The sequence below is a fragment of the Dipodomys merriami genome, unplaced genomic scaffold (assembly GCF_024711535.1).
Source record: "Dipodomys merriami isolate MVZ:Mamm:240054 unplaced genomic scaffold, mDipMer1.0.p SCAF_5, whole genome shotgun sequence".
NCBI lineage: Eukaryota > Metazoa > Chordata > Mammalia > Rodentia > Heteromyidae > Dipodomys > Dipodomys merriami.
Genome location: NW_027206068.1, coordinates 74,342,650 through 74,403,597, shown reverse-complemented (window position 1 = coordinate 74,403,597; position 60,948 = coordinate 74,342,650). Strand labels below are relative to the sequence as shown.

Genomic DNA, 60,948 nt, shown 5'->3' with positions numbered 1-60,948 from the left:
CTGGCAAAAAGAAAAGAAAAGATCAAAGTTCAAAGCCAGCTCAGGCAGAAATATCTGAGAGACTCCATCTCCCATTAACCAGCAAAATGTAGGACTAGAGGCATGGCTCAAGTAGGATAGTGCAAGTTATGAGCAAGCAAGTGAAACAAGAGCATGAGACCCCGAGTTCAAACTCAGTATTGGCACAAGGGGGAAAAAAGTGCACCTTTTCCTTCATAAAGAACTTCACGACCTCTCATAGTTTTCCTTTTCAAATAAATTAATTTTTTTCAATGTCCAGCAGAATAGAAGCAGCCATCTTCACTCGCATTCTACATAATTGACCAATTGCTATTTGTTTTCCTCTCAGAGGATTAGCCAAGGGTGACAATGAAAACCCTTAGGCAACTGAGAGTGAAATGTGGTTAGAGTTAACACCTGGACACACTGCAAAGGCGATGGAGTTTATGTGGAATAGTCCAGAGGGTGACAGATGGGGCCATACTTCCTGGGTTTCCTCTTCCCTGTGGCATCTGGTCCTGACAGCCAAGCCCCTGGGCTCCCTTCACTGCGGGGTTAACTGCAAGGTTTCTCTCAGGAGCACTTGATTGGCCAAGAGTTCCTCCTCTACATGCTGAAAACTTTGTTGGATTCTGCCTTAACTTTTCTAAGAATCAGTTTTGAACCTTTAGCACATGAACTCTCCAGAACTAGCCTGGAACTCTCTGCCTGGCAGGGTGCCAACACAGAGGATTAGGGTCCCCCATTCTCCCTCTGTGATGGTCCTATACACTCCTTTTATGGCACTTGCTTGATGGGCATTTCAACTGTGGTCACTTTTTTTCTGAAGCTGAAGACCCTGCTGTTACAATAGACCTTCGCAGAAGGTGCTGTGGGAATCACCCTCAGTATTTCTATGCACCGGCCTCTCACACTACTACCCTGTGTCCGCGGTAAAATGAATTTTCAACACAATCTAATCCTACATCTCACATTGAGCAGGAATCCCTCCTCTGCCAATACCATGGATTGAATCTATTCGGAAAAGTGAGCTCATCACCTCCAGATAGCATTTGACTTTTCCTCCTTTCATAGGGAGATCAAGATGTAAACCAGAGTTCAATCTCATACCAACTTCCTAATTGATCACCAATGAAACCAGAACCAGAGCTCCTACATTTTCCGTGGGGTGGGCTGTACTGTACTCTGGCTAGAAAGCTGTTCATCTCAATACACCAGGGTTATGCTTATCTGCTGCGTTCATCCTCCTGGGCCTTTTCCACTGCCTATAGTCCAATCTCACACAATTCTGATGGCTCCCATGGTTCCTGATACTGTGTTCACCACAGAGCAGTGATTACCTTTCTACACATGGTGGTACACATCTCTAATCCCATCCACATGAAAAACACAGGAGAATCGAGGTCTAAGACCAGCCCAAGGGGAAAAAAAAGTAAAAAACACTATCTGAAAAACAGCTAAAACAAAAAGGACCTGCAGTATGGCTCAAGTGGTACAGCACCTGCCTAGCAAAGACAGGGTCCCGAGCTCAACCCCAGTTACTCCCTGCAAAAAAAGTATCTTGAGTTGCTGCAGCTTTCTGGGACACAGGTAACTTTCCTGGCAGTTACACATGCCAGGCAGAATGGCGGTTAGACTCAGTGATAAGGAGAAAGCATCCCTTCCTTACCACTTTTCAAGAAAATGTTGTCTAAATAGTCCCAGGCCTTGTTCCAGGCATCATACAAGGGTTCCAGAATTATCTTTTCTGCCCAAGGTGTAGTTGCTTCTGTATTCTATCTTCTATCTTAGGCTCCTTGGAGAAAAACATCAAATTGATTTTAGTCAAGTTTCTACAAGAGCTTCTCTGCTTTGATTTTAGGCTCCTTTGACTTTACCTGGACAAAAGCCAGCGGAAGAAATAGAAGGAATATATCAAACCACTTTTTTTTTTTTTTTTAGAATCTCTAGAGGCTTACATCCCTCTTTAACCTCGTTTCACATATGAAAACTTGAGAGGCATAAAAGAAAAAGGACTTCTACCCAGCTGCAAAGACACTTAGGAACAGAAGCAGGCTCCGATGCTCCCAGATGACTGAGTGACCCCCAGGAAAAGAACACACGTAGCCGGGTCTCTGACAGCACAGCAGGCCGGACAGGCTGTCTGTGTCTCCGCACGATCGCTCAGCCCTCAGCGGTGCCTCTGTGCCCACTGTCATGGCAGGGGTAGGCGAGGCACAGACAGCTCTGATGGCTCAAGTGCCTCATTGCAACACAAAAGCAAACAAAAGCCCAGAGCTCAGCGCCTTCTGAAAACACCTTACTGCTTCTGCAAAGTCTTGTGATCTCTGTTGTTGATGACTGTAAAAGAAAATCAGAAACCAGAAATGCAAACCACACTTACTGGCTTGGAAATGGGATATTTTGACATAAATGACTCCAAAAATATGATTTAGACACCAACTTTTGGGTACTCTGTTACTCCTACGCCGGCTCTTTCTCTGGGGTCTCAAGCTTTGAAAATGGAACTGAGAACTCTGTTGTGATCAAGACCCTGGCAAAGGTTCCTGGCAGATTCAATGTCAGTACAAGAGTCTGAATGTTCAACAACCAAGCCAGGAAACGCTAAGAACTGTTCCCCTAAAAGAACTATTAGATATCACTCAATATCAATGTGTTCGCAGACTCCATCAAGGAGACCCAGAAGGCAGTCTGAGTCACGTCCCGGGGAATGTGACCACGCAGGTGGGAACAGAGCTTTTTAGCTGGTTTCTAGAATGCAGCAACACCAACAGTGGAGGGAGCACAGCCTTCCAACAGTCACCTCACCATCAAACGATAAAAGGCTCTGAACACTCTCATGGGCTTCAAGTTTGGGAGTTGTTCTCACACCTCTGTCTACCTGAGACTTGGTCTACTCTCACTCTACTCTCCCATAAGATAACCCGAGGACAAACCTTCTCAGCCTCGCGGGGATATTTATAATTCCTAATGTGGGATCTCTGAAGAGAGGAGGATGCTAGACTTTACAGATCTTCTGGATTTCAAGACGTAGTATTCTTGTACTACCTTGAAGTTCCAAGAATGCCTCTAGTTGAGTGTGGAGAACCCCAAATTCCTTGGTGCGTTAGATGTTAATTTCTGTGGGAGTTGGTGGGCTTTCTCCTGGCCTTTCCACCCCTCTAGAACACAGTTAATCATGGCTCACTCCACAGGCTTACAAAACTCCCCCTCCACTCCCTTCCCCATACCATTGAGTGGTCTCTAGACCTTCGGTGTTAACACCTAGGCCAGAGGTTTCGAGCACAGTTAAGAGGGGACCCGACGGGTCGGGGGGCTGTGCGGTGGGGTCACCATCACCAGCACAGCCTCCGCTGTGGCCGGATCGCAGGTGGTCCTTGAGCGTCTGCTTGTAGCGAAAGCTGCGGCCACAGAGCGCGCAGGGGTAGGGGCGCTCGCCGGTGTGGATGCGCTGGTGCTTCATGAGGTGGTGCTTGCGGATGAAGCTCTTTCCGCAGTGCGCGCACTGGAAGGGCCGCTCGCCCGTGTGCAGCCGCCGGTGGTTCAGCAGGTGCTCCTTGCGCATGAAGCTCTTGCTGCAGTCCGTGCATGGGTAGGGCCGCTCGCCCGTGTGGATCATCTGGTGGCGGATCAGGGCTGAGTGGCCGTTGAAGTCAATGCCGCACTGGGGGCAGGAGAAGGGGCGCTCCTGCGCGTGTCCCCGCTGGTGCAGCAGGAGGCTGATCTTCAGGCTGAAGCTCCGGCCACACTGCGTGCAACGGAAGGGCCGCTCGCTGGCGTGAGCGCGGCGGTGGCTGGTGAGTCGCGCCTGGTCGGCGAAGCGCTTGGGACAATCGGGACAGAGGAAGGGGCGCTCGGTGCTGTTGTGGACCCGCAGGTGGTAGGTGAGTCTTGAGGGGTGGGTGAAGGTGCGGGCACAGTGTGGGCAGGTAGGGGGGGGCGCGCCGGCCTGGTCCTGCGAGGTGCTGCCAAGGTCGGCTTGTGCGGGAAAGTGCTTGGGGCACTGGGCGCAGGGCAAGAGGTGCTCCCCGGCGTGGCCGCACTGGTGCGTCAGCAGCAGGTCTTGGCTGAGACTCTTGCCACAGTGGTGGCACGAGAACACCTGCTCTCCGAGTGGAGGCGGGAGGGGGTAGCTGCCCAGCTGAGTGAAAGTCACCTGTCCCTCCGAGGCTTCAGGCAGGTCAGTGGCCGGGCATCCGAAATGGGTCCCGGGTGCAGGCTGCTGGCCTTTGAAAGGCGCTTCTGAAAACGCGTCCTTCGCAGCAGGTGCGGCCGAGGCAGGGAAGGTGGGGGGAACCTCGGAACACAGCGTCCTGGCCAGGCCTTCGGCTTTGACCACCAGCTCCTCTGAAAGAAAGGAGCTGTGAGTTAGGCTGATGCAGGCAGGCCTACGGCAGGCACCTCGGCGTCTTACCCCGCCCTGAGAAACTGCTCCAAGTTCTAAACACCCCAGATGCATTCTCAGCCATGGCCCTGCTGCCATGTTCCACAAGGGCATGAAGTCCCTGTGGCAAGCCACCTGGAATTTAAGGTGGTGTCAATGACACTCCCAGTCTGGGGAAAAAAAAAACCAAAACCCTTCCCATAATCAGTCTTTCTCACCTTATTGTTCTTGTATTTTTGTTTTCTTTTTTGTTTTTTGGGGTTTTTTTTGGTCAGTCTTAGGGCTTGAACTCTGGGCCTGGGCACTTTCTTTGAGCTCTTCAGCTCAAGGCGAGTATTCTACCACTTGAGCCACAGCTCCACTTCTGGTTTTCTGGTGGTTTATTGGAGATAAGAGTCTCACGGCCTTTCCTGCCCAGGCTGGCTTTGAACTACGATCCACAGATTTCAGCCTCCGAAGTAGCTAGGATTACAGGCGTGAGCCACCGGCAGTAAATATTTTTGTTATAATAAGCAACAAAACTTTTGAGTAGAGGTGAAATATAATAAATAAAAAGTAAGGTAAGCTGGGCACAGTGGCTCACGCCTGTAATTCTAGCTACTCAGGAGGCTGAGATCTGAGGATCGTGGTTCAAAGCCAGCCCAGGCAAGAAACTCCATGAGACTCTCATCTCCAATTAACCATTCAGAAAACTGGAAGTGGCGTGGTGGCTCAAGTGGTAGAACACTCATCTTGAGCTGAGAGACAGCACCCAGGCCCAGAGTTCAAGCCCCACAACTGACCCAATAACAAATTTTTTTTTTTTTTTTACTATTCTCTATGCTATTAGATAAAAACCTTCATTATAGTCAGCTGTTTGTACTTTCTCTGAGAATAAAGTATGTATTTCTGCCTCTGTCTTTCCTTATTTTGTTCTCCCTTTTGGAGAATGTTTCCCAGCTGGTCCCACCTTCCCAAATTATATCTAGCCTTCTCAAACCAGTCAAACCTTTAGGCCTATTTCTGGCATCATTTCCAATTCCTTATCTAAATATCCAAATTAAAACAGATGCACATCATTATTCCACAATACTGTGAATTTCCGGAAATTAAGTAATCACTTAATCACAATCAAAAAAAAAAAAAAAAAAAAGAACCTCGGGGAAGGGAGGGAGGGAGGGGATGGTAGGGGGAAAACAATGGAGGGGGTAACAATGTTCAAGAGGAAGTGTACTCATTACCTCACTCATGTAACTGTAACCCTCTGTATAGTATCTTTACAATAAAAAAATTAAAAAAAAAAAAAAACAGATACACAGAAGCCAGTGGTTCATCCCTATACTACTAGCTACTAAGGAGGCTGAGATCTGAAGATTATGGTTCAAAGCTAGCCTGGGAAAGAAAGTCTGTAATCTCCAAAACACAAGAGGTAGAGCTGTGGATCATGTGGCAAAGCACCAGCCTTGAGTGAAAAAGCTAAGGGACCAAGACCACGGTTCAAGTTCAAGGCCCAGTATTGGCACCAAAAACAAAAAACAAAAATGGATGACAGGCTTCAAAACTCTCATTTCTTTTGTATATCAACTCTCCCATGCATTCCTCGAACTTAACAGGCATGCATGCTTAGCACTGATATGTGTGTCCTTAGTCTAAGTTTCTCCTCCTCCTTTTTTTTTGTGCTGGTACTAGGACTCGAACTAGGGGCCTTGCCCTCTCACTTGGCTTTTTTACTCAAGGCTGGCCCTCTACCACTTGGGCCACGGCTCCAGCTTTTCTAGTGGTTTACTGAAGCTAAAGAGTCTAGTGGACTTTTGTGTATGGACTGACTTTGAATCTCAATCCACAGATCTCAACCTCTGGACTAGTTAGGATCACAAGTGTGAGCCACCAGCACTGGGCTTCTAGTCTGAAGTTTCTTGGAAGACAGAAACTCTATTTTTTTTTTTTTCTGGTCCTAGGGCTTGAACTCAGGGCCTGGGTACTGTCCCTGAGCCTCTTTTATGCTCAAGACTAGTGTTCTACCACTTGAGCCACAGCACCACTTTTGGCTTTTTCTGAGTAGTTTTTGGAGATAAAAGTCTCATGGAGTTTTCTGCCTAGGCTGGGTTCACACCATGATCCTCAGACCTCAGCCTCCTGAGTAACTAGGAGTACAGGCGTGAACCACCAGGGCCCAGCCTTATTTTTTTATTTGTACTTCTCAGAGTTCAAAGAAACTGAAACATCAACCATATTAAAGAACAGATGGCGTTAAGTTGTATAAAATTGAGTCTCTTCTGACCTTGAGATCCTTTTATTATTCAAGTGGCAAAACAAAGATGGTACTTAGAGGGAAACTATTTGCTTCTTCTCCATCACTGTTTTCCTTTTACAGAGGGAAGACTGCCTGTCTCCCTACCTACATGCCCATTTTTGTTCTATTCTTCCTTAGTGATCTCAGTGGGAGTGTGCTGGCCTAACATGTACAAGGCTCAGTTACCCAGCTGGATCAATTCCCCAGCATGCAAGGGACGGCAGACTTCCAAAGCCACTGCTATGCTGGTATTTCATGTGCGTGATCTCCAAATGTTCTGTTTATCATCACTCACCTTCATACTTTTTTGGGGGGGCTCCAGTCGTGGGGCCTGAACTCTGGGCCTGGGCTCTGTCCCTCAGCTCTTCAGCTCAAGGCTAGCGCTCTACCACTTGAGCCACAGCGCCACTTCCAGCTTTTTTTCTTTTTGCTTATGTGGTGCTAAGGAATCGAACCCAGGGCCTCATGCATGCAAGGCAAGCTCTCTACCACTGAGCCACCTTCCCAGCCCCCAAACTTCATACTTTTGGTACATCTGTATGTACTTCATTTTCTTCCTTTGATAATTCTGTTTATTTTTTTTTAAGTTTGGTGCTGGGGACTAAACCCAGGGCTTTGTGCAGGTTAGGCACAAACTTCACCACTGAGCTATACCCAACCCCAACAATTCCATTTTTTTTTAGTACTGAAGATGTTGAAAATTATGATGCACATACTAGGCTAGTACTCGACCACTTGAGACACAGCTTTAATTTTTTTTTTTTTTTTGGTCGGTCATGGGTCTTGAACTCTAGGCCTGGGCACGGTACCTCAGTTCTTCAGCTCAAGGCAAACGCTCTACTACTTGAGACACAGAGCCACTTCCAGTTTTCTGGTGGTTAATTGGAGATAAGAGTCCCACAGACTTTCCTGCCATGCTGGCTTTGAACTGTGATCCTTAGATCTCAGCCTCCCAAGGAGCTAGGATTACAGGTGTAAGCCACTAGCACCTGGCAGGTTTCACTAACTTTCAATAGCTAGCCTCTCTAGTATTACAGAATGTACCACCACATCCAACTAAAACAATTCTAATTTATTTTTGCATTTAAGAATGTTTTTCCAGTTAAAATTTATTTCAGTGGCCTTTCAGCTTAATTTCTTTTTTTTTTTTGGGGGGGGGGGTCCAGTCGTGGGCCCTGAACTCTGGGCCTGGGCGCTGTCCCTCAGCAATTCAGTTCAAGGCTAGTGCTCTACCACTTGAGCCACAGCGCCACTTCCGGCTTTTTTCTTTTTTCTTGTCGGTCGTGGGGCTTGAACTCTGGGCCTTGGCATTGTCCCTCAGCTCTTCAGCTCAAGGCGAGCGCTCTACCACTTGAGCTACAGCGCCACTTCCGTTTTTCTGGTGGTTTATTGGAGATAGGAGTCTCACGGTCTCTCCTGCCTGGGCTTGCTTTGAACCGCGATCCTCAGATCTCAGCCTCCTGAGTAGCTAGGATTACAGGCGTGAGCCACCAGTGCCCGGCCCGGCTTTTTTCTTATATGGTGCTGGGAATCAAACCCAGGGTCTCAGGCATGCAAGGCAAGCGCGCTCTACCACTGAGCCACCTTCCCAGCCCATCAGCTTAATTTCTAACTTAGTTGAATATGCTTTTTCCCTCTACTTCCTTTTTTTTTTTTTTTTTTTTTTTTTTTGTTGGTTGTGGGGCTTGAACTCAGCCTGGGCGCTGTCCCTCAGATCTTCAGCTCAAGGCTAGTGCTCTACCACTTCCAGCTCCACTTCCAGTTTTCTGGTGGTTTACTGGAGGTAAGAGCCTCAGACTTTCCTGCCTGGGCTGGCTTTGATCCGTGATCCTCAGATCTCAGCCTCCTGAGTAGCTAGGATTACAGGCGTGAGCCACTGGCACCTGGCTCTCTTCCTTGCTTCTATAGACTCATTTCAGTTGCAATTTATTGTTCTTCTTTGTTTTTTGGTGGGTTATGGGGCTTGAGCCTAGGGCTTAGGCATTGTCCCAGAGCTCTATGTGCTCAAGGCTAGCACTCTATGACTTAAGAGCCACCAACTCCACTTCTGGCTTTTTGCTAATTGGAGATGGGGACTCTCACAGACTTTTCTGCCAGGGTTGGCTTTGAACCATGATCCTCAGCTCTTAGTCTCCTGAGTAGGATTACAGGTATGAGTCACCAGTGCCCAGCTTTGCAGTATGTATATACTTTTTTTTTTTTAGTTGGTCATGGGGCTTGAACTGTGGGCCTGGGTGCTGTCCATCAGCTTCTCAGCTTAAGACGAGCACTCTACCACTTGAGCCATAGTGCCACTTCTGGTTTTCTGGTGGTTAACTGGAGAAGAGTTTCTCAGGCTTTCCTGCCTGGGCTAGCTTTGAACCATGATCCTCAGAGCTCAGCCTCCTGCACAGCTAGGATTACAGGCATGAGCCACCAATCTGGCTGGCTTTGCAGTTTTTTAAATTACTTCTGAGGGGCTGGGAAGTTGGCTCAGTGGTAGAGTGCTTGCCTTGCATGCATGAGGCCCTGGGTTCAATTCCTCAGCACCACATAAATAGAAAAAGCTGGAAGTGGCGCTGTGACTCAAGCAATAGAGCACTAGCCTTGAGCTGAAGAGCTGAGGGACAGTGCCCAGGCCCAGAGTTCAAGCGTCACAACTGACAAAATAAAAAAATTGCTCTTGGAGTGAGCTGGATCTGGACTTGAGCATCTCTTCCACGGCTACTTACCAGGGTAGCTTCCTTTGTACAGGTCACTCTCCTTGGCCTCTTGAGGGGCCCCAACCTGTGGCTCTTCCTCTTGTTTAATCCACGACAGAATATCAGATGTTGAAAGACCAGGCTCTATTTGTAGAAAAGAAAAGAAATTGGAAATGGAGCTGTGGCTCAAGTACTAGCCTTAAGCAAAAAAAGTTTAGTGACAGTACCCAGGTCCTGAGTTCAAACCCTATAACTGACAAAAAAAAAAAAAAAAAAGGAATAGCCTTAAGCGCCTGAATCAGAAGATAAAATATTGTTTTTGAAATTAAAAAATAGTATGGGAATGTCGCTTAGTGGTAGAGTGCTTGCCTAGCATGCATGAAGCCCTGAGTTCAATTCCTCAGTACCACATAAACAGAAAAAGCTGCAAGTGGTGCTGTGGTTCAAGTGGTAGAGTGCTAGCCTTGAGCAAAAGAAGCTCAGAGACAGTGCCTAAGCCCTGAGTTCAAGCCCCAGGAGTGGCAAAAGAAAGAAAAAAGAAAGGAAGGAAGGAAGGAAATTACAAGCCCCAGGTTCAAGACCTAGGACTAGCAAACACACACACACACACACACACACCCCAAAAACAAGAACGAACCCAGTTGTTGGGTTGGATGGCTTTAGAAGCTCACAGGCGCTGCTTTCATTGTGCTGATCCCCCTTTTCTGATCAAGAAGGGAAGCTGGAGAGTGGATAATCCCTTTTCCCACGTACCTTCACTGGGATCTGTGGGAATTGCACTTTCCTCTGGCCCTGCCTGGTTCTCTGTATTATGTTCTCCTTCTGGTTGAATCTGAGATAAGACATCAGGTTGATTCATAGCGTAATCTAGGAGAGGAAAAGGAGACAGAAAAATGAGAATGACAACTAATTGCCATCAAAGCTGAACTGAATCTTTGAGGCCCACAGTCCTGGGAATTTCTTTTGGATTGTCTATCACTTGTCCCCATCCATCCACCTCCAACTATGACATCTGCTCAGGGGAAAGGGAATTATGTGGGAAAGCACTCATTCGATGCTGGTTCTTCCCACCTCCTCCTTTCATACAGTAAGAGTGGCGGTGGCCTCAAGGGTAAGCACTGAGGAGAAAACAACAGATGGCCCACTCAGAATATCGAACTTTGTTCTCTGTCCTCTCTCCTGTGATTCGGCAATGGAGAGGTGATGATTCCCACTGAGCACATGTGAACTGGTCTCTGGCCTGGAAGCAGACTATGAAGTACATGAGGATAGAGAATGAGGAACTGGAGGAAAAGGGACTGAGCCCTTCTGAGCTGCTGTCACCTCATGCAAAAAGAAAAAAGCCAACCAGCCTCACCCATGGAGATGAGAGACTCATAGTTGCCCTTCATGATATTCTTGTAAAGCTCCTTTTGCCATTCTTCTAATTTTTCCCACTCTGGTGTGGAAAAGTAGATAGAGACGTCATCAAAGGCCACAGGCACCTAAAATGACAATCACAAGCGTCAGTCCCTCCATCACAATTCCCCAAGAATTAGTTGCTTTTTTTTTTTTTTTTTAAATAATCTCCATGAGTTGCCAATACCCACTCTAAAGAGCTTTGAAATGGTTTACCATCACTTGTCATTAGTGCAGCCCTCATGGATTACAGCATGTAGCTGCACCTTTCTGAGCATACTCAAGCATTCTGCAAACAGTGAGAGAGCATCTCTCACTGACCAGCCCTGCTGAGACTAACATCACCAATTTTGATCTGCCTTTGCCTAAGAATATCATCTCTGAGGAGCAGGCTCCCCTTTGTGTTATTTCTAATGCTGTTCCTTTCAATGTCCTTCCTTCTGCATGAGGAAAGCTTTTTGCCTCATGACTGAAAGCTAGTAGGGCTGATGTTAGAAGCATGTATAGACCAAAATTAACTTCAAAATTCATTATGTCTATCTTCTCTGCAAATCCTTAAGACTTTGTCAAAGTCTTAATTTTTTTTTTCCAGCCTAGGGCTTGAACTCTGTCCCTAAGCTTTCGTGTTCAAGGCTAGCATTCTACCACCTGAGCCCTAGGTCCACTTCCAGCTTTTTTTTTTTTTTTTGAGTCTCATGGGCTTTCCTGCCTGGGGTGGCTTCAAACCAGCATCTTCAGATCTCAGCCTCCTGAGTAGTTAGGATTACAGGTGTGAGCCACCAGTGTCAAATTTTAATATTTTGTTTTGTTGTTTTTACATTTTCCTCCAAATTTGTTTTTCAGTAACAACATCAAGTCTTCATTTTGCTTTTCCCAAGTGTTAAGATTCAAAGTGCCAGATCTTAATCATAAACTAACCTGCATCTCTCCAATGTCAAAAATTCTCATTTGGTTTATATAAACTAAACACATAATATGAATTATGATGTGTACTCTCCTACAGAGATTATAAAAGCTTTTTATCCGCATCTTACCACTTAATAATACAGCTTTAAGTATACTCGAACAGTGGTCCCTTGGTCAAGTCATTTGCAGAAGCAAGGTTGGTTTCTGAAATCATATTTGCCAGGTGAAGGAACCATGGATGAATTCTCCTTAGTTGTTTGCTTGGATTCTCATCAACTGGCCCAGAAATGGGGAGACCTGGGGCTACCCACTCAAGGACCACAGAAATCCTCACCAACTGTGTTCTATGTTTCCTTTAAACAACGTCTTGCACAGCCCCTTCTGAGAGTATCTGGAATTTTGGAATGGTATGGAGCCCAGGTGGGCCTCAAACTTGAGATCTTCCTGCCTCAGCCTCCTAAGTATTGGGACTACAGGCATGAGCCACCATGTCTACCTTGCCTGAGATGTCTGTTCACATTCCCTCTCTTTATTTGAACAGAGTTTGGTGATGTTTTCTAAATGTATCTCTCTCCTTACTGCTGAATTAGGTCAGTTTTTGATTTGTTGGTGGTGGGGGAAGTATGCTGTAGACTAGCCTTAAAATTCTCCAAGTAGAAATTTTTGTCTTTTTTGGAAGAGAAGGAATGGTATCTGGCTTGAACTCAGGATGAGAAGGAATGGTATCTGGCTTGAACTCAGGATGAGAAGGAATGGTATCTGGCTTGAACTCAGGATGAGAAGGAATGGTATCTGGCTTGAACTCAGGATGAGAAGGAATGGTATCTGGCTTGAACTCAGGATGAGAAGGAATGGTATCTGGCTTGAACTCAGGATGAGAAGGAATGGTAGTTGGCTTGAACTCAGGGTCTCAAGTTTTCATGCTCATGGATGGCACTTTACTACTTGAACCACACCATCAGTCTGGAATTTCATTAGTTAATTGGAGATGGAGTCTTATCTACTTTTCTGCCACGGATGGCTCTGAACCATGATATCCAGGTATAATCTGCTGGTACCTGGCTCAAAATTTTGTCTTTTTCTCTTCTTTTCCCTTGTGCTGGACCTGAGGTTGGAATTCAGGATCTGGGTGCTGTCCCTGAGCTTTCTTCTTCTTCTTCTTCTTCTTTTTTTTTTCTCAAGGCTAGTGCTCTACCATTTGAGCACAGCTCTGCTTCTAGCTTCTGGGCAGTTAGGTAGAGATTAGTCTCACGGATTGTCCTGCCCAGGCTGGCTTGGAATCACTATCCTCAAATCTCAGCCCTGAGTAACTAGAACTACAGGTGTGAACCATGGTGCCTGGCTGAAATTTTGTCTTTTTTTGGTGCCAGTCCTAGGACTTGAACTCAAGGCATAGGTGCTGTCCCTGAGCTTCTTTTGCTCAAAGCTAGCACAGTACCATTTTAGCCACAGCTCCATTTTCTGATTTTTTTTCCTTTTTTTTTTTGGGGGGGGGGGTTAGTAATAGGGCTTTAACCTTTGGCCCTCGGTGCTGTCCCTGAGATCTTCAGCTCAAGGCAAGCACTCTACCACTTGAGCCACAGCACCACTTGTTTTTCTGGTGGTATATTGCAGGTAAGAGTCTCACAGACTTTCCTACCTGGGCTGGCTTTGAACTGCAATTCTGAGATCTCTGCTTCTTGAGTAGCTAGGATTACAGGTATGAGCCACTAGCACCCGGCTTCTGGCTTTGGGGGTGGTTAACTTGCAAAGTCTCATGGACTTTTTCTGGACAGGCTAACTTTAAACTGTAATTCTTAGAGCTCAGACTTCTAAGTAGCTAGGATTATGGATGTGAGCCACTAGCGCCTGGCTGAAATTTTGTTTCTAATTTTCTATAGGCCTCTACGACTTCTACTTTCTTCTTCAATCTCTTCAGTATGTTTTCAAAAGATTGTCTCTTTCTAGGCCATGGCAGCTTACTGTAGTTCCTTTTTGCTTGATTATGTTTCTTCTCTGTGAAGTATTCATAAAGCCAATGCTTACCTTTCAATTAATGTGACTGTTCCTCTTTCAATGTCTTCAATTTCTAGTTACACTTTTCAGTTTTGCTTCTTAGATTTTGGTATTTTTGTTTCACTTTTCCACTGTTTCCTTCAGTATTTGGTTTTAATTCAGAAATCTGTACTAGTAAGGATTATTGGGATCTACAAATTGGTGATTCACTATTTTAGGTCAGAAATGTTCATTCTCTGCATTTTCAATGTTCACAATTTGTTGTTGAAATACCCAGTTCTTTATTGACCAGATCTTTTGTTATCTTTGTAAAGTCACTTTTCTTCATACTGGTCCTTTGCAGATGCTTTCAGAAACCAAGTTCCTAAATGTGCTGAATTAAAACCAAATTCTAGAGAATATGCTAAGCTCAAGTTATTTTTGCTGTTGTGTTTTTTTTTTTTTTTTTTTTTTTGTGAGACCAGACAGGGCCTAGGCACCATCCCTGAGCTCTTTTGCTCTACTACTCTGACTCACTGCTCTACTTCTGGTTTTCTGGTGGTTAATTGGAGATAAGAGTCTCACAGGATTTCCTGCCTGGGCTGATTTGAACTGTGATCCTCAGATCTCAGCCTCCTGAGTAGCTAGGATTATAGGCATGAACCAACAGCGCCCAGCTTAGCTTTCTACTTTTTAATAACACAAATTTTTGTAACTTCTTCCTTGGCAATATATGCTTCACATACTAATTCTTTTTTTTTCTTTTTTTAAGAGATGTGGGCCTTGTTCTGTTGTCAAACTGGTCTGAAATTCTTAGTTCCAACTTCCCAAGTAACTGGAACTATAGGGTCCCGTTCTGAACTATAGGTTAAGCTCTTTTTTTCTTTTTTCTTTTTTTCTTGCTAGTATAGGGACTTGGAACTCAAGGCCTTGTGCTTGCTCAGCTTGCTTGGTCACAGTTGGCACTCTACCACTTGAGCCATACCTCCAGCCTAACTTTTTGGTTAGCTACTTGGGGATGGAGTCTGTAAGACTTTTCTTTTGATCCTATAGATCTCAGCCTTTTGATTAGCTTCCCTGGGATTACAGGCATGGACCACCAATGCCCACCTTCAGATCCTTTTCTACTAAGAACACTATGATATTCAATAGCTGATTTGAGAATATCATTTTCTATCCATCCAGTTCACTTTTTTTTTTTTTTTTTTTTTGGGTCCGGTCGTGGGGCCTGAACTCTGGGCCTGGGCGCTGTCCCTCAGCTCTTCAGCTCAAGGCTAACGTTCTACCACTTAAGCCACAGTGCCACTTCCGGCTTTTTTTTTCTTTTTTGCTTATGTGGTGCTGAGGAATCGAACCCAGGGCCTCAAGCATGCAAGGCAAGCGCTCTACCACTTAGCTACCTTCCCAGCCCCTATCCAGTTCACTTTTAATCTTACTTTCTCTTCCTAATTTATTCTTGGATCTTGTTGCCTCCAGTTCTGTTCTACCCAGTTTGAATTTTTAAGTTCTTCATTGGTCACTATTCATTTTAACTTGCTGATTTACAAGGTTATCTTGTGTTGCTGGGTTATAGTTTTGTTGTTGTTTTTGTTGTTGTTGTTGTTGTTTGTCAGTCATGGGGCCTGAACTCTGGGCCTGGACACTGTCCCTCAGCTCTTCAGCTCAAGGCTAGCACTCTACCACTTGAGCCACAGCGCCACTTCCGGCTTTTTCTGCTTATGTGGTGCTGAGGAATTGAACCCAGGGCCTCATGAGTACAATGCAAGCACACTACCACTGGGCCACCTTCCCAGCCCTGGGTTGTGTGTTAAGGATCAAACCCAAGGCTTTACACATGCTATGCAGAGCTCTAGCCCCAGCCTGAGTGGAATGATCTTTCCTAGCCCAGTGAACCTCCAGAAAGCTGGCAGTAGCCTGAAGCTCAGCCAGTTGCCACACCTGTACTCTTTGTGGACATTTTCTACCTCAACATCAGAGTTCTTTTAGCCCTTAAGTCTGCTGCTATTTCAGCCTCTGGTATTTTAATTTCTGAGATAAATAGACTTTTCCTTGAATAAATCACCATACTCATTTTTGCCTATTACGGGGTCAACACTAAGCAGCTGGAGTGAGGTCTCTGTCTGCCTCCAGTTGTGCAATCTCTGATTCACAGTAGTTTTCTTCTATAATATCTCAATTCTTCTTTCTGGTGCTCAGGGTCTGTCTTTGTTGTTGTCTTGTTTTATGTTTTGGGGTTTTTGTTTGTTTTGTTGTGTTAAAGGTTGATCTCAGGGCCTCACACATGCTAGGCCAGTGCTCTGCCACTAACAAACACCCCACCTTTGGTATTCAGATTCTGATTTGAGAAAAATACATCCACAGAGTTGTTTATCATATTTTCCCACCTACTATTCCACTTCTACATGCAGATTCCCAAAATACATTATCTCATTGGAATTTTAAATTCTTGTGTTTGGCTCTTGATTATTCTAGTTTTGTGGTGTTAAGACCTTATGTTTTCATTTTTTCTAAATCTTTTTTTTTTGTTGTTGTTGTTGGTTGTGGGGCTTGAGCTCAGGCCTAAGCACTGTCCCTGGGCTCTTTCTGCTCAAGGCTAGCACTCTATGACTTTGAGCCACAGTGTCACAGATAACAGTTTCACAGGCTGGCTTTTGAGCCTCAGATCTCAGTCTCCTGAGTAGCTAGTATTACAGGTATGAGCCACTAGCACCCGGCTCCATTTTCTCTTATGAGATGATTGCTTCCAAAGTCATAACTGGAGCCACTATCTGTCTCCATCACTCCCAGATTTCTTCCTTGAGCTTGAGTCTATTTACTATCCTTCCTGAACATACCACGGACATTTCAGCCCAAGGAGAGCTCTTCTTTCCTTTGAAGGCCACACCCTTCCAAGATATTCTCAAAGACATGGCCAGTTCTGAAGAAAGCCAAGAGCCTACTCAGGGAGCTTTAGGAAAGTGTATGCTTTTAAAAGTGTATGCTCTAAAGTCAACTAGGTTAAAATACAATTCTGGATTTCATACTTGATAAGCTTCTATCTTTTCTTTTCTTTTTTTTTTTGGTCGGTTGTGGGGCTTGAACTCGGGGCTTGGGCACTGTCCCTGCGCTCTTCAGCTCAAGGCGAGTGCTCTACCACTTGAGCCACAGCGCCACTTCCGGTTTTCTAGTGGTTTATTGGAGATAGGAGTCTCAAGGACTTTCCTGCCTGGGCTGGCTTTGAACGGCAATTCTCATATCTCAGCCTCCTGAGTAACTAGGATTATAGGAGTGAGCCACCAACGCCCAGCTTAACCTTCTATCTTGAACAAGTTGGGGCTCTTATGAGAATTATGTATGGTGTGTGTGTGTGTGTGTGTGTGTGCTCTTATGAGAATTATGTATGGGTGTGTGTGTGTGTGTGTGTGTATGAGAATTATGTATGGTGTGTGTGTGTGTGCTCTTATGAGAAGTGTGGGTGTGTGTGTGTGTGTGTGTGTGTTGGGGCCTGAACTCTGGACCTGGGCATGGTGTGTGTGTGTGTGTGTGTGTGCTCTTATGAGAAGTGTGTGTGTGTGTGTGTGTGTGTGTGTGTGAGAGAAGTGTGTGTGTGTGTGTGTGTGTGTGTGTGTGTGTGTGTGTGTGCGCGCGCCTGAACTCTGGACCTGGGCACTGCCCTCAGCTCTTCAGCTCAAGGCTAATGCTCTACCACTTGAGCCATAGCACCACTTTCAGCTTTTTCTGCTTATGTAGTGCTGAGGAATTGAACCAGGGTCTCATGCATGCAAGGCAAGCACTCTACCAGAGCCACCTTCCTAGCCCAGAATTATGTATCTTAAAATAAATAAAAGCATTTAGAACAGTAAGTTCTAAGTACCCCACAGTGAATTTTCAATGATTCCTGTTTTTAACTCCTTCTTTAAAATTTCTGTCGATAAGTCCTATTGCCACTTCTGTCAAGACATCTGCCTCTATCCACTGCTTCTCCACCACTGCTGCCCTGAGCATGCGATCCACCTCTCACTTTCCTACTGGTGCAGCTGCATCATTGCTTAATCCTAGCTTTGTTCTTGCTCCCACTCCAAACAACCAGCTAAGAATCCCTCTGTTTAAACTCATTGTGCTCAAGTTTCAAATCCCAATTCCTTTCCTTGGTCTTCAATGCCCTCCATCAGCCTGGGAATGTGGCTTAGGGGCAGAGTGCTTGCCTAGCATGCATGAAGCCCCAGGTTTGATTCCTTAGTACCACACATGGGAAAAGCTAGAAGTGGTGCTGTGGCTCAAGTGGTAGAATGCTAGCCTTGAGCTGAAAAACTCAGGGACAGCGTCCAGGCCCAGAGTTCAAGCCCTATGACTGGCGACAAAAAAAAAAAAAAAGAAAAGAAAAAGAAAAGCCATCAGTAGGAGTAACTTGTGTTAACTCATTTTTACCCCTGACTGGTGGGCCCAGAGAAGACCTCCCCCCAAACACACCCTTCCCTCCCCCCCCCCAAGCAGACCTCCCCCCAAATACACCCTTCCCTCCCCCCCCCCAAGCAAGATCACAAAGCCTTTATGGGTGTCAGGCTATTAGGACTGTGACCTAGTAGCCTAGTAGACTGTGGCTGAGTTCACACTAGAGGGACAGCTGATGAGGCTGAAACATCGGTTAGGGCTGCGCAGGGAGCACATGGCAGGAGGCCTGCTGACAGGAGCAGACAGGCAGATGTATTGATGACACTAATCTCCACCTAGGGCAGCTTGGGCAACTATCACGTGGGGACACTCCAGGCAGAAGAGTCACACTCAGGAATGCACTGGGCAGGGGGTATTTTCTCAGTTCAGGTTTCTGTGTCTAGTGCCAGCCAAACTTCTTGACATTACAACCACAGTCACATAGATTTTTTTGGAAGCTTTAAAAATTATTCCTGCCTCGGTTCTCACTAGGTATGTCTCTAGTAAACTTAAAAAAAAAAAAAAAGTAGAATCCAGCCAGGCACTGGTGGCTCACACCTATAATCCTAGCTACTCAGGAGGTTGAGATCTGAGGATCACAGTTCAAAGCCAGCCCAGGTAAGAAAGTCTGTGAGACTCTTATCTCCAATTAACCACCAGAAAACTGTAAGTGGTGCTGTGGCTCAAGTGGTAGAATGCTTGCCTTGAGCTGAAGAGCTCAGGGACAGCGCCTAGGCCCAGAGTTCAAGCCCCATGACTGACCAAAAAAAACAAAAAGTAGAATCCCGCCAGGTGAGTTTTTTTTGTTGTTTCTTTTTTAAAGGGTGGGCTCATTATTATGTAGACCAGTCTGGCCTCACAACCCCGATTTTCCTACCTCAGCCTTTCAAAGACTGAGATTAGAATTATAATCATGCCATCACACCCAGCCAGATGATGCTAGTATACTACTAAACACTGACACTCTACCCAATCATGTTCCTCTTCAAGCACTGGAACATAGGAGGCCTTCTCCCTTCTCCTGTGACAAATGCCCCAGGTACCTGGTGCCAGCTCTGCGGTTCTACCTGGGAGACTCTTCCTCAGATCTCAAAATTGAGACCTTCCCAGAAGTTCTTGTTCATCTTAAATATTAGTTGCTCAATGATGATTTCTCTGCCATCCTTTTAGACCTGATCTTAGCCAAAAGGCAGAGAAGTGAACTGAAGGTTTCTTGAAAACAGATCACCAGAATGCATTCTGCTTACTTTTATCAAAGTATCTGAATGTATGTATGTGGCTTATTTTTTCCTTCCCCCAGCAAAATATAAGACATCAGAGAATCTAACAGTGAACTGTTCACTGCTATGTCTGCAGGAGGTAGGTCAAGGAAATACTAAGTGTTCAAAAGATGTCTGTTGAACAAATTAATAAAGGCATGTTTGGAAGTGTCTTACGGTTGTGTGCTATGTTTAGAATGAGGACAGGGAGGACAGGGCCCCAGCATCCCAGCACACACGTCCCATACAGGACGAGACCCATATCAATCCTAGATCCATACAAAACCCCAGCCCTGACATGAACCTCATCTTGTCTTGCCTCTGACTTTTCACCAGAGTTGCCAGCACATTCCAATTAACTCATTTAAATGATACTGCATTTCGCTTCCTCACCAAGATTTTGCCAGACAGGTTAGCAAAGATAGAGGTGACTGATATAAAAGGTAGGAAAAAGCATAAGAGAGAGAGAAGAAGAAAATCCATCTCCCAGATTGCCACCTCTGGCTAGGGAAGTCTTTCCATTGGAAGACTCTAAATCTACAGTACTTCCCAAACACACCTCACCTTCAGGGCTCCTTCAGCATAAGACATGTGGGGAGATTTCAAAGAGAAACAAAAATATCAGAGTAACTTACTGACCCAAGAGTGCCACTTACTGCTAGTGTTAGGTCACGTGGTACCATTTCATACCTCGAAGGGAAATATTACCTTTGGTATATCCCCTTTAACACCCGGGGGCAGCCGCAGGATCCAGAAGTTCCTGTTCCGCAGCAGGTTCTCCAGGTTCTCCAGACGCCGCTGCAGCAGCCCGTACTCCTGCAGCAGGGTCCCCAGCACGGCCCACTTGCCCTCCAGCTGGTTGCCGAGCTCCGACACTGTCTTTTCACAGCTGGCTAGCTTCTTCTCCGCTGTCCCTGTCCTGCCTTCTAGATGTAGCAGTCGCCGGCTGTGGACCTCCACCTTCCTCTCTATGGCCTGCACGGCAGCCACCACTGTCCACAGGGAGATGGCTGCCGTTTGCAGGTGGGCCTCATTTGCGGCTGGGGGTGTGGGGAGAGAAAGGGGCTGCAGCGATGTAAGGCACTCGGTGTCCCATTCCGAAGTCTGTGTGCAATGGAAAGATGGGACAAGACATTGGATGTTACAAGGAACCCTCACATCAAGCCTCAGTCATAGGAGTGTTGAGCTGTCCAGCAGAGATTAATCTCAGTAGGCTAGCACCAGCCTCCTTCTGGGGCGCATTGGCATCAAAAGCCAACAGAATTGTTCTGGTGGGTTCAGGAATGGATTCAGAGAGTGATAAGTGAAACTGGCCTGTAAGCACCATTCTGGCGTGCCTGCTCTGAGGCTCACAGACTCAGGCTGCTGTTGCCTCCTCTCTCTGGAAAAGGCAGAAGTGCACAAGAACTCTTTACAAGTTTCCCTGAGATCAGAACCCCCTGACGAATCCCTCACCAATGTACGCTCTGGCCCCGCAACCCACCCCATTTACCACAACTATACCATTCAATAACACTGGAAAAAGCTGAAGATGCTCAGTCTAGAGAGAACATCTCAAACACTGCTAAATACCTGCGGGCTCTAAAACGAAAGGCAAAAAGAACTTGCTTGACCCTAGACTGTCATTCAAAGGGGCAGATTAAAATCAACACATGGAAATTTTCAGGCTGGCAAGCTTAAGTCTAGATCTTTCCAAGAAAGTTAAGCTTCTCATTGAAACAGAAAGTTGATGTAACAGGAAGAAATTCCTACTGCAAATAGGAGGCAGGACGGTGCCCCCTGACCACACCTCCCTTCTTTCCAACCATCGTGACACGGCCTGGTGCCCCGCAGGCAGTGTTTCTCATTCCATACAGTAGCTACACACCCTCAAACTAATATATATGAGAATCATCTAGAGATCTAGTTAAAATCCAGATCTTGACTCAGTAAGTCTGGCAGGAAAATGAAGATGCTGCCTTTGCTGAGTCAGCAAGCACAGCCCATACCAGCTCCTGTGCACACAGCCCCTCACTCTAGGTGACATGGCCTCCTACTTTGTGAAAAAAATCCAGACTTGCCGGGCGCCGGTGGCTCACACCTGTAATACTAGCTACTCAGGAGGCTGAGATCTGAGGATCACGGTTCAAAGCCAGCCCGGGCAGGAAACTCTTATCTCCAATAAACCACCAGAAAACCGGAAGTGGCGCTGAAGCTCAAGTGGTAGAGTCTTGAGCTGAAGAGCTGAGGGGCAGCGCTCAGGCCCAGAGTTCAAGGCCCACAACCAACTGCCCCCCCAAAAAATCCAGACTTCATACACTTTCCCACTTGAAACTTATCAGTTAATACATGCTGTCTTTGCTTCCCAAGGGAAAAAAAATTACCCTATCTGAAGCCAATTTCTACCAATGTTCAGAATGCCAACATTTTTCACTCTATTTTCTTTTTTTTTTTTTTTTTTTTTTGGGCAGGTCCTGGGGCATTCGGCCTGGGCTGTGTCCCTGAACCTCTCTGTGCTCAGGGCTAACGCTCTACCACCTGAGCCACAGCACCAGTACAGGCTTTTTCTGTGTATGTGGTACTGAGGAATAAAACCCAGGGCTTCATGAATGCTAGGCAAGCACTCTACCACTAAGGCACATTCCCAGCCCCCTTAAGTCTTTTTGAGACAAGGTCTTACTATGTAGGCCGGGCTGACCTCCACCTCCAGAGTGCTAGGATTGCAGATGTGCACTACCACACAAGCCATCATCTCCCAATTCTCCATTAAGATAGATTTTTCCCTATTTAGAACCAGAGCTGCTAGCTCCATGTGATCATTGAGTACTTGAAATGCAGAATACATACATACATACATACATACATATATATATTATATATATATATATATATGTATATACACAGAGAGAGAGAGAAAGAGAGAGAGAGATAGGTAGATTTACAGATTTATAGCCTCCATACTGGGGCTTGAAGTCAGGGTTTTGTGCACTTACCTAGCTATTGCACTCAAAGCTGGAATCTGTTACTTGAGCTACACCTTTACTTCTTTTTGTTGGTTAATTGGAGCTGAGAGTCTCTTGGATTTGTTTATAGGGTCTTTCTTTCCTTTGCCACCCCCCCCCCAATATTTTTTTGCTGGTCCTGACTTCCAACCTCAATCCTTAGGATTCTAAGTGTCAGCCACTAGCACCTTTCTCATTAATAATTGTTTAAATAGTATTTTTCACATATTGAGCGAAAAATCCATCGTTAGTCTTCTTTATTCATCTGACTGGAAGGAGTTCACTTTTTAGCTCAGGCTGGCCTTGAACTCATGATACTCCTGCGTGATTTCAGGCATATGCCAATCACATTGTCCTTTTTACTTTTTAAATATGACTACTAAGGAAATTAAAGTTTTTCTTACTGCTGTTTTTAATACCAGTACTGGGGCTTGATGAGTTCAAGCCTAAATGCTATCCATTAGGCCTCTTCCATGCCAAGGCTAGTATTCTACTACTTGAGCCAGTTTCACTTCTGGCTCTGTGTGTGTAGGTGTGTGGGTGTCAGTCCTGGGGCCTGAACTTTGGGCCTGGGTGCTGTCCCTCAGCTCTTCAGCTCAAAGCTAGCACTCTACCACTTGAACCACAGCACCACTTCCAGCTTTTTCTGCTTATGTGGTACTGAGGAATCGAACCCAGGGCTTCATGCATGCAAGGCAAGCGCTCTACCACTGAGCCACCTTCCCAGCCCCTCACTTCTAGCTTTTTTTCGTGGTTCATTGGAGATGCGTCTCAGGACCTTTTCTGCCTACACCAGGATCCTCAGAACTCAGCCTCCTGAGTAGTTAGGATTACAGATGTGAGTGGCTGGAACCTAAAGTTTGATGTGTCACTTTGAGCATATTTCTATAGAACTCATAAAAGGTCTCTACCATTTTAATTTTTTTTTGGAGGGGGACAAAAGGCCGAGGGGCGGGGGTAAGGGGAGTCGGGGGGCGGGGGGAAACAAGTGTCATTCTCCTTGGCTCCTTTCGCAACCCCAAGCCAGGGCTGGCTTCCCTTCGCTGCTTCCACTCACTTTCCAGCCACGGCTCACTGGACCTTCTAAAACATCTCCCCCTGAGAAGATGCTTCCAAGAAATACTGACCATTCCGTCTCAAGGGCCTGTGTGCGGGGGGGGGGGGGGTGTTGGTGGAAGGGTTGCGTGGGGGGGGGACTGTGTGCCGGGGGGGGGGGGGGCTGTGGGCGGGACCGTTTGCCTCCGTGACCCCTAGCAACGGCTGCACGGCTGGGCCCGCAGTAAACAAGCACCGGCGTAGCTACACCACGCTGCGAGCGCGCAGCCCTTCCTCCGGCGGAGGTTCCCGCAGGGCCTCGGGGTGTCTCGCGTCTTTCCCGGGGAGGGGGGGGGGGTCGGGCCCGCACGAACCAACGGCGATGAGAAAACCTCCCGTGCCCACTTCCCGGCCCTGCAGACGGATGCCAGGCGAGGCAGGGCAGCGCGTCTGGGCTAGGAAACAACAGCTGGGGGGCAGTCACCCCGGAAGCGCAGAGCTGGGGGGCCGCGGGCCGGGCGCGTCCCGGATGGGGGGGGGCGCTCGGGGCGAGACGGCGGCAGAGCCGGGCTCGGCAAAGGCGGCCCCAACCGCGCCCCCCCCGCCCCGTCCTCCTCCTCCCGGGACTCGGGGTCCCCGCAGCCCTCGCGCGCCGCGCTTACCGGAGCTGCGGCCGCCTCGGCCATGGCCCTGCGCTGCCCGGCCCGGTCCCCGGAGTCTCCGCCGCCGTCTCCGCTCCACGCAGGCGCCGGCCCCGGTTGTCCCCCGCAGGCGTCGCGGCACGGCCCTGCCTTCCTCGCACCGACGAGGCCCGCACGGCAGCCCGGCCTCGGGAGCGCGGGGACGCGGCGGGGCTGGGTGCGGAGCTGCCCGTGCCGCACCAGCTGCAGCGGTCCTCAGCTGGCGGCTGGGAGGGCAGCGAGTGCGCCGGCCTAGACGCGCCGCTCGCCCGTGCGCCCGCGCGGCCGGAGCGCCCCCTGGCGGCGCCCGCCGTCGGCTGGTGCGCGCGAAGGCGAGCCTCGTGTGTCTGTTCTCCACGCTCCCGGGAAGCGCGCCCGAGGACCGTCGCTGAGGGCCCCGGAGACCTCGGGCTCGTCCTGGGGCGGGTGTTTCTTCACGGAGGCCCCGTTGTCAGGCCGCATTTCTCCTGGAGCCGGTAGAGAGGGGCGGAGAGTGCAAGAATGGGACGGGAAGACCAGGCCAGGGTGAGCGAGGACCCGTGGGGTCGCCCCGGGAGGCGGCCGCAGCCCGCGTGGGTCCGCCGCGTTCCCGTCAGGGGCGAGGCAGCCACGCAGGCGTGAGATCCCCTCCGGCACGCTGTGGGCTGCAGGGGATCCTTGAGGTGAGCCGAGACGCGATGGGCGGCCGAGTCACCCCCGCTTCCAGCAGGCCGGGAATCCACGCAAGCCAACGCCCCGAGACCGGTGTCTGCCACTCAGGACCACATGGGCACCGTCTGGTTGGGGCACTTGGTGCATCTTTTCTAGCGTGGCATCTGAGGTTGCCTGAGTGTGTACATCGTGGTCAGATGATGAAACGTGACCGTTAAAATCAGAATAACACCATCATAGAATAGGCAGGCAATAAAACCAAGCTGAATGTCCTTCCCAAGAAAATCGGTTTATAATTTTATTATACAACACATTAATAATATAAGATTTATTATATTAATATATATTATATATAAATAATATATTATTTATTTTTGCGTCCGGTCGTGGGGCCTGAACTCTGGGCCTGGGCGCTGACCCTCAGCTCTTCAGCTCAAGGCTAGTGCTCTACCACTTGAACCACAGCGCCACTTCCGGCTTTTTTTCTTTTTGCTTATGTGGTGCTGAGGAATCGAACCCAGGGCCTCAGGTATGCAAGGCAAGCGCTCTACCACTGAGCCACCTTCCCAGCCCTTTAATTGGTTCTTAAAGTTAAAAAATTAAGGAACGGAAGGGAAAAACTGGGAGTGGGTAAGGAAAGGGATAACATAGTCCAAAAAGAAATGCACTCATGCCCGATGCCAGTGGCTCATGCCTGTAATCCTTGCTACTCAGGAGGCTGATGTATGAGGATTAGGGTTCAAAGCCAGTCTGGGCAGGAAAGCCTGCAAGACTCTTACCTTGTTAACTGCCAGAAAACAAGTGGCATTGTGGCTCAAAGTGGTAGAGCACTAGCCTTGAGCAACAAAGCTCAGAGACAGGGCCCACGTCCTCAATGTTTTGTGTTTCACCCAATTTCTGGAGAAAAAATTGTGGAAGTGATCTATAGTGTATTGAGCTACAGACAGTAACTTTCTATTTTACCAATTTAACTTATAAATAATTTTCTGAATATAAAATTGAAAATATGAACAAACTATAGTGTATTTAGAGACTTTATCATATCCTATATAGCCAATGCGTATTTTGTGCATTTCTCCTTATTGATTTTGCTTTCCATACATATATTTCCAGGTCTTTTTTGGGGGGGAGGAGGTAGTGGTGCTGAAACTGGGGTTTGGACTTGGGCCTTCAAGCTCTTACTTTTTTTTTTTCTCTCAGAACTAGTGCTCTACCACTTGAACCACACCTCCACTTCCAGCTTTTTGGTGGCTAATTGGAAATTAGTCTCTCCTATTTGTTGGCTCTAGCTGGTTGGAACCTTGATCCTGAAATCTGCTTCCTGAAAAGCTAGGATTATAGGCCATCAGTACTGGGCTCTTCTGTTGTTAGAGACAGGGTTACACCATGAAGCCCAGGCTGGCTTTGAACACACCATTCTTCTGGGTCGGCTTCTCCATTAAACTTACTTCTCTCTTTTTGATGTCTGCCTAGCCCCTAACTCGTGTGTCTCCATCTCCCTCCCGACTTTCCCTCTCATTCTCCACCTCTTTTCCCCCAGGATGCTGTGGGTGCCCTGCCCTCATCCCTTGGCATCTCTATCCTCCTGTTCATAACGGCCCCAGGCCTAGAGGACAGCTCCTCTTGGTTCCAAGAATTCTATAGTCAAGGGAGGGAGCTGGGCCTGTGCCAAGTCCTGGAAGTTCCCTCAACCTGCAGCACACAGCCTGGCTGGAAGAAGGCTTGCTTTCTGGCAGGTGCACCTCTTTGTCCTCGTTCTGAGAGGGGACACCCCTTCCTGGCACCTCCTGGCAGTGCTGGTCTCCATTCCTAGGAATCCTGCATGATGGACCCATGCGCCCGTCCTCAGCTCAGGGCTGCCGGGGGAGGATCAATCTGACCCTGGGTGGTGTGTCCCGGTCCGGCCTCCACTTTGGCTCTTGGATTCTATGAACAGTCTCTGGGCTGTGTCCCCTGGGCGCTCCCCGAAGGGTGGACCCGGGCGGCGCCCGCTCCTCCCGCCGGCAGGGGGCGCTGCGGCGCAGCGGCCGCCTCCCAGCATGCCCCGCGCCGCGCGCCGGGCCGGGGGCCGCCGGGCTGGACCTGGGGGTCGCGGCGGAGCCGGACTTGGCACGGTGCCGTCAGGACGGTGGGCGTTGCCGGAGCCAGCGCCCAGCCCGGGCAGTGCACCGGACAGCGGGCCATGGCCGAGCTGGCTCCGGTAAGGGGCTGTCAGTGGGGATCCCGGGTTTCGGGGTCCTCGGGATGCGGCGTCCCAGGTCCCACGGGGTGGGGCCGGGCCCCAGGCCCAATTAGGTTTGGGGTGCGGGGTCCGACCCTGGAAGGAGCCGGTGGCCACCGTGGCCAAAACCCGAAACCAAGCAGAGAGCCGCTGGAAGGGCGAGCGGCACCTGGCGGGCGCCGAGAGCAGGTCAAGGGACCGACGCGAGGTCAGAGGTCAGCTGCAGGGTCACAGCTTTCCCCCTGGACTCAGAACCGGAGGTCAGAGGTCAGCCGCAGCGTCACCGCTTAGCCGCTGGACTCAGAACCACTGTCTAAAGATGAAGCTTGGCGAGCTTGTAATGGTGTGTTGGCGGTCCTGAATGAATGAGAGCCTTGCAGAGATAGTAAATGTGGTGTTGGGTTATTTGGAGTTTGGTTGGAATCGAGTGGCTGATTTTTTTAAAAGTCCTTTAGCATTTATTTACTTATTTTAAGATTGTCGTTTTAGGGCTGGGAAGGTGGTTCAGTGGTAGAGTGCTTGCCCTGTATGCATGAAGCCCTGGGTTCGATTCCTCAGCGCCACCTAAGCAGAAAAAGCCCAAAGTGGTGCTGTGGCTCAAAGTGGTAGAGCACCAGCCTTGAGCAAAAGCAGCTCAGGGGCAGTGCCCAGACCCGCATTCAAGCCCCAGAACTCCCCCCCCAAAAAAAAAATCCTTTCTTTTTACAAATGCTAATCCTGGGGTTTGAACTCAGGGCCTGGGCACTGCCCTTGAGTTTTTTGGCTCAAGGCTGGTGTTCTACCAAGTGAGCCACCACTCCACTTCTGGCTTTTTGGTGGTTACTGGTGGCCTTTCCTTTCCCCCAACTTTGAACTGAAATCCTCAATATCTCAGCCTCCAGGGTAGCTAGGATTACAGGTGTGAGCCACCAGTACCTGGCTTAAAATTGTCTTTAAATAGTTGTACAAAGGGATTTCAATTCAACAAAGCATCTTAATCAGTGTCACCCCTTTCATCCTCCCTCCTCTTTCCCCACCCAACCATTGGCTCAAGTTACCTAGTTATATTTTCACAGATGTACACTGAATATAATGACTACATTCACCTATCTTCCCTTCTCCATTCACCCCCCCACACACACCCAAAAAAAAAAAAACCCAAACCTTGCTTTAGCTTCTTGGTACTCATCTTGTTAAACTGCTTATTTTGCTGTCCAAAGTAGTTATACCATTGGAATCTCCTCAGTTTGTTTGTGCATATATACATATGACCCTGTATAGTTTTATATATGTTTTTAATTTAAATCTAACATCCACATATGAGAGATAACATACATTGCTCTCTGAGCCATACTTCACTTAATATAATGTTTCTCAGAGCCACCCATTTCCCTGAAAATCATAACAGAAAATCATTTTTCCTGATGGATTAGTAAAATTCCATTGTATATACATATATTTATACATATATACATATATGTACATATATACATATATATATTTATACATATCATATTTTCTTGGTCTCATCCATTGTAGGGCATGTGAGCTGTTTGGCTAATTTTTATTATGTTTTTCTCACTTTTTTTTTTGTTTTTTTTTTTTGTTTGGTCCAGTTGTGGGGCCTGAACTCTGGGCCTGGCCGCTGTCCCTCAGTTCTTCAGCTCAAGGCTAGCGCTCTACCACTTGAGCCACAGCACCACTTCTGGCTTTTTTCTTTTTGCTTATGTGGTGCTGAGGAATTGAACCCAGGGCCTCATGCATGCAAGGCAAGCGCTCTACCACTGAGCCACCTTCCCAGCCCTGTTTTTCTCACTTTTGTATTGAACATGTTTGCTGATTATTAAATGAGTTGAGCTCATTAATTTTAAACTATCCTATATCACCCAACAAAGCCCACAACTTCTAGGGTTAAATGTGCTAAAAGTATGTAGCACCTTTACAGAGAGAATTTTAAATAAATGGGAGATTTGTCATTTGTGTGGATGAAAAAACTATTAATAAAAATATTTTTCTTAGCTGGGTGCAGTGGCTCACACTTGAGTCCTCAGGGGGCTGAGATCTGAAGATGGTGGATTGAAGCCAGCCCAGGCAGGAAAGTCCATGACTTCTTATTTCCATTTAAGCACTAAAAAAGTCAGAAGTGGAGCTGTAGCTCAAGTGGTAGAGTATTAGCCTTGAGCAAAAATAAAGCTCGGTGCCAGACCCTGGGTTCAAATCCCAAGATTAGCATACATTTTTTTTTTTTCTTGTTGGGCACTGTAATCCTAGCTACTCAGAAGGCTGAGATCCGGACTCCATTTTGAAGCCAGTTAAGCAAAAAAGATTGAGAGTCTCCTATTTTCAAAGTAACCAGCAAAAAGCATGACATTCTAAGTAACTGAAGTTACAGTGATGTGCTCTCATCTTTAAGAGTGTCAGCTGTGAGCAGTGAAGCCAAGAAAGAACTCAATGCACAGAGTTTAAGCTCTAGTACTGGGGAGGGGGCGGGAGGAAGGCTGCTGAAAACTAAACCATTGTCTTCTACACAAACCATTTAAATTCATAAGAAGGAAGACTTGGCCAGGCATGGTGGCTCAGGCCTGTCATCCTAGCTACTCAGGAGGCTGAGATCTGAGGCTCGTGGTGCAAAGCCAGCTGGAGCAGGAAAGGCCGAGAGACTCTTATCTCCAATAAACCACTCAGAAAACCAGAAGTGGTGCTGTGGCTCAAGTGGTAGAGTGCTCACCTTGAGCTGAAGAGCTGAGGAAGCAGGAAAGGTTTCTCTCCCATTTCTCCCTACTTCATCCTTTTATACTAAATAAATTCATAGAGGTGCTGCTGGCTCACACCTGTAATCCTAGCTACTCAGGAGGCTGAGATCTGAGGATTTCAGTTCAAGGCCAGCTCAGGCAGGAAAGTCTGTGACAGCCTTATCTCCAATTAACCACCAGAAAACTGGAAGTGGCTCCACATGGTGGAATGTTAGCCTTGAGTGCAAACGCTCAGAGACAGCACCAGGCCTAGGGTTCAAGCCCCATCACCAACATAGATAGATAGATAGATAGATAGATAGATAGATAGATAGATAGATAGATAGATAGATAGATAGATAGATAGAATTGATTACTTGGACTTTGCCAGACAGCCATGCAGACATCCAGGTACAGAGAACAAAGAAAGGTTGATTGCCAGGAAAGGGGCCGGCAAGACTCCTTCTCACAAGGGAGAAGTGAGAAGAAGCACCCGCTATCATCTGGGGTGACCTATGTAACCTAGGAGGTCTAGGAGGGGCTAGAATGGGCTTGGAGGTGGAGACCCTGGTATGAATGTGAGGGCCAAGGGCTTCATCATGGCGGACTAGGATTTATGGATGCTGCCCAAATAGTAGATAAGGGGCCCTGCACCTGCCCAGACCTGAAGGTCACTCTAAGGGGCTCTTGCTGCCTTCTATGGTGGTGGCTGCCCCAGAGAAGAGCCATCCCAAGGTAAAGGGGTGGGAGGTTGATTATTTACTGCCTTTACAAATGGGCTTAGTGTTGCCTAGGAAGGGAACATGCTAAGCTGTGGAGAGGGGAAGGGGTGGACTAAGCTATAGGAAGGGAGAGCGCATTTCACTAACACAAATAAATAAAATCCTTGGCAAAACCTTAAAGAAAAATAAATTGCTGAGAGGGAGATGGAGTCATTGCTGCGATCATGACTGTCTGTATTCTGTCTGGTATTGCAGTTACCGCTGACTTTTGAGGACGTTGCCATTTATTTCTCAGAGCAGGAATGGCAACATCTGCAGACTTGGCAGAAGATGCTCTACAAGCATGTCATGAAAACCAATTATGAGACTCTAGTCTCTCTAGGTAAGAACCCTTCCACTTCAGCTAAGTCATGGAACTGGATCCTCTGAGATGTCTGGCGTCTGGTAGTTAGATTTCCCAAAAATATTAACTCACAAGGACTTTTTACCCATATTCTTTGGCTAATATTCCTGTGAACATTTTGAACCACTTAATGTATTTAAATATAATGCTAAGCTAAGCTTCCCTGTCTGACTTCTCTGTGCAGATGGTGATCTTTCTAAACCAGAGCTAATACTCTGGATTGAACATGGGAGAGAGCCCTTCAAGAGCTGGGAAGAAACACAGAAACTAGACAGCATAATGCATTCCTCTGCTGAGGCGCATTTTGATTCAGTGACAGAGAAAAAGCTGTTGGGTGAGTATTAAGAAACCAGGGTCCTATGCTGGGCACCAGTGGCTCATACCTGAAAGCCTAGCTACTTAGGAGGCTGAGAACTGAGGATCAAGATTTGAAGCTAGACCAGGCAGAAAAGTCCCCGAGAGACTCATCTCCAATTAACCACTCAAAAATTGGAAGTGGACCTGTGGCTTAAAGTGGTAGAGCAATAGCCTTGTGCAAAAAAACTTAGGGACAGTGCCCAAGCCGAGTTCAAGCCTCACAATCAATAACCACCACAAAAAGAAACCAAGGTCCTGATGTTAAGATAACATTTCTTTCTATAATCTTGTCTTGGGACAGCACCCAAGCTCTGAGTTCAAACCTCACAATCAACCACCACCACAAAAAGAAACCAAGGTTCTGATATTAAGATAACATTTCTTTCTATAATCTTGTCTTCCTGTTTGGCTGACCTGAGACTAGATGTCTCATATGTTCTAGAGAAAGGGAATAACGCATAGTGCTTAGGAGTGTGGGATCTGGAACTAGGGTCTGATCTTGTTTTTTCTGAATATCCTTGGGCAGGTGATTAAACCTCTCCATATTTCACATTGCGATCTATAAAATGAAGCTAATGAAAGTACCTACATTGCAGGCTTAATGCAATGTTAAAGTGGGCCTGACACACAGTAGAGCTTGCTAATGGCAGTGTTTTTTTGACAGTAGATGATAGAGAACAAAAGATACTCATTCTTATCTTTGTGACCAAATGGCTCCCCTCTCCCTGGATTCTAGGAATAGATCCAGTTCTTGCTGCCTGGTCTCAGGGTCAAAAAAATACACAGATGGGGCTGGGAAGGTGGCTCAGTGGTAGAGCGCTTGCCTTGCATGCCTGAGGCCGTGGGTTCGATTCCTCAGCACCACATAAGAAAAAAGAAAAAAGCCGGAAGTGGTGCTGTGGCTCAAGTGGTAGAGCTAGCCTTGAACTGAAGAGCTGAGGGACAGCGCCCCGGCTCAGAGTTCAGGCCCCACTACCGGACCAAAAAAAAAAAAAATACACAGATGACATTAAGCTGTGGGATTTGTGAGGGCTGTGTTAGAAACTTACTGCTGACAGTACCTTGGGGCAGCAGGTATGTCTGTATGTAAGATGGAGTAAATCTGTGTGATGACTTTTAATCAGGTCACAGACTGGAAGACTAACTTGTTTGCTTTTGATTTCAAGAAGCCAGCAAGCTGTAGAATCAGGAGACTAAATGCCATTTTCAATTAGATCCTTTTCAGGACCACGAATCCTCTGGACCCTTCTTAGGAGAGAGGGAAGACATTTCCTTCAGGCCAGAGTCGGGCCTCATGACCCCACAGAGACTTGACACACTGGCTCTGGCTGCGGTGGCCCATGGCTCTAGCATGTCTGCCCACGAAGAAGAAATTCCAAAGCACAGAGCTGCAGGTCTCCCTGGCCCGCAGGAAGCCCCGTCCTGGCCAAGTGTCCCACGCCCTCGTCTTGTCCGTGGGGAGAACTTTGGCAAGAAAAACCACTTAGTGAGGCACCACGTGGGCCACGCCAAGGAGCCGCCTGTTAGGGCTGGGAGGAAAGCCACGGGCCCTGCAGAAGCCCAGCGGCCATGGGACGTGGCCGGGGCCCCGAGGCCGCTCCCGTGTCCTGCGTGTGGGAGAAGCTCCCAGGGGAAGCGGTATCTGCTGAGACGCCTGGCCAGGAAGAGTCCAGCCCCGGGCCCCAAATGCAACGTGTGCTCCCATCCAGAGCAGCCCCTCTCCTGCCACCCCGTCCCACGCGAGGGCCCGGAGCCCTCCCGGGAGCCCCTCGATCCCATGACCCCCAAGGACAGCCCGCACTGGGCCAAGGCGCCCACCTCCTGGCGAGGACGAGGGGGGCGGCCGGTTTCGTGCAGTGAGCGTGGCGAGACCCGGGGCAGGCCCCGTGGCGCGCGGGCCCCTGCGGACGAGCCGCCCTTCCAAGGCGCCCAGGGCCAGGCGCGCGCCCAGGGCCAGGCGCGCTCGGGCCTGCGCAGCCTGCTGCGGGCATCGCTGCCCGGGCACGGCCACCCCAGGCCGCTCCCCTGCGGCGAGTGCGGCCGCGCCTTCTCCCACCCCTGCAAGCTGCGCGAGCACCTGCGCCTGCACAGCGGGGAGCGGCCCTTCCGCTGCCCGGACTGCGGCAAGAGCTTCCGCCTCCGGGGCGTGCTGCGGGCGCACCAGCGCACCCACAGCGCGCCCAGGCCCTTCCCGTGCGCGCAGTGCGGCAAGGGCTTCACGCGGCCGTCCAAGCTCGCCGAGCACCTGCGCCTGCACAGCGGCGAGCGGCCCTTCCCCTGCCCGCAGTGCGGGCGGCGCTTCCGCCTGCGGGGGCAGCTGCGCAGCCACCAGCGGCTGCACACCGGGGAGCGGCCCTTCCGCTGCCCCGACTGCGGCAAGAGCTACCGCGTCAAGGCCGACCTGAAGGCGCACCAGCTGCTGCACGGCGCCCAGATGCCCTTCCCCTGCCAGTGCGGCAAGGGCTTCGCCAAGCGCTCCAAGCTGGTGGAGCACGTGCGGACCCACACCGGCGAGAAGCCCTTCCCGTGCCCCGAGTGCGGCAAGGCCTTCCGCCTGCGCGCGCAGCTGCTCAGCCACCGCGGCCTACACACCGGGCAGCGGCCCTTCCGCTGCCCCGAGTGCGGCAAGGACTTCCGGGAGAGGGGCCACCTGCTCCGCCACCAGCGCATCCACCGGCCCGAGCGGCCCTTCGCCTGCGGCGACTGCGGCAAGGGCTTCCTCTACAAGTCCAAGCTGGCGGCGCACGTCCGAGTGCACGCCAAGCCCTGCCGCGCCCCGCGGGAGCCCGACGTCCAGAAGAGGCGGAGCCAGCTGTTCGCCATGATCGAAGCCGACTGGAGCTGAGGCCCGAGCTTCCGCAGTCCTAGCGCCCGAGCAGCGGGCCTACTTCACGCAGGCCTGTGCTCTTAGGAAGCATCACTGGCTATGTTTCTCAGCTATGAGTCAAAGGGGCTGGGGAGGTGGCTCAGTGGTAGAGTGCTTGCGTGCTTGCCTCACATGCATGAGGGCCTGGGTTCGATTCCTCAGCACCACATAAGCAGAAAAAGCAGGAAGTGGTGCTGTGGCTCAAGTGGTAGAGCGCTAGCCTTCAGGCCCCACAACCGACAAAGAGAGGAGAGGCGAGATGTTGGTTCTACCTGCCATCTGAGGTGATGATTCTTCACAGAAATGCAAAGCTAGTTCCAACATTCCAGGGTGAGTTAAGATACAAGGGCTTCCAAAACCACAAGGTGAGGAAGACACTGCCCTGTCAAAGACGAGACCTCATTGTCCTCAATGTCTTTTCATCCACTTCCTTACCCACCCCAACCCCCAAGTTGTTTTTGTTTTTGTTTCAGGGCCAGTCCTGGGCACCTGGGTGTTATCCCTTAGCTTTTTCACTCAAGGCTGGAGCTCTACCACTTGAACCAGAACCCCACTTCTGGCTTTTGGTGGTTAGTTGGAGATAAGAGACTCGTGGGCTTTCCTGTCCAGGTTGGCTTTGAACTGCAGTCCTCAGAGCTCAGTCTCCTGAGTAGCTAGGATTACAGGTGTGAGCCACCAGGACCCTGTTCCCAACTCCAAGCCTTATTGAAGTGATTTGGCCTCAAGAAAAAAAAAAGCGGGGGTGGGGAGAGTGTAGTTGTGGAGATGGGAGGGAAGTGATGCTGGGGGAAAAACAAATGAGGAGGCAACAATGCTTGATAAGAAATGTACTCATTACCTTGCTCATGTAACTGTAACCTCTCTGTACAGTATTTTCACAATAAAAAAATCTTATTAAAAAAAATCTCCAGGGCTGGGAAGGTGGCTCAGTGGTAGAGTGCTTGCCTTGCATGCATGAGGCCCTGGGTTCGATTCCTCAGCACCACATAAGCAAAAAAAAAAAAAAAGCCGGAAGTGGCGCTGTAGCTCAAGTGGTAGAGCACTAGCCTTGAGCTGAAGAGCTGAGGGACAGCGCCCAGGCCCAGAGTTCAGGCGCCACAACCGGACCCAAAAAAAAAAAAAAAAAAAAAAAAAATCTCCAGTACCATTCTCAAATCTGAAAGGAAGTGGATGGCCCCTAAATGCCAGAGTATGACCCCAGCCCAGCGCCAAGGGCTCAAACCTGTAATCCTAGCTACTCAGGAGGCTGAGATCTGAGGAATTCGGTTCAGAGCCAGCTTTGGCAGGAAAGTCTATGAGACTCTTATCTCCAATAAAAATCACCAGAAAACCAGAAGTGGTGCTGTGGCTCAAGTGGTAGAGCGCTAGCCTTGAGCTGAAGAGCTGAGGGACAGTGTCCAGGCCCAGAGTTCAAGTCTCATGACTGACAAAAAAATACAAATATAGATTTTAAAAAAACAGTGTGACCCTGACCTGTGAACTAAGTCTTGTGAATTTTGTTATTTGGCCTGATACTATTGGATTTGGTTTTGGTTTGTGTACTTTGAAACTGAGAGCAATAAACTGAATTCTCTGAACCTTTGTTTATATGAATGCTGAAGTGTATCTACGGGTCCTGTAATGATTACACAAAGCTTCCCTAAGAGAATATTGGTTATTACAGCAAAATTTGGCCAATCTTAGTTGAAGATGAAAAGCAAAACAAAACTGAGGTTCTGACATATATCGAACCAATATATAAATGAAGGTTGGGTCAGGAGATAAGAAATTTGGTGAATATTTCAGTGGCCAACCAAACGCTGGAATATGACATAATAACAAAGATTAGTCAGGAAATATTCTAGACAACAATCATTTAAGGAGTTTCAAAGCAAGTTTACAGCAATTCATATCAATCTAGGAAACAGGTGAGGACTGTCCCGTTTAATTAAATGAAGGTCATGTGAGCACCATTGTGTGTACTGCAGGGACAGAGTCATACTCCAGTCCAAGAATTTCTGCCTTTTCAGGGGCTGATCTGCAATTCTGAGGGATGACAGAAATTAGATTGTGAGTAGACTGTAATAGAAATTACTCTAAAACAATGTTTTATAGGTGATTTTCTTTGGAATGTTAACTCCAAATTTTTAATTACAGGAAAATAATTACATGGACACTTACGTAAGATTCTAGTTTTATAATCTATTGGTATGTTCTCCTTTAAATTTTTTTAGATGGGAGGGAGTCTCAAATAAATGTAATCCAGATTGGCTTTGAACTTCCAATCCTCCTGGCTCAGACTTCCTAGTGCTGGGATAACAGACATGCATGCAGCACCATACCCAGTTTTTACTCTAGTCGATTTTTAAGTGGTAGAGTTGACAGTCTACCACTTAAACTGTTCCTCCAGCCTGGCTTTTTTTTTTTTTTGTCGGTGGTGGGGCTTGAACTCTGTCCCTGCACTCTTCTTCAGCTCAAGGCGAGCGCTCTACCGATTGAGCCACAGCGACACTTCCGAGTGGTTTACTGGAGATTACAGTCTCACAGACTTAGCTGCTGCTGGCTTTGAACGTTGATCCTCAAATCTCAGCCTCCTGAGTAGCTAGGATTACTGGTACCTGGCCCAGCCTAGCTTTTTGCTGAGATTAGTCAGTTGTTTGCAATATTAGCTTACTGTCTGATATCAAGAAGCTCATATCTTCCATTAGATCTGTTTGGGGACTCTTAATTACACACATGCCTTTGGAGAAAGTAGTGAGAAGAGGTGAGTTCCCGGAGTAGAGCTAATAACATTTATTTATAAATCATGCAGTTGATTGGATGTAGGATGCCAAAACGTGGCAATGATCTTAGGAAATCTTTCAAGGTAAGATCCATTCCTTCCAGTCTTTGCTAATGGACTACTTTAACAAGATGTTTGCAACAAATATCTTCTTAGAACTGTCAGAATATGCTGGGTGCCGGTGGCTCATGCCTGTAATCCAAGCTACTAAGGAGGCTGAGATCTGAGGATCACAGTTCAAAGTCAGCCTGGGCAGGAAAGTCCCTGAGACTTTTATTTTTTTGGGTCCGGTCGTGGGGCTTGAACTCTGGGCCTGGGTGCTGTCCCTCAGCTCTTCAGCTCAAGGCTACCGCTCTACCACTTGAGCCACCTTCCCAAGCCCCCCCAGACTCTTATCTCCAATAAACCACTAGAAAACCGGAAGTGGTACTGTGGCTCAAGCACTTGCCTTGAGCTAAAGAGCTGAGGGACAGCGCCCAGGCCCAGAGTTCAAGCCTCACGACCGAAAAAAAAAATCCTGGGCTGGGAAGGTGGCTTAGTGGTAGAGTGCTTGCCTTGCATGCATGAGGCCCTGGGCTCCATTCCTCAACACCTCATAAGCAGGAAAAGCTGGAAGTGGTGCTGTAGAGAACAAGCCTTGAGCTGAAGAGCTCAGGGACAGCGCCCAGGCCCAGAGTTCAGACTCCATGACGGACAAAACAACAACAACAACAACAATAATAATAATCCTGACATCCAAGGTAGTAGAAAACAAGACAGCAGGAGGAATGCCCCTGGAACGAACATTCAGAATAAGTCTGTGATAAGTTTGTCGGAGAAACACAATCATGGTGTGGAGACAAGGGCTAAAGGACAGGGAAATTATTCTTAGAGGGGACAGGGATCAAGACCAGGACCAACACAGACCGCTTGGTGGTCACTGTCCTCTGTCCAGGTTCACTTGGATGTGAGCCATGAACTTGGACCAGTACAATCTGGAGACTAAACATCTTCCTACAGCTAGTACCACCTCTGATCACGCACTGAAGGACGAGGACGTGTTGTCAGTCCTGTCCGATTTCCTCAAAATGCCCAGGGGATGGATGGGCTGTCCGATGACAATGGAAGAGAGGCCGTGGCCAACAGCAAAAACCGAAAAACCGAGACAGTTCCCTAGCTTGCATACTGACTCATTTCAGATCCGAGCTTCTACAGCAGGAAGAGACTTCAGCTCTCCACCTTGCAGCTTGGGAAGGGTAGATGGGGTCTTGTTCCGGAGCCTTTAATTCCTTCCCCCAGCAGGCGGCGCTGTGCGCGCAGAGCCCGAGCGGTGTCCTCCTTCCCAGGAGGCCTGTTGGGGCAATGGTCCCAATTCGGCCTGCAGCCCAGGGCTAGCCTGGGCTTCCCTGCTGGGTCACGTATGCCAGGAGGAGGAAGAAACGAGGGCATCCGGGGTGAGAAAGGGAATCTAATTGGGGTCATCATTTTAGGTACAGATCTTTAGAAAATTCCAGTGGTGGCAGCTCTTATTTTAGTTTCAACCCTTTGGAAGACCCTCCTCCCCGGAGTGAAAGCAACTCAGCTTCCTGATACTTAATAGAAACTACAGCCATGTTGCCCAAAAGGACATGGAAATTAATTCACTGCCTTTCCCAGGAATGCAAAAAAATAAAATGAACTCACAAAAGATGTTGAAGATTGGGCTGGGAAGGTGGCTCAGTGGTAGAGCGCTTGCCTTGCATGCCTGAGGCCCTGGGTTCGATTCCTCAGCACCACATAAGCAAAAAGAAAAAAGCCAAAAGTGGCGCTGTGGCTCAAGTGGTAGAGCACTAGCCTTGAGCTGAAGAGCTGAGTGACAGCGCCCAGGCCCAGAGTTCAGGCCCCACGACCGGACTCCCCCCCCCCAAAAAAAATGTTGAAGGTCTTTTTGGATTAGAACTCAGGACTGATGCTCTACTACTTGAACCATACCTCCACCCCCTAGGACAAAAGGTCTGACTAATAAAAAGTAACACAAAGTGATTTGGGGAGGTAAAGATAAGCGAAACGAATAAACACAGTACCAGGTAGAAGAAAGGAGAGGCAGATTCAAGAGACTGTTTTTTTCCAGTACTGGGCTTGAACTAAGCATAATTTTATACACTGAGCTACTTCCTCAGCACTGTGGACATTTTAGGAGCTAGAGGTAGCAAAAGAAGGTGAGTCAATAGATGTAGGAGGAGTAAAAGATGACAGAGGTGCCGGGCGCTGGTGGCTCACGCCTGTAATCCTAGCTACTCAGGAGGCTGAGATCTGAGGATCTCGGTTCAAAGCTAGCCCGGGCAGGAGAGACCGCGAGACTCCTATCTCCAATAAAACCACCAGAAAACCGGAAGTGGCGCTGTAGCTCAAGTGGTAGAGCGCTCGCCTTGAGCTGAAGAGCTGAGGGACAGCGCCCAGGCCCAGAGTTCAAGCCCCACGACCGACCAAAAAAAAAAAAAAAAAAAGAAAAGATGACAGAGGTAAGCTATCTAATTGGATTACCCAGGATACACTGCTGCTTAGAACAGAGAGGGAAATCCTAGCTTACTCAGGAGGCTGAGATCTGAGAATCACGGTTCAAAGCCAGCCCAGGCAGAAAAGTCTGTGAGACTCATATCTCCAATAAACCACTAGAAAACCAGAAGTGGCCCTGTAGCTAGAGTGGTAGAGCACTCTACTTGAGCTGAAGAGCTGAGGGACAGCGCCCAGGCCCAGAGTTCAAGCCCCACGACTGACAAAAAAAAAAAAAAGAACAGAGAGGGAGCTCAACAAGAAATGTACTCATTACCTTACTCATGTCACTATAACCCCTCTGTACAGCATCTTTACCATAAAATCAAATAAAAGAACTGAAAGCAGAAGGGAATCATTGAATAGATGGATTTGATATGTCAGAAAATCCAATGAACACCTTAAATATGCAGTAGATATTTAAATTGGATTTAGAGTCAGGGTCAGTGTCTTAATCTGCTTTTGGTCACTTTGACCAATGGCCTGAGATAAATCAATTTAAAGGAAGAATGGTTTGTTTGGGCCCAGTTTTAGAGTGTTCATTCCATGGCTCCGTGGCCCTATTATGTTTGCGCTTACAGGGACATCATGTCCGAGTGTGTGGCAGAAATAACTGCTGATCTTATGGTGACCAGAAAGGAAAGGGGGAGGGGAAAAGGATCCAGAATTCCAATATTCCTCATAGCCATGTCTCTACTTCTAAGGGTCCACTCCTAACGCTTCCACCGCCTCCCAACACAGCCATAGGCTGCATGCCAAGCCTTCAACACACGAGCCCTTGTGGAGCACAGCAGTTAGCACACTTGTTCTGTGGGGAGCACACAGAAATACTGTAGGGGCTGCTGCTGCTGCAGGATCGCGACCCAGGGCATCTGAGGTGGTGAATAATAGCTCTTCAAGTCTACAATTAAAAATGGCCTCTAACAAAACTACATTGCAAAATATGGGAAAGAAACAGAATGGAAAGAGTAAAAAAGTTGAAGAAGCAGAGCCTGAAGAATTTGTTGTGGAAAAAGTACTGGACCGACATGTAGTGAATGGGAAAGTAGAATATTTCCTGAAGTGGAAAGGATTTACAGATGCTGATAATACTTGGGAACCTGAAGAAAATTTAGATTGTCCAGAATTAATTGAAGCATTTCTTAACTCTTAAAAAGCTGGTAAAGAAAAGGATGGTACAAAAAGAAAATCTTTATCGGACAGTGAATCTGATGATAGCAAATCAAAGAAGAAAAGAGATACTGCTGACAAACCAAGAGTCTTTGCCAGGGGTCTAGATCCTGAACGAATAATTGGTGCCACAGATAGCAGTTTCTCATGAAATGGAAAGATTCAGATGAAGCTGACTTGGTGCTGGCAAAAGAGGCGAATATGAAATGTCCTCAGATTGTAATTGCATTTTATGAAGAGAGACTAACTTGGCATTCTTGTCCAGAAGATGAAGCTCAATAATTGTTTGCATTGTTTTTTTACATATATTTATACATATATATAAAATCTGAGTCTTGGTTTTTGAATTAATGGTGTGAAACAATAACTATATTCTAAAGAAAATCAAGTTTGATAATGGTTTTGAAAGTAGTATTGGGGGAGTTGAGTTTTTTGGGTTTTTTTCCTCAATAGCACTGGTTACTTTGAACAAATATAATAAAGGCTTTCTGTAGTTGCTTCTTTTATCAGAAAAGAATATTTAATTCCATGGTATATTTCCTCTGCATTCAGGAACAGGTTGTGTGTTTTTTTTTTGTTTTTTTGTTTTTTTTTTGTCTTTTCTTTTTTGGTACTGGGGATCGAACCCAGGACGTTGCACTTGCTAGGCAAGCGCTTTGCCACTGAGCTACATCCCAGCCCCAGGTTGTGTTTTTTTTAATATTAGGCAAAATTTTTTTTTTGGTCATTAATCAAAACAGCTTGTCTTTGCTATGTTGAAGGACCATCCTGTATTTGTGTGTGTGTGTGTGTGTGTGTGTGTGTGTGTGTGTGTGTGTGTGCATGTAAACAAAATACATAGGTAGTTTTTTGTTTTGGAGATTTTGCTTGTTTAGAGGTGTTGGGCATCAGACCCAGAGCCTTGCATATGTAGGCAAATGATGTATCATTGAGTTATATCCCTGGCCCTTGTTTTAGTTTTTTTTTTTTTTGTTTTTGAGACAGGGTCACTAGGCAGCTCAGGCTGGCCTTGAATTTACTAGGTAGCCAGGCTAGCCTCAAACTTTAGGTCCTCCTGCCTCTGCCATAGATATACAAATGCAGTAGGTTTGCAAAACTTCTTGAAAGGAAAAAATTTATCACTACCAACAACTTCCCTCATCCAGATGAGAAAACTAAGACGTTTTTATTTCCTTTCACTAGAAGTTTCTGTGTGAGCATTCCTTAGCAAAATATTGGAATCTGTATACTAAAAGTACATGGGTCATGATCTAAGTCTCAGCTCATGGAAATGTAAAATCAACTGGTTAGGGATTTCAACTATTTAGGACCTGCTGGCCTACATGATCAAAATTTTATAATTATTGACCTGCATGCTTTTTCTTTACCCCAACTCATTCCTTACATGTAAGTTCAATTTTTTTCAGTGTTGGGTTACTGGTTCCACAAAAGCCAGAGAAACAACTTTGTAGTAATCAGAATGTTTCCCAACTATATATTGTTTACTTTATTGTAAATAATGGTGAACAGTGGTCAATAAATATTTTTATATTCCTTTAAAAAAAAAGAAATACTGTAGGTTTGAGGGCCAAATGATTCAGCTGCTGTTGCAGCAGTATAAGTGATATATACATGAGAGAAACGCTGTTCCACGGTAACTTTTTTTCTGGATGCTGAAACTAGGCATTTTTACATGTCAATGTCCACCTTTGTTGTTGTTACAAAGAGGTAATATATAGCAGGGTTACACTTACATGCATAGGTAATAAGTATATTTTCTTTTCTTTTTTGTTGGTTGTGAGGCTTGAACTCTGGGCCTGGGCGCTGTCCCTCAGCTCTTCAGCTCAAGGCTAGTGCTCTACCACTTGAGCCACAGCGACACTTCTGGTTTTCTGGTGGTTAATTGGAGATAAGAGCCTCATGGACTTTCCTGCCCCAGCTGGCTTTGAACCACAATCCTCAGGTATCAGCCTCCTGAGTAGCTAGAATTATAGGCATGAGCCACCAGCACCCAGCTTGTTTCCATATCTTTGGAGTTCATTTCAGTATTTTTTTTTTTTTAAGGTCATGGTGCTTGAACTCTGGGCCTGGGCGCTGTCCCTCAGCTCTTCAGCTCAAGGCGAGTGCTCTACCACTGGAGCCACAGCACCATTTCTGGCTTTCTCTGCTTATGTGGTGCTGAGGAATCAAACCCAGGGCCATATGCATGTGCAAGGCAAGCACTCTACCACTGAGCCACCTTCCCAGCCATATGTATAAGCCAGTCCTGGGACTTGAACTCAGGGCCTGGGCACTATCCCTGAACTTCTTTTGCTCAAGGCTAGCACTCTACTACCTGAGCCACAGTGCCTCTTCTGGCTTTTTCCACGTATGAGTACTGAGGAATCAAACCCAAGGCTTCATGCATACTAGGCAAGCACTCTATCACTGAGCCACCTTCCCAGCCCCTTGATATTTTTCAATGATTAAAAAACATAAAAACCAGTGGGTGCTGAGCCTCATGCCCATAACCCTAACTAGTCAGGAGGCTGAGATCTGAGGATTGTGTTTCAAAGTCAGCCTGAGCCTGGGCAGGAAAGACCGTGAGACTCTTATCTCTAATAAACCACCAGGAAGCCGGGCGCTGGTGGCTCACGCCTGTAATCCTAGCTACTCAGGAGGCTGAGATCTGAGGATCGCGGTTCAAAGCCAGCCCGGGCAGGAAAGACCGTGAGACTCCTATCTCCAATAAACCACCAGAAAACCGGAAGTGGCGCTGTAGCTCGAGTGGTGGAGCGCTCGCCTTGAGCTGAAGAGCTGAGGGACAGCGCCCAGGCCCAGAATTCAAGCCCCACAACCGACAAAATAAATAAATAAATAAATAAATAGACCACCAGGAAACCTGAAGTGGCGCTGTGGCTCAAAGTGGTAAAGCACTAGCCGTGAGTAGATAAACTCAGGGACAACAGCTAGGCCCTGAGTTCAAGCCCCATGACCAACCAAAAAAGAGAGGGGGGTGGGAGAGAGGGAAGGAAGAAGGGAGGCAGGGAGCAGGAGAGAAGGGAGGGGGAGAATAAGCTCAGGGCAGTACCTAGGCTGAGTTCAAGCCCAGAACTGGCACAAAGTAATACACACACACACACACACACACACACACACACACACACACACACACACACACACACACACACACACACACACACACACACACACACACACACACACACACACACACACACACACACACACACACACCACTGGGTACTGGTGGCTCATGCTTATAATACTCAGGAGAATAAGATGTGAAGATCATGGCTTCAAACCAGCCTCGGCAGGAAAGTCTGTGAAGCTCTCTTATCTCCCATTAACCACCAGAAAACCAGAAACAGCACTGTAGCTCACAGAATGTGGAAAAAGACACAGTAGACTGGATTTGCCCCCACAGGCTGTAGCTTGCTGACCTCTGGCCTAGAGCTTTGAAGGAAACGGGAGGTGATGTTGGAGACTTGAGTATCATCACTAAAAGCAGCGGAATGCAGGCAAAAAAAAGTGTCCACTCAGGAGGGTGATTGCTTCCAGGCATGAGGAGGAGAAGGAGAAGTCATAGACTCCAGAGGAAGAGAGCATTTCCAGTTGGGTTAGGAGGAAACGCCTGCTGCTGGTGAGCTCAAGGACGTCAGTCGAAGAGAGTGTGGAACCAACCTTTCATTGGAAAACTCTTCCCTTGCATACATGAGTTTTACAAGGGGCTGAGGTGTAACTGTAACATTTCCACATTTTCTGATGTATCCCAATCAGTCTCACTCCTGCTACCACTCTCCAATACCTTACCTCCTTTCTGAAAATAAGTTCAAAAGAATTTCCTGTGCTGAGAATGTGGCTTAGAGGTAGAGTGCTTGCCTTAGTATGCATAAAGCCCTGGGTTCGATTCCATAGTACCACATAAAAAGAAAAAGCCGGAAGTGGTGCTATGGCTCAAGTGGTAGAGTTCTAGCCTTGAGCAAAAAGAAGTTCAGGGACAGTGACCAGGCCCTGAGTTCAAGCCCTAGGACTGGCAAAAAAAAAAAAATTACTGTTTTTGAACTTAGAAACTACTCTGATTATAGTCATACTCATTCAGCCTTTCCATTAATTGTCCCACCACTGCTACCTCTCCAGTAGAATCTTGCTCCCCAACTGCCAAGACTGAACAGTGTTTGTTGAGATTCCTTATGCTATCTTCACACATAGTTGCAGTTGATGTGTTTCAACAGTATTCAGCTGGGTGCTGGTGGCTCATGTTTGTAATCCTAGGTATTCAGAAGGCTGAGATCTGAGGATCGCAGTTTGAAGCCATCCTGGGCAGGAAAATCTATGAGACTCTTATCTCCAATGAATCACAGAAAAAACGAGAAGTGATGTTGTGGCTCAAGTGGTAGAGTGCTAGCCTTCAGCAAAAGGAGCTTAGGGACAGCGCCCAGGCCTAGAGTTCAAGGCAAAAAAAAAAAAAAAAAGTATTCACTATACATCTTTCTTTTTCCTCTCCCACTCATCCCTAAATAGTCCTGTGATATATGTGATACTTATATATTTATTATATATAAATTATGTGTATGCACATGAATTGGTATATATTGGTATATATGAATGAACAAGTCCATGAATATGCATGTCTTTAGGTCCCTTCCACACGATATTTGGCTTTTTGATCCTGGTTTAACTCACTCCACATGATATTCTTCAATTCCATCCATTTTCCTGAAAATGACATGATTTCTTTCTCTTGTTTTATTGCTCTGGCTAGGAATTACAGTACTATATCGAATAAAAGTGGGGAGAGTAGAGTCTGTTTCACTCTTTTTTCTTTTTGTCAGTCTTAGCCCTTGAACTTGGGCTTGGGCACTGTCCCTGCGCTCTTCAGCTCAAGGCAAGCGCTCTACTGATTGAGCCACAGTGCCACTTCCAGTTTTCTAATGGTTTATTGGAGATAAGAATCTCATGGACTTTCCTGCCCTGGCTGGCTTTGAACCGAAATCCTCAGATCTCAGCCTCCTGAGTAGCTAGGATTACAGGTGTGAGCTACTGGCTTTCTGTTTCACTCTTAAGGGGAAATGATTTCAGTTTTTCCCAATTTAATGTGATGTTGACTATTGGTTTGTTAAATGTAGCCTTTATTTAGTTCAGGAACATTTCTTCTATTCTCAGTTTCTTCAGCTTTTTGCTTTCAAAACCTTTTTCTATGTCAATTGAAATAGTCCTATGATTTTTGTTCTAGATCCTATTTATGTGATCTATTACATTTATTGATTTATCTATATTGAACCATCCTTGCATTCCTGGGATGAAACCAATTTGATCATGTTATATGATTTTTTAATCTGTTGTTGAATTTTTTCAAGAATTTTATTGAAAAAATTTACATTAATGTTCATCAATGAGGTTGGTCTATAATTCTCTTTGTGTATGTGTGTGTGTGTGTGTGTGTGTGTGTGTGTGTGTGGTTTCACAATAAATATAATACTGGCTTCACAGAATAAATTCAGTAGCATTCCTTTCTTTCGCACTCCAGGACTACCTAAATAAACATGTAAATATTTACTTATAATATTTATGATATGATAAATATCATGTCATAATTTCCTTACTCTTCGAGAATGACTGGTGAGGGAGACATTTTCTTTCCTGTCGGATATTAGTGGAGAGAGTGTAGGTCCTAAGAACTGCTGACTTGACACCACGGTGCAAAACTGAGGCAGGGAAACTTGTCCTATTAATATGATCAGAACCCTGGGCCTAATGAAGCCTGAACTAATGCTATTCCAAGGTTCTTCAGTTATATAACCAATAACACCTCCTTACCATTTAAGATTTTTTTTTTTGGTCGGTTGTGGGACTTGAACTCCAGGCCTGGGCACTGTCCCTGAGCTCTTCAGCTCAAGGCAAGTGCTCTACCACTTGATCCACAGCACCACTTCAGTTTTCTTAGTGGGTAATTGGAGATGAGTCTCATGGACTTTCATGCCTGGGCTGGCTTTAAATTCTCATCCTCAGACCTCAGCCTCCTGAGTAGCAAGGATTACAGGCATGAGCCACCGGGGCCTGACAAATTTAAGAAATTTCAGACATGGGTTTTCTGATATATGACCGAGTCCTACCTGACAATGAAATTGGTAACAAAAGGGAACTGCTGTTGCAGGGTCATGCTCTCTCACTGGCGTTGACATTAGAGTTATTCTTTAATCTTGTTACCAACTGGTCATAAAATAAATAAATATTTCTTTTAATTTACAGAGAAGCAGGACCATGAAGCACAAATGAGGACTGACTTTAGGTGGTTTTCAAAAGCAGGACTTCTCTATAAACCTTGTAGAAACAAGATAGCAATTACTTTCAGGATATAATAAAGGGTCTGATATTAAGCTCTAAGAACTTTACTATTTTTTGTTTTGTTGTTGGTTGTGGGGCTGAACTCAAGGCCAGGGTGCTGTCCCTAAGCTTTTCTGCTCAAGACTAGTGCTGTACCACTTTGAGCCACAGCACCACTTCTGGTTTTCTGGTGGTCAATTGGAAATAAGAATCTTACAGACTTTCTTGCTCTGGTTGGCTCTGAACAGTGATCCTTAGATCTCAGTCTCCTGAGTAGCTAGGACTACAGGTGTGAGATACCAGCACCTAGCTTTAAAAAAAAAAATAGTGACTTACTGCAGATGAGACTGTCTTGAACTTGTTATGTAGCCTTAAATGGAGATCCTCCTGCTTCTCCCTCCCAAATACTGAGACTATAGGGTATGCTACTGCACCATGTTCAGTCTGTACTTTTGGTCTTTTTTTGTTTTTGTGCCAGTATTGGGACTTGAACTCAGGGCTCTGTGCTCTTAGTTGACTTTTTACTCTATGCTAGTGCTTTACCATTTGAGCCACACTTCAACTACCAGCTTTTTGCTGGTTAATTAGGGATGAGTCTCACAGACTTTTCTGTCTGGGATGACTCAAACCAAGTAGTTCTTTTTTTGGGGGGGAGGGGTCTGGTCGTGGGGCCTGAACTCTGGGCCTGGGCGCTGTCCCTCAGCTCTTCAGCTCAAGGCTAGCGCTCTATCACTTGAGCCACAACGCCACTGCCGGCTTTTTTCTTTTTGCTTATGTGGTGCTGAGGAATCAAACCCAGGGCCTCATGCATGCAAGGCAAGCGCTCTACCACTGAGCCACCTTCCCAGCCCTCAAACCAAGTAGTTCTAAGTTTCTAGTAGATTATGTTAGATTATTCACAAAGCAGAATACTCACAAGGCAGAAAGGTAATTCAAACAAAATAGTAATGGGAACACTACAAAACATACAGCATCCAAGATATCTCAGTTTCATTAAAGAAAACATAAATGTGTGTGTCTTATGTATGCACCGTCACAGAAAATTAATCTTGTCATTTTATGTTCTGTTGCTATAACAAAATATCTTAGACTGCTTAATTTATAAAGAAAATAAATTGGGGCTGGAAATGTGACTTGGTTATAGAGTGCTTGCCTACTGTGTGGAAAGCCCTGGGTCCAATTCCTCAGTACCACATTAACAGAAAAGGCCGGAAGTGGAGCTGTGGCTCAAGTGGTAGAGCACTAGCTTTGAGAAAAAGAAGCTCAGGGACAGTGCCAGGTCCTGGCAAAAAAACAAAAAGAAATTTATTTCTTACACTTCTGAAGACCGGGAAGGAAGTCTAAGATCAAAGTGCTGGAATCCACGGTGTCTGGTAGAGGTGTTCTTGCTACACCCTCACATGACGGAAGGCAGAAGCAGGAAAGGAGATGAATGTGGCAGGAGAGAATGAACCCATTTCTACAAGCTCTCCCCACACAAGCCCTCTCTGCACAGAGTGAGGTCCCAGGGCGGGTCCAAACACGTTTCTTCTGGGTCCATCTCCTGAGTGCTAGGCTATCTGGTCTCAATTTAATTTTCTAAATCCTGTATTAATCTAAATCCTGTATGGCAGTCTTCGGTGCCAGGCTCTTCCCAGATCACCTGGCGATGATCTAGATGGAAAGGATTATTTCCCCACAGGCCACTTCTCTAAAGACAGCTGTGTGTGCATTGAGGAAAACACATGTCCAAATTGCTCTATAAACTTAACCTAATCACAGTAAATGGCAACCCAGGGGACCAAGCCAGGGAAATGTTCACTCATAGGCATTTCTTTCTTTTTCTTTTTTCTTCTTCTTCGTTGGTGCTGGGGATTGAACACTAGCTTTGGTGCTGTCTTTGGGCTCCTTTTGCTCAAGCCTAGCACTCTACCACTTGAGGCAACAGTGCCACTTACAGATTTTTCTGTGATCAATTGGAGATAAGTCTTTCGGACTTTCTGCCCAGTCTAGCTTCAAACCTTGATCTTCTGATCTCAGCCTCCTGAGTATCTAGGATTGCAGGCGTGAGCCACTGGTGCCCGCTAATAGGCATTTATAAGTTAGATTCCAGGTCTATGACTTAACAGCCTCCACTCGGACCCTCCTCCCTATGGTCTCAGGTGCCTGGAAACCACACAGCCAAATTGAAGAAGATTAAGGGATGAAAATAAGGAGCCTTCCAAATCAATAAAGTCATGTTTGGCTACTGAGTGAACTTATTTATTTTAAAAATTATCCTTAAGGCCAGGCACTGGTGACTCACACCTGTAATCCTAGCTACTCAGGAGGCTGAATCTGAGGATCTCGGTTCAAAGCCAGCACAGGCAGGAAAGTCTATTGAACGACCAGAAAACCAGAAGTGGTAGTGTGGCTCAAGTAGTAGAGCTCTTACCTTGAGCTGAAGAACTCAGAGTAAGCACCCAGGCCCAGCGTTCAAGTCCCATGACTGACAAAAAAAAAAATCCTTAATTTGTAGTTGTACTAGAGAGTTTATAATTCAACAAGTCAGTTGATAAGTATAATGCATCTTGATCAAGGGCACTCCTCCTATCCTTCCTTATCTCTCCCAACTCCATGTACACCCTCAAGTTACCTGGTCTCAATTTCACTGAATATGATTGTTGATAAATGAGCCTTTCAACACTATACTTTGGGGACAGGGAATGTCTGGCCTGAGGGAATGTCTAAGGGTCTGAGAAATCATTTGGTATATGTCAGACACACAAGTTTCTCATTTGCTGCTTGTCGGCTGCCAGAGGCCATCTTCCCGTATTCCCTATTGAGCATTTTGAATGGCCCATGAATTATGTCATAAATATCAAAATAAGCCTTGGCAGAAAAACGTTTCTCTATACCTGCTCGGAATGCTTTTTTTTGGGGGGGGGTCAGTTGTGGGGCTTGAACTCTGGGCCATGGGCACTGTCCCTCAGCTCTTCAGCTCAAGGCCAGTGCGCTACCACAAGACTTTATCTAGATCTAGATAACTTAGCTATTTCCTCTTTTTTAGCAGAAAAAATCACCGAAGGAACAAATAACACAAGGCAAAGTTTACGTCGGTGTGCGAACAGTGGAATAGCAGATCTGGAAGAACTTCCCTGCGAGGCCAGACCACTGCGGAGAGAACGCTAATTTTTACATGCTCAAGAGGAACAAAGAAACTAAGAAGCCAACAATCACGAAGCAGATTCGCTCGTCCGGTCGTCTTCTTTCGTCACCATCCTACGGACCCAGGACCTCTGTCCGTCCGCTCCGGGTCCCAGCCTCCCGGATCCCCCACGGGCGGGGCACTAAGTACACGTGCTCTTCCTGCCTAGGGATCCCCGCCCCTAAAGCTCCGCCCACCTCACCTCCATCCAATCGTATTACTAGTCGTAGACAGGCCCCGCCCCACGAGCCGAGGCCCGCCGCCTTTGTTCTCCCCCAGCTTTTTCCCTCCGCCTGTACCCTCTCGGCAAACCGAGTGGCAGATGCTGATTGGCGGTGGCGGCGCAGCCAATCAGAAGAGGGCACCTCATGTTAGAGCCCAGAGTTTTAATCGTGCGGGGCGGAGAGGTTCGCGGACCCGGAGGCCCGGCCGGCGGAGTGGGCTCGGCACGCACGGGGCGCCGCCGAGTACGGCGGACGCGGCGCGGGGATTGGCTGTCCGCGGCTTCCTCCGCCCCCAGCCAATAGCGGGCGAGGACTTCCCGGCGGGGCCGCCTGCGCAGGGAGTCGCGCGGCGCTCCGCCAGTGTTTCGGGGCGCGGGCGCGCGGAGCCGGGGATCGGTACCTGCCACCATGCGGCTCCGGAAGGCCTGTCTGCTGGTCGTGCTCTTGGCGTTGGCGCCGCTGCTGGCCGCGGCGAGCGCGGACGGGGCGGACGGAGGTGAGCGGGCGGCCGCGCGGGGGAGGCCACGCCGCCCCGCGGAGCCCGCGCCCGGGGTCGCGGTGGGGCGGCCCCGCGGGCTTCGCGCACGTCCCCTGAACTGTTTGGAACTCCACGGGGGGGGGGCCCTGGAGAGGTTGGGGCCCGCGGATCTGGGGCTCCCCGGGCGGGCGAGACTGGGGCGCGGGCCGCGGTGCCCGGCGCCCTCCCCGACCCCGCGGCTTCGCCCGCGCCCCGGGCGCCTCTGCCCAGGGGCGGGGGGCCGGGGCCGGCGGGAAGTTCCCGGCGAGCGCGCCCCGAGTGCGGAGCGCGCGGTCTCGTCCGCGGGTCCGCTTGTCGGTGTCCCGGGGGCAGCTGATGGTTGGCGGGAGAACGCGAGCCTTGGTGACTGCGTGTTCGCGGGAACTGGGCTATGCCTTCTTCCTCGTTCAGCTGCTGCGAGCTGCCATTTGTTGCGCTGGGTTGGGGGGGCAGGGCTGGTGGGACATGCTCCCCAGGATGAGCGGGTGTACCTCCTAACCAGCCCTACCGCTTTGCTAGCTGCAAACAGGAGCACTTTGAACACGAGACAGGCCTGGTTAAAAATAGCTATTCCTAGAAAACATAGAATCACCTTAAACTTCCTCTTCTCCCTTTCTTCTGGATAACTAGCTTTTGAATTTTTTCCTCCATATAAATAAACCAACCTCCTTTTCTAGTATCCGTGTATAAGGGGAGGTCTGAACTTTATACTCTTCCCGATAGATTGAGTAACTTCGGTGTGGATTACTGATTTCCGAGTGTGCTCAAGTAGAGAAGATAAAAATCCACCACTAGGTAACAAAAACCAAAACCAAAAAACACCTGCTGAAAGACAGCCAAGTTTCAGTGTTGCCTACAAGTTTGGCATCTTTATGCAAATCACCTGATCATTTACATACTGAGACCCAAAATACACTGAAGTAGGATACAGGGGGTCGGGCCTACCATCTGTATTTTAAACAAGTTTTTTATTTTTCATAGGCAGAATTAACTTCGGGAGGCATGGAGGTTTGAGGACTCTTTTTGGGACACTTTTGGAACATAGCTGAGAAAAAAAGATATCATGTCTTAGTTTTGATCACTGGAAGTCATCTGGACTCCACATCCAGCTAAAACAGAAGGGATTCTATTTCCATCCTGCTTGTTGCTTTTATTTAGGATTGGCTTGTTTAATTCAAAGTGGAAATTCCCTTGTGTGTCCCACAGTGGTGATTTTCAGAGTCTCTAAGATTTGGGGCATGTTGGAAAGAAAGTGTGACAATACAGCCTGGTAGATAAGCGTCCATTAAGTAGCTCCGAGATCCTCAGGTGACCAAAGTTTCCTGTTCCTTAGCTTCTTCATCTCTATATAATAGGGGTGAAATAATGTATAAGAGCATGGTAGGACTGGGAGAGGTAGCTCTTCAATAGAGCACTTGCCTAATACATGTAAGGCCCTGGTTTTGATTCCCAGCACTGTAAGGGGTGGGGGAGGGGGAGTTTGGCCCAGTGCGTTGCCTATAGTATCATTTACTTCTATAAGCCAGTCTGTAATTAGATAACAATTTTCTCCTTTTTTTTTTTTTTTTTTTTTTTTTTTTTTTTGTCGGTTGTGGGGCCTGAATTCTGGGCCTGGGTGCTGTCCCTCAGCTCTTCAGCTCAAGGTGAGCGCTCTACCATTTGAGCCACAGCCTCTCGGACTTTCCTGCCCAGGCTGGCTTTGAACCTCGATCCTCAGATCTCAGCCTCCTGAGTAGCTAAGATTACAGGTGTGAGCCACCTATGCCCTGCTCACACTTTTCTCCTTTTCTGTTCAGTGTGCGCTGTTGGCCTGATGGTGGTTTGCCTAGCAGTTGCAGGCCCCTCCCTCGTAGGGATTGGAGTACAGGCCGGCTAGGGAGCCTGTCTTTACAGTAGCTGCCTGTATCTAAGCTGGCAGGGCTTCAGTGTTGAGTTCAGTTCGGTTGAGTTCAGTGGTGAGTTAGGTGGGGTGGATGGAGATACAGCAATCCAGTCAGATCCCACATGGCAGGAGTGGCTTTGCCCCGTGGGCTTGGCTACCTGGAGATGAGTGTGGGGTGCTCCATGTGCCTCGTGCTCAGGAAGATGGCATGTACCCTTCCAGAAAGTGCTGGGAGGTTTTGTCTTAGAATATCCATCTTTAGATGTGAAGCCCATGGCTGGGGGTTGTACAGGCCCAGGTAGTGGGGGGGCTTAGGTCCCGGATACTGAAAAGAAAGGAAAAGAAGGGGTCAGAGGAAAATAGTCTTCCCAAAAATGTAGGTGTTTAGCTAGCCAGGATGTGCAGATAGGAGCGTAGAGCCAGGAGTTAGCAGGCACCAGGCCTTTGGTTTAATCCCCAACGCTACTCCCCTCACCCCAGCCTCCTCCCCCGCAAAAAGTCTCTTCTCAAACCATAGAGGAAGCTGGGCATTGGTGGCTCCTGCCTGAAATCCTAGCTACTCAGACTGAGATCTAAGGATCCCAGTTCAAAGACAGTCTAGGCAGAGAAGTCCATGATACTTCGCCTCTTATTAGCCAGCAAAAAGCCAGAACTAGAGCTGTGGCTCAAGTGGTAGAACTACAGCTTTGTGCAAAAAAAGCTAAGGGACAGTGCTTAGGCCCTGAGTTCAAGTCCTAGTACTGGGACAAGAAAAAAAAATTGAGTTATAGAGGAATCAACACCAAGATTTGTCTGTGACTTAGGTGGGATTGAAAGATAAGGTCATGTCTTAAAACAGTTGAGGGTTCATTTTACAGGGAATGTATTGTCATCATTTGATAACGGTGATAACATTCACCTTTTTGGAGTTACCAGGCGAGGAACCCTGTGGGGAGAACTTGACCCATTTCACCTGGAGGGCTTCATCACCTTCCGGTGTGGTTGAGCCCACTTTACACGTGAGCACAGGCAGGAGACTTCTTCGTGCATCCTTTTGGTTTGTGTTTCAGTCTCCATAGAGATTGTCAAAAATTGCCAGTGCAACTGTATTTCAGGCCATCGTGGTGGGGCATTGGGAGCAGTTTCAGCTGGCTGGGATGCTGCCCCAGGTAAGGCTGGAACCCTGGATGGACCTGCTGTGCGCCTGCAGTTAAGCTTCTCCACTGAGCTTCTCATCTTCCCCCTGCACAGCTGAGTCCTTCCTGTCCTGTTCCATCCACCTTGTGGAGTGGGCTGAGTCCCCTAATCTTTGCCCTACACACACCGTTCCTTTTTCTCTCCAGTTTTCCTGAAGCTGAGTTTTTGGCTCCCGGCCCAAACTCCTAGGTTTCCTGTGTCAGGCCTCTCGGCTCCCCTCAGCCAGCCAGGTGACCAGCCAAGCAGAGAGGGGCAGAGAAAGGACATTTTATTCCATTGCCGAGACACTCAGGGAAGAGGTGAAGTAAATCCTTCAGCCAGTGTGCAGCCATCTTCCCTTGTCTGGGGACCAGTTCAAGCAGAGAAAGAATGAAGAGAGTAGGTGGTGGAAGGCATGTGTGCTTACATAGTCCCAATCAAGGTGTGGTCTAGTCAGGACAGACAAGCCATTGCCTGGTGGGTGGTCTGTCCAGAGGAGGCTTGCTGGTCTTTTCCTTGGTCTTCTCCATCCTTTTTTTTTTTTTTTTTTTTGTCAGTTGTAGGGCTTGACCTTGGCCTGGGACCATTCCTGAGCTCTCCTGCTCAAGGCTAGTGCTCTACCACTTTGAGCTACTGCTCCACTTCTAGTTTTTGTTGTTTTTTTTTCTTGGTCAGTCATGGGGCTTGAACTCTGGACCAGAGCCCTGTCCCTGAGCTCTTCAGCTCAAGCCTAGTGCACTACTACTTTGAGCCATTGCACCACTTCTGGTGGTTAGTTGGAGGTAACAGTCTTGTGGACTTTCCTGCCTGGGCTGGCTTTGAACTGCCATCCTCAGATCTCAACCTCCTGAGTAGGTAGGATCACAGGTGTGAGCCAACACCACACACTTTTGTTTTTGAGAGGTTCTAAACTTGAGCTATCCTGGTTTTTTGCTGGTTAATTGGAAAAAAGATTGTTGGGCTAGATCCTCAGATCTCTTTTTTTGTGTGTGGTCCTTAGATCTCAAACTTGTGTAGGATTGTGGGTGAGAGACTCCTATCCCTGATTGACCACAAAAGTGGGAAGTGGAGGTGTATCAAGTAGTAGAGTGGAGTGTAGGGACAGCACCTGGGCCCCCCACGTTCAAGTACTAGTAATGGGGGGCATGCAGGTGTGCCCCCCACACACATACACACGAGCAGGGGATTAGTTGCCACCAAGCTTAATGACATCAAGGGTGTATTTTGTCTTCACAGGATTATTTCAAAGGTACCTGTCAGTAGACCAGGCATCTTTTTTTGAGTACCACAGAGTAGAGTTCCTGCCTTGCGCCCCTCTGCGGTCTAGAAGGGTTTGACTGGGAAAAGCTTGGGAATGCTGAGGCGTTCTCCAGCTTGAGGATGCCGCTCCCCCCTTCTCAGGGAACTGTCCAAGACTCACATGCAGTATGGGTGAGCAGGTGCTGTCACCTGCGCTCAGCGGCGGGCCCCAGCGTCCTCTGCACGCCCTGGAGCCAGGCCTGTGTGCGCTTCCTGACTTGTGCCTGCTGATGGTGCCGCAGTGCGCCCCGAGGCACGGGCCAGCCTCTCTGTGCCCTGGAAGCTGAGGCATTTTGGGTCGTTGTCCTGCCTCCTGCAGAGGAGCGCGGTTGTGGGGGAGAGGGAGAGGAGCCTCGGGGCGGGAAAAGGGCGTGGGGTGGAGGTTGAGATGGAGCTTTTGCAGTTAGTGTGCAGCTTGGTGGTTTGAGTGATAGTGATCAATCTGCCCCAGCACTTGGCATACAGGATGGGGGTGGGGTGTGAGGTGAGGGGGGCATGGAGTCCCCTGTCAGTTGTTTTAGAGACATCACTGGCTTAGTACAGTGACCTGTCCCCGGATCTGAGCAGGTTTTCAGGCTGTGACTGCCCACAGCCCTGATCCATGGCTGCTGGCGTTGACTGAACTCCTGAGCAGCAGCTCCGCAGGAGAACTGGCCTCTTGGAATCTTCTGACTTCGAAGTTAATGAAGTGCTCTTGCTTGCTGTGCTCAGCTGTTTGTTGTTGGACTGGCTGGAGAAACGGATTTAATGGGAGTGGGGATTTCACGATCACTGGTGTCTGTCATTTAGCCAAAAAAAAAAAAATTAAAAGTTGACAGGATATATTCAATTTCCCACATTCTTGGAAGAAAACTTGGCTTCAACGCAAAGGTGTAATTTGTTGTGTATATGTCCTGAAGAGTGGAAAGATAAGAACAAGTCCAGTTTTCTGCTTGTAGTAGTTTGTTCTGGGTTTTTCTTTTCTTTTCTGCAGATGCAAAGCAGAGTGGCTTAGACACTTGGAGTTCACAGAGATTCTGGTCCTGTCCTAAGGCCTTGTGGATCATTTGGCTTCTAAATTCTAGAATGACATTTTTCAAGCATTTCTTAACCATAGTTCCCTTATATGCATGATACATTTTGAGGCTTTGGGGTTCTAGGAGAAGTTTGGGTGTTTTGTTTTTCTCTTTGGGTGGTACTGGAGTTTGAAATCAGCAGGTAATCATCACTGATTCATGCTTCCAAACCTTTTTTGTGCTGATTGTTTTGAGATAGGGTCTTGCTTCTTGCCTTGTACAGGCCTAGACTGTGACCCACCTCTTCTAGGCGTCCCATTGTAGCTGGGATGATAAGAGGGTGCCACCACGCCCCACTTCCTTGGTTGAAATGGAGTCTCTTTTTTTGGGGGGTCAGTCATGGGGCTTGAACTCTGGGCCTAGGTGCTGTCCCTGAGCTCTTCAGCTCAAGGCGAGTGTTCTACCACTTGAGCCACAGCACCACTTCTAGTTTTCAGGTGGTTAGTTGGAGATAAGAGTCTCATGGACTTTTCCTGCCTGGGCTGACTTTGAATCTCATTCTTCAGATCTCAGCCTCCTGAGTAGCTAGGATTACAGGCGTGAGCCACTGGTGCCTGGCTGAGATGGAGTCTCACAGATTTTTCTTCCCAGACTGGCCTTAAATCTTTGTCCTCCTAGTCTCTGCCTCCCAAGTAGGTAAGGTTATATATATAGTCAATAACCCTGGCTTCTAGAAGTTTAAGATGGCTCCAAACTGAAGCTTGATTCTCACATCTTACTGCCCCTCCCAGTAGCTAGGATTATAGGTGTGAGCGACCAGACTTGTGCTTAATTTTAGAGGAAAATTGTCAGTTTTCTAATCAAGCAATCTTTGGTATTTTCCATTCAGATTCATCTGACAGAGAAAATACCCTTGAGGATGAAGAGGAGGAGGAAGAGGAGGAGGAAGAGGATGACTTGGAAGTTAAGGAAGAAAATGGTGTCTTGGTCCTAAATGATGCGAACTTTGATAACTTTGTGGCTGACAAAGACACGGTGCTGCTGGAGTTCTACGCGCCATGGTAGGGCCAGCATTGGCATTCCTTAATCTCATGCCTCACAGCACTGTCCCTCAGCTCTTCTGCTCAAGGCGAGCGCTCTCCCACTTGAGCCACAGCGCCACTTCCAGGTTTCAGGTAGTTTATTGGAGATAAGAGTCTCATGGACTTTCCTGCCCGGGCTGGCTTTGAACTGTGATCCTCAGATCTCAGCCTCCTGAGTAGCTAGGATGACAGGTGTGAGCCATCCGCACCCCGCTGGGTTTTTTGTTTTATTCTTTTAATGTGGTATTGGGGCATGAACTCAGAACCTCGTGCTCTTGCTTAGCTTTCTTGACACTGTTAGTGCTCTTAAGCCACACCTACAGACTCACATTTGCTGGTAAGTTGGAGATAAGAGCCCTCAAAAATGTCTACCTTAGCTGGCTATAAACCTCAAACCTCCAGATCTCACTCAGTCTCGCTGGCACCTAGCTAGTATGAGTGCTTAATATAAAACATCTAGACAGGCCAGGTGCAGGTGGCTCACACCTGTAAGCCTAGCTGTGCAGGTGGTTCTGATTTGAGGATTGCAGCTTGAGGCCAGCCTACACAGAAAAGTACCCGTGAGACTATCTCACTGGAAGTGGAGTTGTGGCTCAAATCGATAGAGCGAAAGTCTTGAGCAAAAAGAGCTCAGGGAGCCCCATGACCAACCACAAAATTTAAAAAAAATCTAGACAATCCTTTTAACAGGTCAGGGAAATTATACTTCCTATTTTATAGTTTCCTTAACATAGTCATAATTCTCTCTCTCTTCTCTGCCAGTACAAGGGCTTGAACTTAGGGCCTTCTGCTGTTACTCAGCTTTCTTACATGTGGCTAGCACTCTATCATTTGAGCCAAACCTCCAGTACAGCATTTTCTTGGTTAATTGATGATGTAGTTACACAGATTTTTCTCCCTGGCTATCTTTGAACCAAGATCTTCAAAGTTTCAACCCCCTGAGCAGCTAGGATTACAGGCATGAGACTTGTGGCTGGATACCTTAGCATCCTTAAATCATAGATCACAAAGAACTTACTATGTAGGTTATATTTATCGCTAAAGTATTGGTTTATTTAGGAGAGCTTTTTTATGTTGCTGATAGAACCCAGGCCCTTGCACATGCTAGCAGGAGCTGTACCACTGAACTACACCTCCATCTTCACTGGCTCATTGAAAAATAAGTGCAGTCATCCGGGCACTGGTGCTTACAATCCTAGTGACTCCGGAGACTGAGATCTAAGGATTACGGTTCAAAGTCGGTCTGGGCAGAAAACTGTTAGATCAGCTTTCCAGAGGTTCCTAAGACCTGAGTTCAAGCCCGACGAACAGCATACCCAAAAGATCTCCATTTAACCAACAGAAACAGAGATGTAGCTCAAGTGGTAGAATACTAGCCCTGAATTAAAAAGCCAAGCATAAGTACGAGACCCTGAGTTCAAGCCCCAGTTACCAGCATGCACACAGAAAAAAATAAGGAAAACAAAAACAAGTTTATGACACGTTAACATCAGAATACCGATGTCTTTGTAGCATGGTAGCCTCAGAAAACAGCACTGTATACTTAGAGTGAGCAGAAACACGTTTTTATAGGGAATTTTGATCCCTCAAGACTCCGTGAAAGAGACACTAAATCAAACTTTTTTGAGAGACTTACATAGTTGTCCCTCCATGTCCTGGAGGAGTTGACCCCATCTGCCCACACAGCAAAACTGCTGAAGCTTGACATGGCCACCATAACGTTTGCATGTACGTAGTAGTTCTAGCAACAGTCCAGATCATGTCTAAATTGTGATTCCTAGTGCAAGACAAATGCTGTCCAAACAGTGTTACACTTCCCCGGAGAGGGAATAATGCCAAGTCTCTGTTCCATGGAGATTCTGTTGTTCATTTTGGCCTTAGGCGCTGCTGTGGGCTGGCGCTCTGCCTCCAAGTTCCAGCTCCAGCCCTCTGAAAAAAAAAAAAAAGAAAAAAAAATTCTGGTCCAGGCCGGGTACCAGTGGCTCACGCCTGTAATCCTAGCTACTCAGGAGGCTGAGATCTGAGGATCACAATTCAAACCTAGCCTGGGCAGGAAAGTCCATGAGACTTTTATTTCCAATAAACCACCAGAAAACCGGAAGTGGTGTTGCGGCTTAAGTGATAGAGCGCTAGCCTCGAGCTGAAGAGCTGAGGGACAGCGCCCAGGTCCAGAGTTCAAGCCCCACAACCAACAAAAAAAAAGTGTTCTGGTACATAGTTAGCAGAATCTGTGAACTTGTTGGTATGAAGGACCAATTGTAAATAGAAAAAAATCATTAGGTTTAAAGTTGGAAGGATTTGTCCAAGGCAGAGCTGAAAGTCAAATCTAGACCCGCTGGTCTTCAGAGCCTTTGTGGTCTGAGTTAGGAGGTAGCTCTTTGACTGCATGTGTGTGCGTTGCTGGGGTTCTGTCTCCTTGGGTTGAGTTAATCCGTTTCTCCTTTCCTAAACTTCATTCTTCAGGTGTGGACATTGTAAGCAGTTTGCTCCAGAATATGAAAGAATTGCCAGTACCTTGAAGGAACACGATCCTCCCATTGCCGTTGCAAAGATAGACGCGACCTCAGCGTCCATGCTGGCCAGCAGGTTCGACGTGAGCGGCTATCCCACCATCAAGATCCTGAAGAAGGGGCAGGCTGTGGACTACGAGGGCTCCCGGACCCAGGACGGTGAGCTGGGATGCTGGAACTCTGCACGTCCCCCAAGTGAGGGGAGCGGGCCTGGGCTGACAGAGAGGAAGGAAGGAGGGGCACATGCTCAGGAACCCCAGCTGTGCCGTAATCCTGAGTAAACTGAGGTGAAACCAGTTCCTCCTTGGCATTCTAGACCATGACACTTAAAGATCCAGAGCACAGCGGCAGGGCTCAAATGATAGAGCGCATGCCTAGCAAGGTATTGAGGTCAACACCTGTTACCCACCTTCCTCCCCCCCCAAAAAAATAAATAAATAAAAAAGATCAGGAGCAGAATCTTAGCAGAAAATGTCCACAGACGACAGGGTCTCCTGGGTGTCAGTCTTGGTCTCGAGGATGCATCTGGAGGGTTCGCACAGATGGGCCCTGAGGTCCCAGCCCACAGTTTCTGGTCCAGTGGGTTTCAGTTAGGGCGAATAATTGGCATTTCTTAGAAGCACCCAGCCATTGCCCTGTGCTGCGGGACAAAGCCACCTGCTGAGACCAGGCAGCCGTGCACCCCAGCCGGGCTCACGTTAGCCACTGTATGTTTTCTTAGGTGAGTGAGCAAGTGAATCTGTTTCTTCCTTAAGGGGTGGGAGAGATGCTGCCACCTGCATTCCCAGCGTGGGGTGGAGGGATCAGCAGATGGGCGCCAGGCAAGTGGGCTTCTCCTTGCCCTGCTGCAGGTGTCCATGACCTCAGAGTTCTTGGGGTCCGTGAGTCTGCTTCTTCCACCAGTAGAAGTTGTGTGGATATATTTCCACTGGCACTTGATTTTAGTCTGTAGCTAGGTGCTTACAGTGTTTATTGCTCAGCAATTTGAAGAGGTAGATTAATGGAAGAGTCTTTCTACTTCATCCCTGGGCGCTTCAGCTACCCCTTACCAGGAAGGTGTCTGACATAGTAAGGTGTGTGTGGGGGGGGGGGGCGGGTCATGGAGCTTGAACCTCACAGCCTTGGTGCTGTCCCTGAGCTTCTTAAGCTCAAGGCTAGTGCTCCACCACTTGAGCCACAACAGCTCTACTTCCAGCTTTTTGGTTAATTTGAGATTAATCTCATGAACTTTCCTGCCCAGGCTGGCTTTGAACCATGATCCTTAGATCTCAGCCTCCTGATTATCTAGAAGTATTAGCATGAGCCAGGATGCCAGGCTGTAAGTTTCTTTTGTAGTCTTCCCAGATACTTTGTTATTGTTTTGTTATTGTAAAGGTGATGCACAGAGGGTCGCAGTTACTTGAGTCAGGTCATGAATACATTGCTTTTTGGTCAGTGTCACGCCTTCCCTTGTTCTCTCCCA

The 60,948-nt window shown here is 47.6% G+C and overlaps 3 protein-coding genes and 1 pseudogene across 3 annotated transcripts in view; 3 read left to right on the top strand and 1 right to left on the bottom strand.

The window, feature by feature from the left end:
- Nucleotides 1-241: 241 nt before the first annotated feature.
- Znf398 (zinc finger protein 398) lies at nucleotides 242-24,194 on the bottom strand. The gene is made up of 6 exons (XM_069996997.1): nucleotides 23,963-24,194; nucleotides 19,993-20,388; nucleotides 10,695-10,821; nucleotides 10,091-10,204; nucleotides 9,368-9,481; nucleotides 242-4,347 (listed from the first exon to the last, which is right to left on the bottom strand). Exons 1-6 carry the CDS (start codon nucleotides 23,984-23,986, stop codon nucleotides 3,197-3,199), a joined length of 1,926 nt encoding a protein of 641 aa, XP_069853098.1. The 5' UTR covers nucleotides 23,987-24,194; the 3' UTR covers nucleotides 242-3,196.
- A 2,508-nt stretch (nucleotides 24,195-26,702) lies between these two features.
- Nucleotides 26,703-35,465, top strand: Znf786 (zinc finger protein 786). The gene is made up of 4 exons (XM_069997022.1): nucleotides 26,703-26,831; nucleotides 30,541-30,667; nucleotides 30,873-31,022; nucleotides 32,260-35,465. Exons 1-4 carry the CDS (start codon nucleotides 26,814-26,816, stop codon nucleotides 33,888-33,890), a joined length of 1,926 nt encoding a protein of 641 aa, XP_069853123.1. The 5' UTR covers nucleotides 26,703-26,813; the 3' UTR covers nucleotides 33,891-35,465.
- A 4,556-nt stretch (nucleotides 35,466-40,021) lies between these two features.
- Nucleotides 40,022-40,770, top strand: LOC138810179 (chromobox protein homolog 3 pseudogene; annotated as a pseudogene).
- A 9,497-nt stretch (nucleotides 40,771-50,267) lies between these two features.
- Nucleotides 50,268-60,948, top strand: part of Pdia4 (protein disulfide isomerase family A member 4) — a 19,421-nt gene continuing 8,740 nt past the window's right edge. The window contains exons 1-3 of the mRNA XM_069996996.1: nucleotides 50,268-50,542; nucleotides 56,784-56,955; nucleotides 59,440-59,645. Of these exons, the coding sequence (XP_069853097.1) occupies nucleotides 50,455-50,542; nucleotides 56,784-56,955; nucleotides 59,440-59,645 (466 nt within the window). The 5' untranslated portion in view covers nucleotides 50,268-50,454. The remainder of the gene's footprint in view (nucleotides 50,543-56,783; nucleotides 56,956-59,439; nucleotides 59,646-60,948) is intronic.

Bases quoted from the DNA above. Each gene is read 5' to 3' on its own strand.
- Znf398 (XM_069996997.1), bottom strand. From the start codon at position 23,986: ATGGCCGAGGCGGCCGCAGCTCCG. The intron at 10,205-10,694 runs GTGAGGCTGGTT...TTCCTCTCCTAG, and splicing joins TGAGTCTCTCATCTCCATGG to ATTACGCTATGAATCAACCT. The intron at 4,348-9,367 runs GTAAGTAGCCGT...CCTTTCTTTCAG, and splicing joins GTACAAAGGAAGCTACCCTG to AGGAGCTGGTGGTCAAAGCC.
- Znf786 (XM_069997022.1), top strand. The intron at 30,668-30,872 runs GTAAGAACCCTT...TTCTCTGTGCAG, and splicing joins TGAGACTCTAGTCTCTCTAG to ATGGTGATCTTTCTAAACCA. The intron at 31,023-32,259 runs GTGAGTATTAAG...ATTTTCAATTAG, and splicing joins GACAGAGAAAAAGCTGTTGG to ATCCTTTTCAGGACCACGAA.